Genomic DNA, 71,829 nt, shown 5'->3' with positions numbered 1-71,829 from the left:
CGTTCAGATTTTGCTCTGTTTTGGGTTAGTGCTGCTGCTATTGTTCTGGCCGCCGGAAGACCTCGATGTCGCCACCTCTGCTGCCAGAAATAGCCGCTGAGTCTTCTGTGATGGTAAGCTCTAACCTTGCTTCAGCTTCTTTACCCGTTAATTTCTCCATGGGCCATGAGAGTTGTTGCTAAGGCTGGTTGTGTCAGGAGTTTACCGCGAGTTGCCGTCGTTCTGGTCACCGGTGGTGACGTTGGTGTTGTCGGAATCCACCACTGGTGCAGCCACTACCTGGTTCCCTCGAGTTCGGTAAGCGTTTTGTTTGGAAGAGTCCTTTAATCGCTGCCTTTTTTTATCATACACTGACGTTTTGCGGCGTTAATTTCTATACGATTGAGTTTCGGTTGTTATATGTTGCGATTAGAGTTGTTGAGACTGTTGCGAAAGTGGCTTGGAACCGAGGTTTTGGTTGCCGGGATTTCTATTGTTGACTTCGGGTTGAGGCAGAAAGGACTCTGTAACGCGTTTGGGCTATGGTTTTGCGTTGAGGTAGGGGCGCTTTCCAAAAATTATGTTTTATGTATTGGAATTATTACATATGGATACTGATGTGAGATATTGTGTATTTAGTGATTGTATCTGCCTTATGTATTATTTGATTGACTCGAATGATTATGGATGTTGGTTTGGCTGAATTTGTTGTGCGGCTTGTGAAATGTAATGTTTGAAGTTGATTCCTTAAAGATTTGAATCTGAGTTTAATCCGTTGAGGATTGATTTGATTTGAGCCAATTATTTTAATGATGTGAAAAGTCGAATGCACTTTTGAATTCAGCACGGTTTATTTTAATTGATTTGGTTTTGGACAAATGATTTGTTATTGAGCCGTTTCTTTAAAGCTTTGGAAATGAGCTATATCGATTGATATTGAGTTGATTTTGAAATGATTTCCTTGAGATACGCCACTGAGGCGATTGTTGGATTTAGCTTGCTTTAAATTGATTTCTGGTTTTGAGCTGTTGAAAAAGAATGAGAAATGGTTTAGTTGGGACCCGAACCGGGTGGCAAAAGTCCAAGTTTTAGGGGAGGTGCTGCCGAAATTTCTACAAAATCCTAGTCTTGTTTGAAAAGTTATTTAAAAAGGGTTAGATTTGAGAAATTGTATTATTTGATTTATTAAGAGGATATTTATGTTTTCAAGCTTAATTTATTTAATGAACCTTATACGTTGAGTTCGGCTTATTTAGAATTGAACTATTTTTACCGTTTGAATCACTAAAGGAAAGAATGATGCTCCAATATTGATTTTAATATAAAAAGGAGTTTTTAGTGATTTTAAAGGAATGTAGACTTTTGATTGATTAATCAAGGTTGAGGCATTTTGGAAGAGTTAGAAAAATGGGTTCTAAAAAGAAACTTGAAAGTGGTTTGATTCAAATGAACCGGTTCCGTTTCAAATGAGTTGATTTTTGGACCGGGTTGGAACTTGTGATTTAGTATGGCCGGTTTTATAGTAAATTCAGTTTTATTTACTTGAACCGAGAAATCTATGATTTTAAGAGTTTCAATGAATTTTAAGGAATTGATATAGTTTGACCTTCCCTAAAGACTTGGGACTCTGCCGAGAAACTTTTGTTATAAAATCCCATTGTTGGATGGGTGATTTTGAATGCTTTGAAATAAATCCTTAACTTGCCATGGTTTTGGAAGTTTTGGAAAGAGAATGCCGAGAGTGGCTCTGTTTTAAAAAGGGAACTCACTTTGAGTAAATTTTGGCTTATGAGCCTGAGATGATTTAAGAAACGAGATTTCTAAAGCCAAGGCTGAAAAGAGTTGAAACTTGATTTCAAAGTGAAATGAATAGAGAAAATGATTTATGGCTTAAATGCCAATTTCATGAATTTGATGATTTTGAATGTGGAAGTGCTGTTTTGTTGAGAGCCGGATTGGCTGTGTATGTTTATACATATTGATTGGTTCTGGATTGAACCATGAGCCGGAATGGCTGTGTATGATATGAATATTGGCTGGTTCTGGATTGAACCGTGAGCCGGATGGCTGAGATGGATGTTGATCCATGATTGAGAATGAAAGCATTTATGCTGAGATATTGATAAGTTGTGATGTTTGCACTTCCACTATCGGAGATGAGGGTTTCCCTGGGTAGTAGCAGTGGCTAGCCACCACGTGCTCCAGGTTGAGACTTGATACTCTGTTGATCCTATGTCATAAGTGTGGCCGGGCACTGTGAAAGTCCCGGATGAGCTCGCCCCCGAAATATTCACCAGTGAGGGTGATGGATATGGATCATGTTTATGATCAAGTTTATGATGAGTATAACTCGAGTTGGGGATGCGCGACAGAGGGACAGTCCAATGGTTAGCTACCAGGACTTGTCGGGTTGGCTCTATAACCGACAGATGATATCATCAGCCACTAGGGACAGGCATGCATCATATGCATCTATGTGACATTGTTTGGGTATGCATATTGTACTTGGTTTGCCTATGTGATTAACTGCTAATTGTTCTACTTGCAATAACTGTTTGTTTGTGTTTGCATCTTCCTACTTGTGTTTGCATCTGGAACTCTATTGGATTGTGGTGGATGGGTTGTGGTTGGATTGCTTGGGCCTAGGGCCGTGGTTGAATGAGATGGACCGATGGTTGATTTCGGTTTTGTGGTTCTGGTCTGGAATAAGATATGAAAGGTTATTTTGGTTCAGTATAGATAAACCTTTTTGAAATGCTTTGATGTTTTGAGAATTGAACGGTTCCTCTTTCAGAAAAAATTTCTGACTTTACTTTTATTGTAAACTGTTGTTTTTGAAAAGAGGCATAAGATGGTTATTAATCACTAGTACGGCTTATCTTCATGTATCCTATTACAGTAATTCCCAAAAACCTTCTACTGAGAACCCTTTCGAGGATGATGTTCTCACCCCCCCTATATTTTTCCCCTTTCAGGATTTGGGCGCAGAAGTTATGAAGAGTTTAATTATTTGTTATTGAGATGCTCTGTATTGCTTTAGATTATTATTTTTGTACCCTCGCCTTTATCCTGATATATTCTATAAGAGGGATAGGAATTGTATTGGATAATGCTTGTAATATTACTCATATATATGTATGTATATATATGGATGTACTCTTTATGAGTTTTTGTAAGTTGTATGATATCTATGGATGTACGTTATCGAATGAAGTATCTTGGGAACGATATTATGGTAAAAAGTTTTAAACAGGCTCATATTTTAGTATTAAACAGTATAAGTGTCGTCGTAATGTCCAAGCTATCAGAGTCGCGCAGCCGGAAGCGTGAGCTTTGGTAGTTAGGGTGTTACATTGGAGATTAAAGAAGCTCTGGATAATATGAGCTCGTTCAAAGCTCCTGGGTCGGATGGTTTTCAAGTTTTTTTCTTTAAGGAATATTGGGATGTGGTGGATCGTGAGGTGTGGCATACTGTTCAGAAAGCATTCTTATGAGAGACGTTAAGCCATTCTTTGTTGAAAACTTTGATTGTTCTTATCCCTAAGTGCGATCCTCCAACTAGATTGAAGTATTTTCGGCCAATAAACCTTTGTAATGTAATTTATAAGCTAGTGACTAAAGTGCTGGTTAATAGATTACAACCATTTTTAGATGAGATTGTTAGCCCAACTCAGGGAGGGTTTATTCATGATAGAAGAGTGCCTGATAATATTATTGTCACCCAAGAAGTTCTTCACTTTCTTAAGCGGACAAAGTCTAGAAAAGGAGTTATGGCTTTTAAGATTGATTTAGAAAAGGCTTATGATAGAGTTGATTGGAATTTTCTTGAGCACACTATTAAATCTTTTGGCTTTCCTTCTCTAATTATTCGCCTTGTAATGAATTGTGTTAGGCCTCAAATCTTTCCATTCTTTGGAATTGGAATAGATTGGACAGCTTCCAAACTCGCAGAGGGCTCAGGCAAGGAGATCCAATTTCTCCTTATTTATTTGTTTTGTGCATGGGGAGATTGGCATGCTTCATTTCCAAACAAGTTGACGAGGGTATTTGAGATGGTATGGCTATTTCTAGAGGGGGACGTAGAGTTTCTCACTTGATGTTTGCAGATGACCTCCTCCTTTTTTGTAAAGCAAAGAAAAATCAAGTTCGGAATGTTGTGCACACCTTGGAGTTGTTCTGCAAAACTTCAGGTATGAAGGTTAACATTGAAAAATCTAAAGCTATTTGTTCTAGAAATATCACTAATAGAAGAAAGGAAATGTTATCTGGTGTTTCTCATATTTCTTTTACTAGTGACCTAGACAAATACTTGGGGGTGAACCTTAATCATCCTCGAGCTGCTATGTCTATTTTTTCGGACTCTTTAGAGATGATCAAGAATAGACTGGCTAGTTGGAAAGGTTGGCTCCTTAACAAAGCAGAAAGGCTTTGCTTAATTAAATCTGTTGCATCTTCTCTTCCTATTTATCAGATGCAAGTGACTTTTTTTCTTACTTCGGTTTGTCAAAAGATTAATTTTGTGCTTTGACAATTCTTATGGAAGGAAAAGGTGGAGGAGCGTTGCTTAAATTTGGTCAAGTGGAGCAAAGTTGTCACTCCCAGAAAATGTGAAGGCTTGGGAATTAGAGATACCCAATATGTAAATTTTGCTTTATTAGAAAAGCTTGTTTGGCAATTACTACATAATAAAGATAAGCTTTGGTAAGAATTATGTTGACAAAATATTTACCTGAGAGTTCTTGCTTTTCACCCAATTTTTCTAATAATGTTTCAAGCACTTGACGAGTGATTTATAAGACAATAGAAAAGCTTCGTGATGATTTTGATTGGTATACAGGCAGGATGTCTCAATTCTTTTGGTATCATGCTTGGCGACCATGTGGAATGCTAGCTCCTTTGGTTCCTTTTGTGCACATTTCTGATTCTCACTTGAAGCTAGAAGATGTCTGGCACCATTGACATTGGCGGTGGGATATTCTTTGCACAATGATTTCAGAAGAAGTTAAACTTGATTTGATGCTCTTATCCTATCAAGCAGGCAGGAGATAAAACAGGTTGGTTTTGGACAAACTCAAATACTCTCACCTACTCGACTAAAAGTTGGTATGAATGGCTATTGAAGAAGAAATTTGGCTGGAATGATAATGAAAATTGGCTTTGACTTTGGTGCTTGAGAATGCCGGAGAAGATAAAGTGCCTGCTCTGACTTTGTCTCAACAACGAAGTTCCCACATCTAGTTACTAGTTTCAAAGAGGTCTTGCTACTTCTGATTTTTGTCAGAGATATTATCTTGCTCTAGAGGATATTAACCATTGCTTTAGGACTTGCCAAAAAGCTCGTCAGATTTGGATTAGCTTAAACTTGGGAATGACCGCTGAGGACTCTAGTTTAGATTTTGTGTCTTGGATTCGTTCTAACCTCATCAAAAATGAGTTTCTCTTTGCAGCGGCCTTTTGGTGGATTTGGAGGGATAGGAACAATGACATCTTCCATCAAGATGATCCATGGAGTAAAGAGAAAATTGTTCACTTAGTTAAACATACTGCTCGAAATTTCTCTAATGTTGTTACCACCCAAAAACATATTATTCATTTCTCTTTGCAATATAATTGGGAACCACCTCTAATGAATGTCTGTAAAGTAAACTGCAATGCAAGCGTTTTTGAAAATGAGCAATTAACTGGCTTTGGATGTATTATTAGAGACAGCATGGGAATTTGGATAAAAGGTTGTTTTGCCACTATACCTCTTTCTAGTGTTCTCTGTTGTGAGTTTCATGCTATTTGAAGAGGGCTTTTTATGCCTTGGGATTGCAAGTGCAAAAAGGTCATATGTGAAACTGATAATCTTGATGCGTTTCTTTTTGTTTCGCGAGGCACAACCAGCATGATTAGGAATGACTCTGATCTGCTTGACAAAATCAAAGAGATGCTCCAACGCAATTAGACAGCTACTTTAGTGTTCATCCAACGCACAGCAAACAGAGCAGCTGATTTAATGGCTAAGACTGCTACTTTAAACAAGCAAGTGTATTTAGAGTAGTTACTGCCCCTAATAATTTGGATATTATTATTAAAGAGGAGTGCTATTCTTTTTCTTAGGTCTTTTTTGTGTGTGTTATATTCGGTTAAAAAAAAATAGCTGCAATGAGAGATTGATTTGTTATATGTAGTGACTGATTTAACAATTAATTTTTTTTTCAAAAAACAGTCCAACCGATCACAAAATTAGCTGCTGTGAGGGATCGATTTAGTTACTCGCTAAATTGGTTCGCTATTTCAAACTGTGTTTTTTTACACGTAGATATACATGCTTGGAAAACATATATCCCATTTCCAAAAATTAAAAGATGCTGAATAATACGTGCAAATAAATATAGTATCATACTTTTAATTTGTTCATCTCATGTCATTATAGTACATACTTTCATTTTGGCCGCTTTTATACTGGGGACAGTCACATGGACTAGGTCTCTATTGTCTCTGAGGGAAAAATCTTTCAATCTATTGTTGAGCCAAGTCGGCAAGTCCCTTGTGATGATTCCCTAAATCACATGGGATTAAACAAGTAACCATGCACGCATGCTTGCTTTCAAGTTTGCCCCCTCCATCCATAGTTTTCAGAGCGAGTTAGAGACCCGAATAACTTTTTTGTATGTAAAAGAATTGTGGCCAAAAAGCAATTCCAAAAGTTGATGTGTGCCTTGCCTCCCCAACTTGAATGCAAATTTCTCCAAATGGATATATTGGGAATTAAATTTCTCATCAAAGACTTGTTTTTGTGTCACCTTATCATCATATGCCCTATGTCATGGTGACCATATATATATATATATAAAAGCTAAGGTTGCGTTTTAGTTATGAGAATATGATAAGATAAAATATTAAAAATAAAATATATGGAGACATAAAAATTAGTATTTTTGTATTTTGTTTAATGATAAATTAAAATAAATTATAAAAATTTAATGTACTTCTACTTTATTTTTATTAAAAAGTTTAGAAAAATATATATATAATGATAAAAAAATATATTTATGAAAATTTGATAAAAATAATAAAAAATAAAAAATAAATATATTTTTTAATGTTTTTATATTTTTCATGTTAAAAATGATATAAAATATACTAATTTAATATCTTTGCATATAATATATATCCCTATTCATGTCTTATCTATAAAATATAATTTTGTATATCTATGTGTTCCTGTTATCACGTAACAAACGCTGCCTAAGTTGCTAAGTAGTGCTAACAGTTAAGTTATAATTTTCTTTAAATATGTGTAGTATTCCTTGAGTATAGACCATAATAATCTGAAGTTCTTACAAATGCATCATTATTGAACTACACACAGTTAATAAACTGTAATTAAAAAATGAAGTACTAAAGTTTGTGGTAAAATTTATCATAAAACCATTTGTTCTACAAATTTAATGGTATTAGATTTTTGTAATTTAAGAGTTTAGAATTTAATTTTTATTAATTCTACAAAAAAATTAACATAATGCAAACACAAGGAGAAAATAAGCCTATTCAAAGTTTACATATACAAATTCAATAAACAATTTATTAAAAAAGATGTGTTAAAGATATAATTATTGGTGGTGGATCTAATAAGAATAGAAATTGAGAGTGAGAGGTGGTCCTTGTCCTTATGGAAAAGATGGAGAAGGGCATGAAAAGGAAATAAGGAATTTTGGTGTGTAAATGTCTGCATCATAAGACTGAGTAGCACGAGAGGATATAGCATTGGTGTTGGTTTATAAAGCATGTGTGCCCTAAAGGGTCTAAAAACCTTTATTTAATTTAATTTGGTTTGGTTTGGTTGGATATGGGTAGAATTAATTGGAACTTTGAATCTATATATTGCTTTGTACTACTTTTATTCCCTTACAAGTTGTGTTATATATGTGCACTATGCATTATTTATTACCAAAATTTTATAGAAAAATCTTCTCTATTGGAGCCAAGCATCTCCCAACCAATCTCAATATACGTACATAATTAATGCATGATTGAAATAATTCACATATTAGTAGTGCTAGAGGCCACATATTTTATGATTTTTCGTGATCAATTAATTATTATTGCCTTATTGGTACTTTTTGTACATTAATTAAAAAAAATCTAATATATCTAACAGTATGTGATCAGTGACAGAGCTTAACTAGGGCACTGGTCATGGTCCCCCTAATTTTTTTTATAAAAAAAATTAATAGTAGCTTTTCAAAAAGTAAAGAGTAGTTTAGTTGGCTTAAATGCTTTACTATAATTTAGAGTATTTAGGTTCAATTTCTATTTCATGCTTTTATTGCATAATAATTTTTAGAGTGGGTCAATATCATGTTTACTGCTGTGTATTTCATTATAAAAACATATTTTGCTTTTCATTCTAAAATTAGGTATTTTTTATTTATTTAATTTAATATTATTTTATATATTCCTATTTATTTTATTTAATTTTTCATATGATAAAAAATATTAAAATATTCAATAAGTATTGACATTATTGTATTTGTATAAATTGATAAAAAAAATTAATAAATATTATAAATTTTAATATTTATCCTTCTAATTTTTTTACATGTTTTACAGGATATATATTCAAATTTTTATACAAAATAATGATGAAAAATCAAAGAATTAATGCATTTTTTAAGAGGAAGACTAATATTAAAAAAGGAGAACATATAACTTTTACAATATTAACACCTATAAATAATTTTTCTACTTTAATAAATCATGAAGAAAGTAAGATACAACCTTAAAAAATTTAAAGAGTTGAATGAATTTGACATTAAATTTTTATATTAAATTTTTTGCCACTCCAAAATTTTGTTTCAAATTCTACCACTATATATGATTACAATTACATTTTTTTATTAATTAAATATTGACTAAATTTTAATTAAATCACATAAAATTTGTATTGTTTAACTTATTTTAGTGTAATTCTTCCCAAAGTAACTATATCTTTTTTGTGAGTAGACAACACAAAACACAAGTTTTGATATGCCTTCCTTCTCCTGATTAGAATATAAGCACATAATCAATATGCATGGTTGAGTTGAGTTTTATGCATGGAAAATTAGATAGATATTTAGTTTACAAACATCCTTTGCACGAGTGAAAAGTTTTGGTGTAAATACAAGTTTCACACATTATTTTTTATCACAATTTATATAAACATAGCGGTTGAATTTTAAAGAAAACTAATATGACTAAACTCTATCGTAAATATATCTAAACATAATGCTTAAAATTGTAATTGTTGCCATTCATGAAAGAACCTCTTAATAATTTAAGATAGAGATATGTATCACTTAAATATGAGCTATCTATACCTAACCTATAGATATAGCCGGAAAGAAAGTTGCAGAAGGATATTGTTACAAGATTGTTCTAATTTTTTCTATATACCTTTTTTATGGTACAAAAAAAAATTGTATTCTTTCTTACTTTTTATTATTTACCTTTAATATAAAAAAGTTAAAATATATGTAAAATTATAAAGGTGATGCATATAATATTTTTCCATTAAAAAAGTATAGGTAGACAACGAAAATATTAAACAATATAAATAATTGATATATCGAATATTAAATTCATTAGGTGTGCAGATGATAAATTTGGAGTGTAGTATATTTTTATTTTATTGGACCAATTTTAAAATTCATTATTCACATTATTCACAAAAATTATTGTCTACCTATCAAAATCTTTTTTCATTATTAATGTTCATACATAGTCAATATTTGGAAAACATAGGAACTTGGTTTGAAGGTGACAAAAAGTAGTGAATTCTTATTCTGTTACCCTCCAATGGTTCCCAACACAAATTATATAGTAATATAAATTGAAAGGTGGGCATTGAATTGTCAAAACTAGTTAGGCAAAGAAATAACCTTTTTTACCGAAAGTATAAATTAGTATGCATAGTTAGGCAACAAAAACTAATAAGAAATGCTTGAAAAGTCACCCCTCCATTCCGTGTACGTGTGCCTTAATGCAAATAATCAACAATGCTATTTCCATACTCAACAACCAAAATTAATTAATTGAAAGCAATTCCTCTCATTTTGGGTCCCTATCCCCATTGCTACACTATGCACCTTCCCCTCACAATTCACATGAGCATCTTTCTTCATAAACTAAATTGGTGAGTTATATGGTATCTTTGTTATGATGTCTAAATTACTTAATTTTTTTAAAATAAAAAATAAAATATTTAAAATAAAAAATAAATTATATAAAATTTATTAAATATTATTTATTTATCTTTTTTAATAACTTAAATAAAAAGTAATAGACACCATAGCATTCACCAATTAAAATACGCGCACCGACTTCTCTCTTCATACTTTATAATATATACTATAATTCGATCATTTTTTATTTCAATTTTACACAATTCTTCTTTAATGTTATATTTATAAAAAAATAGTATTATATATCACAAAATATCGAAAAAAATAAGAAAGTATATATAATATTATTTAGGGTTAAGTATAATTTTGATTCCTAAAGTATGTGTTAAAAAATTTTTTTGTTTCTAATATTTTTTTTTTACAAAATCGTTCCTAAGGTTTAATTTATTTTTAAAACCGTCATTCGTACCAAAAAGCCCTTCTCTTTTTTCACCAAAATACTCAATTTTTATTTTATTTTTATTCTTCTCCATCAATAGCAACAGCAAGTCAAAACTACTCGATCATTCAACAAGGACAGCAGGAATCTACGCGTTGATCCAACCTGCGCTACCAGCTGTCTTCTTCTTCCATTTCTATTCAGCTTGAAAAGAAGCCTCAAGCCCAAGAGTTGAGGAAAGGTAGGTTTCTTACTTAGTGCTTGCATTAAGGGCAATAAAATCACCAGCAACAACAGTAATAAAATCAGCAACAATGACTAAAAAAAACAATAAAGCACAAAAACAATGAATCAAAAGCAAAAATAATGAAACCATTTCTTTTTTTTTCTTTAGCAACAACAATGAAGTAAAAGCATAAGCAAAATTGAAAATAAAAGTCGAAACAAAATTAGAAATAGAAATAGAAGCGGAAATAAAAGTAACAAAAGCATTAAAATTAAAAGAATAAAGTATCAGATGCAAAATTAGAAACAGAAACAAAATAAAAAAAATCAAAATTAGAAACATACAGATATAGTAGCAGAATCAAATGTCAAAGTAATAGAAGTAGAAGAACAAAGAATCAAAATTAGAAACAATGTGATTAACAAAATCAGAATCAGAAATATGTGATTAATAATCTGATTAATAAAACCAAAAACAGAAGCAAAATTGCCCCAAGCAAAATTGGAAATCGCCGGAGGTGATGATGAAGAAGACCTGGCAGAGGACGCTGTCATTGCAGTGACAGCAACAAGAAGGGCGAGAGTGCGGTCAAGGGTGACTTCAGCGACGATGCGACGCTTGTTGAGGGACTGAACAGTGGCGACGCAGATGACGTTTGTTGAAGTTGACGCGGACTGGACAGACGATGCGACTCTTGCGAGAAAGAGGAGCGGCGAGATCAGGTGGCGAAAACCGAACGACAAGGAGTAGTGGCGGCGACGAAGAGTAGCGACAGCAGATTTTCTTCCCCTTCTCTTCCGCACCTTCTCTTCCCCCTCTCCTTTCCTAACCCCCCCGCGTGATTTCCTTTCCCTTACCTTGTTTTTCTTTTTTCTTTTTATTTTATATTTATTTAGTTAAGGATAATTTAGTAATAAAAATTAAAATTTTAGTAAAAAAGATGATTTTAAAATTAAGTTAAATTTTAGGTACGATTTGGACAAAAAAAATTTAGAAATAAAAAATATTTTCAATCCCTAATTTAGAGACCAAAATCATACTTAACTCCATCATTTAATATGATAATAAATTAGTAATATATTTGCCATTGGAGATTTTTGGTATATGAATAAATTTATTAGGTGCATCTAAAATAAACCCAACAATTTTATGCGCATTAAAAATGGCATTTTTTATGAACTATTAGTTTTTATTAGATTTTTTATGAACTAATAGACTTTATAAATATAAACATATTAATACATACATATATAAATATATTTTAATATATGATATTTTTAAATAACAAGTGTAATATTTTGTTTGAAAATTAATAAATATAAAATATATAAATACATACAAAAATATTTTTTATTTATTCAGATTAATTACTATGTAATATTATTTTTAATTATAAAATATAAAGTAATTAAATTATTTTATATTACTTAAAAATAATTAGATTATACATTAAAAACTAAAAAATATTGTAATAGTTAATTTTTAAAAATATATTATTTTATAATATAATTTTTTTATCCAAATATTTATACCCATATATTTTATTTAAAATATTATATATAATAGATAAAATATTAATTTTTTTATCTTTTACACTTTTAAACAAATATTTTTAAATTTTTTTATTTATACTCTTAAAAAATAGAAATAGAAAATAAACAGCATTACTTTTTCACTTTTTCAATATAAATAAAAATTTATTTTTACAAAAAATAAAAACTATGAAATGACATGAAAAAATATAATTATAATTAATATTTTCATATAATTATATATTTTTTATTTTTCATATTTTTTTTACTTTACATAAAATTGATGTTTCAACTATTACTACAAAGTAAAATTTAAAAAAGTAAAACTAAGAGAAAATTTTACTTTTTTTAGAGATGTTAAAATGATATTCTCTTTTTTTTTATTTATAAAATGTATATTATTCTCCTCCCTTATAACTTTTAAAAAACCTCCTCTTTAATTCATTTTAAATTTTGTGTTAACTAATATTGACTTTATCTATTTTTCAAAAAAAATAAATTATTTTTTACAAAAGTTTTATTTTTTTATCATTAAATTTTGCTTATCAAAATACCCTTTAATAAATTATTTTTTATTAATTAAATTGTGTTTTTACCAAAATATTTTTTTAAAAATTTAAAAATTTTATTTTTTCTAAAATACCCTTTAATAATTTTTTAATTATTAAATTATGATTTTACCAAAATTTTTGTTAACAATTATTTTTATATTATACTATTAATTTTTTGATATCAATATGTATTATTTTAACATTAAATAAAAAATCTTGGTAAGATTATTTTTCGATATCAATATATATTAATTATTATGCATATTAACAGTGGTAAGATTTTTTTTATTTAATGTTAAAATAATATATATTGATATCAAAAAATTAATAGTAAAATATAAAAATAATTATTAGCAAAAATTTTGGTAAAACTATAATTTAATAATTAAAAAATTATTGAAGGATATTTTAAAAAAATAATTAAATTATTAATTTTCTTAAAAAAATATTTGAAAAATACAATTTAATCAATAAAAAATAATTTATTAAAGGGTATTTTGATAAAAAAATTTAATGACAAAAAATAAAATTTTTACTAAAGGATATTTTTATAAAAAAAATTATTTTTTCTTTTAAAAAATAAATAAAGTTAACATTACTTAACACCAAAAATTTAAAATAGATTTAAGAGGAGTTTTTTTAAAAATTATAAGAGGAGGAAATGTACATTTTACAAATAAAAAAAATGAGAGTATTATTTTAACATTTCTCAAAAAAAGAGAGTGAAATTTTTTCTGAAACTAATTATCTAACTATAATTTAATAAACAATTGACAACTTTAGTAAAAAAATAAAATATATTCACCTAATTCTTTTTTTCTTTTATTTATTGTAAATACTACTCATCGTGACTGATGTGAGAGATTCCAGAAAGAAAGAGCATTGATACATTTACATAGACTCATGAAAGTCACAAACTAATGTGTATACATATGTATAAGGGTGTTTATGGATTGGATTATATCCGTAAATTTGTAGTAAATATCCGTATTTAATTTAAAAATTGTGGATTTGATCTGATCTGTAGTCTGATCGGATTGGATAGGATCCGATTCGCACTCTTTATGGATCGGATCGCGGATATCTGCTCAACATCCGCGTATCCGATTCGCGGATCCACAGATCCGCACAATAATAATTAAAAAATATATATATATATATATATATTTGATATTATATTTACTTGTTTGTATGTTTTAGTTAGTAGTTATTATTCATATATTATTTTATTTTAATTTTGTTATTTAGAAAAAAATTGATTAAAAATATTTTAGAAATAAATAAGTTTAAAAGTGTGAAAGAAATATTTTTATTGAATTTCTTTTATATTGAAATATGATTAAAAAGAAAATGTTCAATTATGTGAATATACCCGATATTCGATCCGATCCGATCCAATTTACAAATGTGCGGATCGGATCTAACACTAGAAATTCGGATATCATATCCGATCCGATCTAATAAAAATTGTGCAGATCAGATCAAATTTTCGGCCATATCTGATCCGATTTGCGCACACTCTTACATATGTAAAGATTTTGAATCGTGACTATATTTATATATGGTATCCTTAAAAGTGAATTTTATCTATATTTAAAAAATTCAAAATAATGTGAATTATTTATTTTTATTTTTTAAAAATATAAATAAAGAAATTAAAAAATATTTGTTTAACAGTATAAAAATAAAAAAATCAATATTTTTATGTATTATATATAATAATATTTTAAGACATATATTAATATGAAGGGATAACTTTATGTACATTAAAAAATATATGATTATATAATAGTTAATTTTATTAAATAATATTATATATAATATTTTTAATAAATTTCATGTTTACAAATATTCAGATAAAAATATTTCTATAATAATATATTTTTAACAAAATTAACGATTACAAAGTTTTTATCTTTTTAAATGAATAATCTAATTATTTTCATGTAATATAAAATAATTTAATTATTTTATATTTTTAATTAAAAATAATACTACATAATAATTAATCTTAATATGTAAAAATATATTTGTATTTATTTATATATTTTATTAATTATTATTTTAAAGCAAAAGAGTATATTTATCAATTTTAAAATATTATATATTAAATTATATTTATATACATATGCACTTATATTATATACTTATAAAATTTATTAATATTTTTTTTATAATATTTTTATTTTTATTTAATAAAATTTAATAGTTCATGAAAAATGACACATTTAATAAACACAAAATTGTTAGACTTATTTTAGAGGCACTCAAATTTATTTCACATTAACTTGATTTGCTAAACAAATTAGAGTACAGTTAACTAATAGCACGGTATAAACTGTAAACCTTTGTCACATATGGGTAGGTATATAAATAATTATATTTTTAATATATTTTTAAGTAATTTTTTTGTATTTAATTAAATATTTTATATAATTTTTTATTTATTTTACGTTATTTTTTTAGAGATTAACAAAAATTAAACTTCAAACTTTTCACTGATAAAAATTTTGATATTATATTATAATAAACTAATAAAAAAGATACGTAAATAATTTTATTTTTAATAATTCTAAGCAAAGAAATGATATCTAAATATATAAAGTAACTTGGTGAGAAGTTAAAAGATATATACAAAATATATAGTCCATGTGAATTAATTTAATGTCTGTGAGAACGAAAGAAGATACGGTGACTCTCCATACTAGTGTTTTCCTCACGTAAAATACAATGTGCATGTCAATTTTGTTACATGCCTGTATATATGCTTATTCATCTAATTAACTAAGTTGAATATTAATGATATATATGCTTTCAATTAAAATTGTCGCAGAATAAAGCTATTCTCAGCCAAACAAAACAAAGATTCCGGCAGTGTGGGGTTGCGATGATAATAATATTTGGGACTATATTCGCAACTGGCCATATGGGCAAAAGAGAATCAACATTCTCCTCCCAATCCTATTATTAAGATGGGGTGAAGATAAAAAAAAAACACTTTGATCCAATTTAAGTCGATAAAAAAATATATAAATAATTATATTAAAAATATTATATGTATAATTAATTATAAATTAAAATCATTATATATTTATATATAATTATATATAATTTAATTTATTTATAGTGTGTATTTTATATTTTAATATATATTTTATATAAGTTGTTGATTTAATAGTTAAATTTTTTTATATATTAAATTTATATAAAATTTACATAGAATTTTTTTTATTACTTTAAACTAATTTTAAATATTATCTAAAGAAGAACGTTAAAATACTAATAGAATATTTTTAGCTAGCAATTAATTAATAATATTTAAAAATATAAATTAAAAATATATTATTTAATTATTAGACTAAAAAAATTATATTAATAACTAAAAGTACTAACAAAAAACAATAAATAAATTCTGCTAGTTAGTGCTTAAATTTTTCTATTATCTAAAACCACCTCTAAAAAAAATTTAAATAAATTGACAAAACTTTAAATACAGTCAATTTTATGTGAAGTTAATAATTAAGAATTGTTATATAAAAATTTAATTAAATTATTTAATAATTTTTAATTGTTAACTTCACGTAAAATTAATAAGAGCTAAATTTTTACTCATAGATAATGAGGAGGAAAGAAATGGTAAAAATTCAGGTGCATTCAACTTTACATAAAGTTAATAATTGAAAATGGTTAGATGATTTGACTGATTTGATTAAATTTTTATCTAATGATTCTTAACTATCAACTTCACGTGAAGTCGAATGAAGTCGAATGTAGCCGAAAAGAATAGTAAAAAAATTGGAATAGGACCCCTCGCCTCTATCTGTGTGTCTCCACCACATTGAATTAGCTGTATTCCCATCCAAACATCATCACGCAGAAAAGTACACTGCAAATATATATACCTTCAATTCAATTCCTCCCCTCCAAAATTTATATTCAGCGTTCATATCATGGAGATTCCATATAATATAATAATAATCAAAATAAGTGAATAGAAAAGAATAAGTCCCCTAACGAATAGTCTATAAATAGACGCACACACTGTGATGAGAAATTAAAGTTGGGTGGCATTGTAGAAAGAAAAGAAGAAGAAGAAGATGTCGGGGGTATGGGTATTCAAGAACGGGGTGGTGAGGTTGGTGGAGAACCCAGGCGGGGATTCAGTGCAAGGTGGAGGAGGGAATGGGAGGAACAAGAAGGTGCTGGTTCACAGCACAAGCAATGAGGTGATTACTTCCTATTCTGTGTTGGAGAGGAAGCTCAACAGTCTCGGCTGGGAGCGCTACTACGATGATCCAGACCTTCTTCAGTTCCACAAGCGCTCCACCGTGCACCTCATCTCCCTCCCCAAAGACTTCAACAAGTTCAAGTCCATGCACATGTACGACATCGTCGTCAAGAACAAGAACTCATTCGAAGTTAGAGACATGTAATTTCATTTGTCTATCTTTCCATTCATCACGTGTTCGTGTTTCTTGTCTTAGATTAGGGGGCCGGGGGTTCAGAATTAATGAATGTTTAATTTGTTTATGTATGTAGGTCTTAATGATGATGATGTTAATTATTTGTGTGTGAATGTGTATGCATGTAAATTTCTTTGTATGCAATTAACTACTCAGCTTCCTTCTCCATATACTTGTTCGCTAAGTCATCTCATCCATTTCTTCTCTTTTATATGATCACTAACATATATATTCACCAATCTGTTGTTGTAAATGAATAAGTTGGTTTCTGCAACTAGCGACATTATTCGAGAGTTCTTCTAAAACGACATCCGCTTCCGAATAGAGTTAAGGAGAAATATATTTATTAGATGAAATGTTTTTTTTTTCATTTTTTATATATTAAAATTAATTAACTTTAATATTAAAAGTAAAAGATATACAAATTAAAATAGATATACACAAAAATAATCCATATAATAATTTCTCAAAAATAAATACATATTAAAACAAAAAATTACTCGTCCTCTAAATTGGTCTTTAAATATTTTTTAATTAAATTTATTTTTAAAATTTTTTTAAGTTAGTCACGTTAGTTATTATGTCACTTCTGTTGTTAACAGCATCAAAATTTAATGATGTAGTATGTTTAACGACATCACACTGACCACAACACATATTTAGTAGCCTTAATTAATTGTTAATATGATAAGTTTATACAATTAGATTAAATTAACTCCAAATTGATTAGGACCTCAAGACATTGAAATCTTTGGAGAACAGGTGATCTTTCAAAGATAAATCACTAAAAGAAAAACATTGAGAATTGTCAGATTTACCATTGGATTTAGTGGTGACAATTACAGTCGGATTTAGCGACGGATTTTATGAGGAATTTGTCATATCAAATGGATGCCGGCGAATAGTCGCTTCCAACGGTAAATCTGTCGGTAACGTTTAGTGGAAAACCACAATAAATTGGCACCAAACTATAGCATCAAAGTTACCGTCAGATATCCGACGATAGAGACGTTCAATGGAACGCTGCGTTTTGGAGATTCGCATCATGTTACTGTCGAAAATATCCGCCGGTAAATTCGACAGTAAGCGTGTCCTAAATTAAAACCGCGAACTCCTTTCTTTTCATTTCAAATTCACTCTCTCTGTCTAACTTCTCACCTTTGTCTCTCTCTCCTCTCACCCTCGCACTCTCTCTTTAACCTTGTTATCTCTCCACTCCATCAACCTGCTCCGCCGCTGTCACTGCCTGCTCCACCACCGTCGCTGCTGGACGTCTCTGCTGCTGCTGCTGTAATGTCCCTGCTGCTTCTGCTTTTGCCGTCACTACACCTCCACCCCTCTTCAAGGTTTTTTGTTTGAACTATGATTATTTCAAATTTAAGTTAATCAATTAGTTAGTAGAGATTAGTTTGTTTAATTTTATGTTTTGGTGGATTTAGATGGTTAGAATAGGTTAGAATAGACTCTAAGATTGTTGAAAAATGTTAGATTATTGAGCTGTTTGTTGATTATTGCTACTAAAATTGTTAGAAAATTTTTTTATTGTATTAATAATGATTGAGCTGTTTGTATGTTATCATAATAATGATTGAAAAAATTAACCAATTAGAAAAGATTGATGGATATTTGATTTGGATGAAACCCTTAAAAGGTGGAGAAATCCGAATGTTAGGAGAGACTCTATCAAAGTTTTTATAAGATTTTCTATGAAATCAAAAAAATTAAAATTATGTTTTCAAAATTGTTATAATTAATTGTTGTGTTGCTGTATTTTTGTGCAATTGTTAATTTGAATAATTATTTTTATCTTAGTTTATGTTTTTTTATTATTTGTTCTAATTTAATTATTTTGAAACTAAAACATATGTAATTTTTTTCTTTAATTTACTAAACTAAAACACTTTTAGAATTATTTGTTATTTCTTAAATTTCTTCTTATGTTATTTGTTGGTATTTGTCATGTTATTAATATTTTATTAATATATTTGTTGTCCTGACATGACGACAGGTAATAGAGGTAGGTCGAGTGGGTCACGTGGTCGTGGTAGAGGGCGGGCTTTCACCGAATCTCCCAAGGCTGCCCAGTCATCGCTCTCTACTCCGGCTACCTCGTCGACCCCTGTGACGTCACAAGCGGACCCATCGAACAAGCAATTCATCATGGTCCCAAACCCGAACTGGGTGTCTTCTTCTGATACGCCTTCCCTGCAGATACAGTGACGACGTCGACAGAGCCCACGGTAGGTGATTCTTCCATGCCCTCGAGCAAGATGTCCTTCCACCATTGTCCGTCATCTGGCCGAGGATTTCGCCCAATGGCATGCAGTCGTGAGTTTAATTTTTTAATATTAAGTTTGTTTATTTTAAGTTTGTTTATATTAAGTTTGTTTATCCTAAGTTTGTTTATCTTATGTGTTTATTAATGTGAGGTTTTTTTCTCTAACATGTTTGCACCAAATCCTAATGCTTGCACACAGGAGATATCCGAGGTCATTAAGTCCATGTACGACCACTCGTGGCTGACCTACACGCAGATCCTAGTTGATGTAAGAGAGAGTTAGTTTCAAAAGAGAACGGTAAGAACCTAATTTCGTTTGAAATACTTAACTGTATAGGAACTGTATTTTATTCCGACTAACTAATCTTGGTGAATCACTTTGTACAGGTGAAATTCATATGGGATGCAAAACACAATGTCATGATCAGAAAGATCTATGACCACAGAACAACCAAACGTTTTCAGCAGATGATGGGAGACATTCGTCAGGGAAAAGACTACCTGACATCATGGATCTGTCCAAATGTCAAGCATGAATTTGGGGCTATTTCAGAGATAACGAGGGGTTAAAGCGTCGCCGTCTGACGAACATCGCTAACAGGGCTTCACCCAGATCGTCGAGCAATATAGGAAGGTTAGCAACTTTTATGAAGACGAAAACCTGACTGGTAAAAATTTTGGTATTGTTTAATGTTTTTGAAGTTACATGAATTAGTTTTTTACTTTCTTTTTTTATTATTAAGTTAATTAATTACCTAGTAGAGTAAATGTGAGTTTAATTTTTTGTTTTAGTGGATTTAGGTGGTTAGGATAGATTAGATTTTTCTCTGAGATTTTTGGAAAATTTTGGATGGAACTCTTCAAGAGTGGCTAAATCCGAATTTTATGGGATACTTTGTCAAAATTTTCATAAGATTTTTAGTGAAACTGAAAAAATTAAAATTACATTTTCGAAATTATAATTAAGATTTCTTGTATTTTGGTTCATACTTATATTTGTCTATCTTTGTTTAATTTGTTCCTTTATTTTATTACTTGATTGATATATTAATTTGTAGTCTAAATCGCTAGATCATGAGGCAATACTGGCGAAGACCTTCAAGTATACACATACTTTGAAGGCAAACAAGAAAAGATTTGTTGACGAGCAGTCTGTGGCCCATTATATGGGTTTAAATTAATCCTAAGTTTCAACTTTATTTGGTAGTCAATTATTTAACTATTATCCTAATCACAACTAACGTATGTGATGCAGGAGGAGTACGCGCAGAGGTTGGAGGCCGCGACCCAGCAATCTCAGCCGCTTAGTGGGGCCGATGAAACCGGCTTCTAGACATCAGTGGTGGATTCCGATAGGATTTGGCGTGAGACCACCTTTTAACTCCACAAGAATTGCCTTTTCGGCTTGGGGTCGTTCTTCACCAGTGGCCTCCGCTCCTCCGCATTGGCGGCTTCCTCTACCTCTACCTCTGCCACCAGCCCTACTGATCCCCAAGAAGTTGTCAACCTGAGGGAAGAGGTGCTGAAGCTAACACAGGAACTTCACCAACAGGCAGAGTAGTTTGAGCAGAGGTATCGAGAGATTCTTACACGCATTGCCATAAGCTTGGACCTGACAGAGAAGTTGTAGCAGCTCGATCAGTTGCTACAGCAGATGGAGGAGTATAGCCAACAGATGTGCATTGAAAGCAGCGGCGCTGCTGGAGGGGCACGACGGCAGCACCTCCTCCATCGTCTCAGCAAGGGGTCCACGAGGCCAACAACAACAATGAAGATTACCGGGATCTTTAGGGTTTAGGGTTTTACACATTTTTGTTTGTCTATTTCATTGTATTCTACATTTGTGACATTTTATTTCATTCAAACTATTTATTTTTTAATAAAATAATTTCTTGATATCTGGCAACATTAAATTTCTGCTAACAATTTGTTAACAAGAGTCTACTAATGGTGGCTTAACTGTGCTAAAAAACTTTAAAAATAAAACTAAAATTGCTGTAGAATTTACCGTCGGACTTAAACTTGTGAAACGGTGCCAATAATTAGCGTCAAATAAAATAAATCTGTCGATAATTAATTTTCAGTGACGTTTATTCCATCAACCCAAAGATGACGGTAAATTCAACGAAACTCCGTATTTTTTCTGCAGTAAATTTGACTATTTACTCAAATATTGTGCTTGCATATATACAATGATAGGTTAGATATGTAATAATTCATGCATTTACCTCCTTCTATTAGCTTAATTTTTTAAAATAATTTTAGGATACAGTATTAGAACTTTTATGACCTAAAAGTCTAGAATTTCTTTTTTATTGGCTCTAAAAAAATTAATTTTAGTATAAGACAAATAAAAATATCTAAGTCTAAATTCACGCAAAAACAAAAAAAATAGTTTCATGACATATAAAAATCGTTATTATAAAGTAATTAGTTAAAAAATAATATATTAACTTAAGAATAATTAAGTTTTTACTTTTTCATTTAATTAATTTTTTTATCTTTAAAGAACTTGATCCATTTAATAAATTGATGTTCAGTTTATATGCCTATTAATTAAATCTAAGAATAGAGAGGATAGAAGTAAAAGTGCGTAAATTAAAGAACACATTTAAATAATAATAATAATAATAATAATAATAATAATAATAAGGAATAAGTATTGTTTTGGTCCCTCACGTTGAGGGTCGGAATCGAATCCGTCCCCGATCTAATTTTCGATTTAGAATCGTCCTTAACGTTTTTTTTTTCGTATTAAAATCGTCATTTTTAATTTTTATTCCTAAACTACCCTTCCTTTTTAATAAAATTAAAAAAATTAAAAAAAAAAATAAAACACCCCACCACCACCCCACCCCTCCGGCCCACCCCCCCCCCCCCCCGGTCTCCCCCTCCCCGTCTCCCCGTCTCCCCTTCCCCCCTCCCCCACCCTCCGGTCTCCCCTTCCCCCTTCCCCCACCCTGCGGTCTCCCCTTCCCCCCTCCCCCACCCCCACCTCACCCCCGGTCTCCCCCTCCCCGTCTCCCCTTCCCGCCACCCCCACCCTCCGGTCTCCCCTTCCCCCCTCCCCCACCCTCCGGTCTCCCCTTCCCGCCACCCCCACCCCCGGTCTCCCCTTCCCCCCTCCCCCACCCTGCGGTCTCCCCTTCCCCCCTCCCCCACCCCCACCTCACCCCCGGTCTCCCCCTCCCCGTCACCCCTTCCCGCCACCCCCCCTCCGGTCTCCCCTTCCCCCCTCCCCCACCCTGCGGTCTTCCCTTCCCCCTCCCCAACCCCCACCTCACCCCCGGTCTCCCCCTCCCCGTCTCCCCTTCTCGCCACCCCTACCCCCACCCCCCGATCTCCCCACCCCACCCCCGGTCTTCCCCTTCCCGCCTCCCCCTCCCCTCCCCCCACCCCAACGTGTTTTATTTTTTTTTATTTTTTAAATTTTATTAAAAAGGAAGGGTAGTTTAGGAATAAAAATTAAAAAGGACGATTTTAATACGAAAAAAAAAACGTTAAGGACGATTCTAAATCGAAAATTAGATCGGGGACGGGTTCGATTCCGACCCTCAACGTGAGGGACCAAAACAATACTTATCCCTAATAATAATAATAATAATAATAATAATAATAATAAGGATAAAGTATATTTTTTGTCCTTAAAGTTTGGTAAAAATTTTAAAAATATTCTTAAATTTTATTTTGTTTCAATTTTGTCCTAAAAGTTTTCGATTTGCATCAAATATACTCTCGACGGCTAAATTTTTTAAAAATTTAAGACCAATCTAACAATAGTACATGAAAATTATGCTTGATTTGCTTGTGTTGAGGGTTGTTCTTATAAAATTGTTGTTGAATTGGTCTTAAATTTTTTGAAAAATTAGCCGTTATGGGTATATTTGATGTAAATCGAAAATTTTTAGAAAAAAATTAAAATAAAATAAAACTTAGAGATATTTTTAAAACTTTTGTCAAATTTTAGGGATAAAAAATATACTTTACTTTAATAATAATAATAATAATAATAATAATAATAATAATAATAATAATAATAATAATACTGAAAAATATTAAGTAATTAATATTTTTATATTTATCTTATATTTTAATATTAATTAATTTTGTATTTTTTATTAAAAATATTAACTACTTAGTATTCTTCACTAGCAAATTGAATGTACAAAAATAAAATATTTGTTAATGCGTTAAAATGCTGTCGTCCCTAATTAAGAAGTGGTATTATTGCTTTCTGTACAATGGTGGTCACGAGTTGAAGGAGGAATTTCTGCATGAACATATGAGTTAAAAAGGAAAAAAAAAAAAAAAAAAAAAAGAAGGGTGCATGGATGAGAATATGGGAAATGAAGTGATCACGTGCGAGCAGGTGAGGAGATTCGTTGGTTGACATTTTGACTTTTCTTACCAACTTTTTGCTGAATTGGACATTAGTTGTCGCCATAGAGGGAGTGTGTTAATAAAGTTTTCTTTCTTTTTCATTTTCATTTTCAGGAGCACGTATATGTTTTTTGTTATAGTAATCCTTTTGATTTCAGATGCCATTTTGGGCCACATATATGTAAATTATTGGAAAGATAACTATACCTAAACTCGTTTTACATTTTTTTTATTTCACCCCAATAATCCGAATTTCATTATATTAATTATTCTCAACTATCAACTACGTGAGTTTTTGCTTAAGAAAGTATATATCTATAGTGATACCGTTTTGATTGTAAACGCAAAGTAAAGTAGATGAAAAAGCTTCTAGTAAAGGAGAAAGAAAGGTCTTTTGAGCATTTGAGAAAGCTAACTTAAATTTAAGTTTATAAAGTTATGGTTAATTAAATAGCATTGATATGTCGTCAAAATTTGGGAAGAATTTGTTATCACGATATAGAAAGGGTATTCATTCGACTGTAATGATTTGAAATGACAGAAGGACTGTATGAATGAATTGAATGAGTGGAAGAATCTTAGCTTGGAGCGTTTATACTTAGGAAAATCTTGCATACCCCAAAATATTCTCTCCAAGATATTACACAGTAAAGTTGAAGCCCTATCCTATCTAACTAGAACCATATGAATGAATGATTCTAACTCTCCATCACTGCAGGATATACAACGTTAATAAGCGTCTATGAAAACAAAGAAATTACATTGCTCGACGTTTTCTTGTTTTGAGCATGAGTTGAACACACTTGAGATTTTTTTTTTCTAATCCTAACCACTCTTTTAATTTGAGTAAACATTCAATCACGCTCCTGTCCATTTTACCGAATAACATCACAACTCTTGGCAAAAATGTAGGAACAAATCGATCCCTAATTCTTGTTGTGGCGAAACAACGTGGTTTTTCTGTGATGTTTGTCAACGACTAACAGAAATCGGTGATGTAACATGTTAACTTGTTGAGTTGGTTATTTAGTACCACGCTAGCAATGTTGGATTGAACAGAAAAGAAATCATCCCTATTCGTTCCATGTTAGACAGAGTTAGTTCAAAAATAAATAGTCAAGAACATTCAGTTTCTTATCCAAGAATAATGACATTAGACACACTTTATTCTTTGTCTCACTTGGTCCATTTGTTCGGCCATAATTTCCTAAGCCCATCCGATCCTTTTTTTTTATTTTAAAAGAAAATATCAAGTCCTCTTTTCTTGAAGAGAGAGGAATAAAGTCAGTTGTGTTTAGAAGGAAGAATGGAGAAACCAAGTTCGATAATATTTTTTCTTTCATGTATTAAAGATTAAAAAAAAAAAGAAAAGAAAACAAAATGAGATAAAAAATTACAATTTGTTTGACAAGGGCATAAAGTCCAGTACAGATACAAGACAACCCTTCCCCACTCTTGGATTTCCAACTATATATCATATATCATTATCGACCAACAAAGAAGGTAGGAAACTTTTTCCATTCACTAACCTTTCCTTTTTCTAAGCAGATTCTTGCTAAATTGCTTTTACAACATCAATTCAAAAACTATCCGCAAACTTGCTCATTCTTTGCTAGTTTGAGCAGCTGAATCCATGGCAGACTGAAAGCCAGATAACCAGGACCAAAAACAACAATATCCCAAGAACAACCAATTTAATTTTCATATTCTGATACCACATCTTTCTACGGATTTGTGTTCCTTTCTTTCTGAAGTCTTGGGCCTGAAAATTAGGACATAGTTGAGCACCATAAACTAGAAAAGCATAAGATTCCAAATGATGGTTGTCAAATGTTGGTCAAATTACCTGTGAGTGCAATGTCTCTGTCTTATCCGCAAGAACAGTTAGATTTTCTCCTCTATCCATAGCCTGGGAGCATCAATAGCAAAAACAAACATTCCAAAGTATCACACTGTCTAGTCTATATAAGTGAAATCAATCAAGAATTCCAGCTAAGGCAACTCAGCTAGAGTGATAGTAACACATGCAAACAGGATAATGGAGAAAGTGGTAATTGTACTACAGAACACAGAACTGAACAGGTTGCAATTTAGTCACTTATTTAACAGTAATTGTATTTGAAGTATTGTGAACTGAAACTGTGTTGTGTTCAACATTTTCAATTCCAATAAATTTATAGATAGAAGCAAAAGAGGGCAGACACAACAATAGCCATTTCCCCCCTAATTTCTGCCACACATTGCAAGTTGCAATAAAGCAGTCCACTGTTAACATAGCAATCCCCTCCCAATGCCATATTCCCCCTTCCCTCCATCTTTATTTCAAGAAACATGGTATATAAATGACAATGAATTACAGGTTAGACTTGGATGCACATTGCACAGAGACAATTGCAAAACAAAATTGCCGATTATCATTAAAAAAAATCCTTGTCTTACTCCAAAACCGTAACATATATACCTTGTCAATATTCTCTAACATAATACTTTTAACTTCTGAAACTTGAGCCTTCACTTTAATTAGCTTTTCAATCTCCTCTGCATGGTCAATGATGTACTTCATGTGCTCCTTCATAACTGGTCTGCAAAGTGCACACATATTATATCAAAGCAAGCATCTAATTATCAATAAATAAACACATCATCAAGGGTTTGGACAGAAATAGGCATACCCAAATTCCTTGTTGAGGCTTTTGGCAACAGCTGTATCCGCTCTTCCTCCACCATATCTTTTCTTAAAATCCGCCTTGACACGTTCTAGGAAAGCAATAGATATCTGCTTACTAACAGATTCCTTGGCAACAACACAGTATGCTGCAGATCACATAGAAGCCCATCCTGATTAGTCATATAGCAACTGATGGTTTTAAACATGCAGACACTAATGTTGCCAATGCAGTTGGCATTGCAAAAACAATATTGCAGCCGCACTTAAGAACCCTGACAACCCAATGTTTCAGTAAAACTTAGAAGTAGGTAGTTTGGTTCTAGAAACTAATGGAAGTCAAAGAGATATCTCAAGAGGTTTGACTTATTTGACGTATTAGCTAAATTAACAGAAAGTTAGAGACCGACATTTAGAAGTGGTAGCTTTGGTATAACCTGGCAAGGGCACATGGCCATGCAAAGACCCCATTGACCATGTGTTACCATGGCACCCTAACCCTAACAACTCAAGAAGCACTCACAAGATCACAGCCACAAGATAAGCTCATGTATGAAGACTGTTTATTGCATGATTAATCTAATATCACTAAATGCTGGACAAAATAATTGGGTGTCCCACTAAGATCCCTGATTACTCATGGTGGAGGGAACATGCATACAATGAAAAGGGATGTGGTAAAAGGAAAAACAAAAATTGAATACCACCACTCACCAAAAGCAAATAATTCTCCAAATGACACCTTGGAATGGTACAGAATCTACAGACATGCACCACAAATCCAGAATAAAAGGTTTCTTTCTTTTTTTTTTTGTTATTTCATCAATGAACCTTAATTGGACATGGAGAACAGCATTACCCAAACCCAAATCCAAATCCCGTTTCTCCTCATTCACTTTGTCTATTGCAGCAATTATTGAAAGAAAAAACTGACAAAATTAGCGAAATGAATGACTCATAAAAGGTAAAGTAAGCACACAAGGAAAATCAATTAAAAAAGAAAAAAAATTAAAGAGAAAGAAAATGAATCTATAAGGCAATCCATGTCACATCGATTTCAAAGAATAGATCCAGCACTTAGAAACAGTCAATTCAAGTTCCGTGTGGTGGAAAAGCTTCTAAAGAGTGCACAAGCACAAGAGACAAAAGAGTTAGAGATCGGAGTAAAGCGAGGTTACCGTAACCATCTTCGACGAGAAAATTGAAGGTGTGGTGGTCACAGCTGTAGGTGAACTTGTTGTTGGAGGACGGAAGTTTCTGAAGACACTGAGCTGCAATCGCCGGGAAGTTTCCCGTGAACTCGGTGTACTCAGCTAACACCATCGTGCCGCGAGCAACAAAGCTGTATATGAACGATTCCTGACCCATCTCAACTGAGTCTCGAACTCGGAAACTCAGAGGCAGAGAGGAACAAGTCTCAATCGTTCTTCTTTAGTTCTGTTTGTTGTTCCAGTGTTACAATTAAGTTAGTAATTTTTAGGCCCCGTTTTCTTTTTTCGCTTTTTCTTTGTTCTGAAGAAAGAAATAATTTCCCCTTTTCTCCGTCATTTATTCATTGGAGAGCACCCACGGCGTTTTTCCTTTCGCATCACAAAATTAATATAATACTAGTATTTATATTTATTTATGGATAAATAAATTGGTTTTTGTCTATTTTTTGAGCTGTAATCATTGACCGGGGTTTGACCTGTGTGAAGTGTGATCTATTCATCACTCATCAGTGGCACTAGCTACTACTACGCGGATTTTGGTTTTTTCTTTCGGCGCTGTTTAATTATTATTGTGGGTTATATTACACGACAATATCTTGTAGTATTTGATAACTAAAACGAATCTAAATTCTAATCCAATTACAATGGTGCTGCCTCGCTGAGTACACCTATTTTATCATTAATAAAACTGTATGGTTAAAGCTAAAGTAGGCGCTACTTCTAGGAAGCTTTGGGGACTTTGCTTTTGCGATGCTTTGCCTCTTCTCGGCTTTCGTTTTATTGATTTCTTTGTTCCTTTCTTCAACACACGAACTTATATTTATTACTTTACTTAAATGCATGCTTCAAGTATCTTTATTTCTGTTATGCTAATTATTTTTTCTATTTCCTTCATTAGTTTTGTCGAGATTTATTTTCTTAATAAATTTCTGCCACAAAATAATATTAGCAACTAAGTTTAACTAAATAATTTAGAGTCACGCACATTTATACACTTACGTATAAATGTTCCTAATAAATATTTAATGTAAACAATTTTCTATTATGTAAACATTTTTTTTGGCATTTTTTTTCTACAATTTTTTTTTGTTTTTTTTTCATATTTTTCTAATTTCTTTGTAGATTTTTCCTTATTTTCTCTACGGATTTTGATCTTGTTGATCGAAAAAATATATTCAATAAAAGTAAGCTGATTCGGAGTAGGTCATGCACGAGTCTCGAGAAGATGTACGCGTAAGCGTTAAGTTGGAAATAATTGATGTAGATTAGATTTCGATTGACTTATTAATTGGATAAGTTTGATCGAATAAGAGATTCGAAATAAGTGATCGAGTGAGGCATTCGATAGACAAGCCGAATCGTGATGGTAGTGGAACGGTTAGAGGTTTCTATCACTGATAAACCCCATTTGTAGGGTTTATTTTGTGCTTGATTTAGGGGATTTTATAATCTTTTACCCACATTTATCCATTGAAATAGCATGGTTTTGTATATTCTCCTTTAATTGTGCTTAAGAGTGAAAACATGCTTTTTAGGTCTTAAAATAAATAAATTTAATCCACCTTGACTCCATTAGATGCCTTGATATGTTTGTTAAGTGATTTAAGGCTTAGGAGGCAAAGATTGGATCAAGGGAATGAAGAAAGAAAGCATGAAAAGTTGGAGAACTCATGAAGAAATGAAAGAACCGGAAAGCTGTCAAGCCAACCTCTTCGCACTTAAACGACCATAACTTGAGCTACAGAGGTCCAAATTATGCGGTTCCAGTTGGGTTAGAAAGCTAATATCCGGGGCTTCAAAACGATATAAGATTTGCCATAGTTGCATCGCGCATAGGGGTGCGCACGCGCACGGTACGCGGACGCGCCGATGGTGGCACATGACCCACTTAATGCAACACGTGGCCAGCGAATTCTAAAGCCTTGTGGGCCCAATCCAACTCATTTCTGATGCTATTTAAGCCAAGGATTGAAGGGGAATCAACATACTTGATATACTTTTAGATACTTTTCATACTTTTTGATCATGAGTCATAGTTTAGTAGTTAGAGTTAGTTTCTAGAGAGAGAAGCTCTCACTTCTCTCTAGGATTAGGATTAGGTTTAGTTCTTAGATCTAGATTTTAATTCATCTTCTTCTACTTCTATCTTCTCAATTCCTTGTAGTTACATTCATTCTTCTTCCATTTCTTTGTTGTAATTTCCTTTATGTTGTTCTTATGCTTTGTTGTAGATCTACTATTGTTCCTTCCATTTTCTTTCAATTCAATAAGAGGTAATTCATAATAATTGTTCTTCTTTGCTTTCCTATTGTTGATCTCTTGCCTTTGTAGTTAGATCTCTCTTTAATTCTTGCAATTTATGTTGTTTACTTTTATTGCCTTTTATGTGTTTGTTGAAATGCCTCTTCTAGATATAGTATAGATTTTGTTCCTCTTGGCCTAGGTAGAGTAATTAGTGACACTTGAGTTATCTAATTCCTTTGTTAATTGGTAATTAGAGAGATTGCTAATTGGTTTGGAGTGCACTAAAGCTAGTCTTTCCTTGGGAGTTGGCTAGGACTTGTGGCTCAAGTCAATTCATCCACTTGACTTTCCTTTATTTAGTAAGGGTTAACTAAGTGGTAGCAATGAAAAATTCTCATCACAATTGAGAAGGATAACTAGGATAGGACTTCTAATTTTCATACCTTGCCAAGAGCCTTTTATAGTTGTTAGTTATTTTCATTGCCATTTACTTTTCATGCTTCTTATCCAAAACCCCAAAACACATTTCTAACCAATAACAAGACACTTTATTGTAAATCCTAGGGAGAACGACCCGAGGTTTAAATACTTCAGTTTATAGATTTTAGGGGTTTGTACTTGTGACAAACAAATTTTTGCATGAAAGGATTATTGTTGGTTTAGAAACTATACTTTACAACGAGATTTCATTAGTGAAATTCTAAACCGTCAAAAATCAAATCATCAATCACACGAAAAAATTATGGGAAACGCCTACAATCAAACGGCGGGAACGATTATCAAGAGGGATTGCATTTAAAATTCTGATCTTGTAATTAATCGTCAGTTATGTAAAATAGATTATAAATACTAGGAACTGTTAAGGAATAAGGGTTGGAACTTTTATTCAGAAAAACACTCAAGTACACTCACATCCCAGCAAATTCCTGAGTCTGCAATCGAGTAACTTTTCTGTAGGGTTCCTTCCATCCTTTCATCTTTTCAATTTACTTTTCTATAAATTTGACATTTCAAGTAATTTTATTTTCTAAGTTCTCTCTATTTCAATTGTTCAATTTATCTTCTTGCATTTTAATCTTTCATGCTGAAGTCCTTTGATCCAATCGAAGGCAGTTTATTTGTTTCCTTTTAATTTCAATGCGAATAGTTTTTAATTTATAAACAATTACCTTTTCAAATATTTTATTTCTTCTTTATTTTTCAATTCACAGAGTTTAATTTATTTTTATTCCCGAAACTTATCTAATGGAAGACACTTTGATGCACTTTTAGAAAAACTGGTATCTGCAAAGAGGAGTAGGTTTCGCTCCCAGACCATTAGAATCGAACCACCATCGATTTGCAAAAAATCGACAAAATAAATTGGCATGCCCAGTGGGACAGTTTTTTAAATCGAAGTGCGTCAAATAATTTTTTCCAATATTACTTAGTGTATGCGATTACGGAGTGGGAAGATCATTCACATGGCTGATGAAATATCGATTGTGAATGGTGGTTCATCCGCTAATGATAGCATACCAGTATTTGTGCAACAGGCCGACGTGTCTTCACGTTCGGAGGTTGCAATTAGAGCTGAAAGTATAGTAGTTACGACTGTTCAGACTGGAAATGTTGGACGTAATACTCATCCACGTGGCTTTGTGCCACCATATCAACCTCCATTAACCGCTGGTTGGCCTCCTTGTGGTCTTCCTCTTGGTTATACCCCACCGGTGGGTGGTTTTATTCTGCCTATCCGCTTTGGGAATGCAAATGGAGTAAATAATACTCAAAACCCACAACAACATTCCGAGTATTCTCGAGAGTATAATGTGGGCTCCACTTCGAATGCTGCTAATTCAATGGCAGCATATCGACAACAAGTGGAGGAAAGTTACCATGACTTTGTTAATTTATTGACCCAACAAATGACTACGATTCTGAATCCCATGATGGCTGATCATGAATCAAAATTCGAGCGTCTTGCTAGACAAGTCAAAAGGATTGCTCGAATTGTTGATTATGATAAAGGTGAAGAGCATAATGCCAAGGAAATAACGAAGGAGCGGCAAATGTTTTTAAAATGAAAACAATATTTTAAATCAAGAAAATCCTTATGTGGTTCCCCAAGGTCAAAATGCTGATGACGTTTTAGCTAGATTACGTGCTAATCATGGCGGTGAGCATTATCAAGTCACTAGAATTGTGGAAGAAGTATTAAATCGAGTTGGGCTGAATGTTGATTTTATGAATCGACCACATTTTGTGTCTGCTTTTTTCCAAGTTGTTCAAATGGCTGAAGTGCCAAGAGGGGTGAAGAATCCAAAGATAGTCACAAAATTCGCTGGTGAAGTTGGAGAATCAACTACTGAACATGTTGCTCGTTATTTGGTCGAGATTAGGAACTTGGCTAATGATGAAAATTTGAAAATGAAGTTTTTTTTCTTCTTCACTGACGAAGAATGCATTTACTTGGTTTTCAAATCTCAGACCAAATTCGATCACAACATGGAATCAGTTAGAAATCGCATTTCACGCTTAGTTTTATCGAGGGGAGATGAATGTAGCAGTTACTGATCTAGTGGCTTTGAAACGTGAAGATGGTGAAACCATCGATGATTACTTAATATGATTCAAAAATGCTAGAAGTAGATGCTATGTGACATTACCCGAAAGTGAGATAGTGAAAATAGCAACCATGGGGTTAGGATTCTATATGCGTAGAAAACTGCTTAATGTGCATATTCCTGATTTAGCCCATTTGGCTGAAAAGGTTCGATAGACTGAACTCATGAAAAAAGAGTAAACCTTTTACTCGAAAAGAAAAGGTTGCCTATGTAAACATGGAGTCCTCAGAGGAGGAGCTCTATTTCAAAACTGAAGTCGATTTGGCCGAACTTAAGAAAGGTCCTCCATATGTTTGTTCTTTACTGAAAAAACTTCCTAGTGGTGAAAAGTCGAATGATTCAAAACTAAAAAGTGGAAAGAAATATAGTTTTGATATTTTGAAATCTGATCAGATTTTTGATATGTTGCTTAAAGATAAACAATTAGTTTTGCCTGAGGGTAAAACTTTACTTTCCGTGAAAGATTTAAAAGGAAAGCCTTACTATAAATTTCATCAAGCAATAAGTCATTCGTCTAACAGTTGTGTCCGTTTCAGGGACTTGATTCAAGAAGCAATAATGGAAGGACGACTGAAATTTGACGATGGCAAGAAAGAGATGAAGGTTGATGTAGATCCCTTCGAGGTTGATGCTAGTTATGTCGAACCTTGCCTAGGGGTGAATATGGTTGGCATGTCCTATGACTTTGATGTGGCTCTTGATGATTTTGAGTCACAGGTGAGATCTGTATACCCCAGAATAGGGGATGACTTGCTTGATTTCTTGGTTCAGCAAAAGATTAAAGACCGGGACGTATCTCTATGTCCAAGGTGCAATGCTGTTTTTGATGCTGAAGCGGCAGCAATCTTTGAAAAGGAAATGATAAAGAAAGAATTGGCTCATAGGAAAGAGCAAGCACGCCAGAGGCAACCAATTCGACGCATGGAGAGTTCTAGTTCAAAGATCCCTCAGCATGATGTGACTGCACCATTAAGTCGATTCCAGGCTATAGGTGTTCAATGGATTAGGAATTGTCAGGAATTCTAGAGGCGTGATCATTTGTATCAACATAATATTCATACTATTGAGGCCGGGCCAGGGGTTATCCAAGAGAAAGAGGTGGAAGGAGAAGTTTCAATCAGAGTAAGAAACTTCAGCTAGAGGCAGGCAAGGAGATAAGGACGGGGGCAACGCCTTTTGTGCATTCTCGAATTGTCTTTTCTTCTGATAGAGAGACTTATCCCAAGGAGATTCCATCGCCTGCAAAGATGGAAAAAGGCAAAGCAGTGACCCAGACCTCAGGAGTCAACAAAAATAAAGATGTCGATGTCGATGAAGAGTATTTTGATGAAGGAGATGACGACATGATAGGGACGATTTCGATCATCCGAACTGAATACCTTGGGGAATGTGAGAGCAATTCAGATGAAGATTATGATCAAGAAGATGAGGAGGCTTTCTCCTTTATTCGAATTGAAGATGAACCGGTGTATTTCCCTAGGCCTACTGAAAGGCAAATGTCCCATTTGCGCCCACTTCTTATTATCGCCATTTTGAATGGATTCAAGATAAAGAAAGTATTGATTGATGGTGGGGCAGCAATTAGTCTTCTGCCCAAGAGGATGTTAAGAAAAGTGGGAAAGCATCCTGATGATTTGGTCCCTACGAATATTGCTGTAACTAATTTCAGTGAAAGTTGGGTCATCGGAAAGACATTTTGTGTTTGTGGTAGTTCCATCAAAGGCCAGTTATAATGCTTTGTTGGGCCAAGATTGGATTCATGGCGTGGGGGCTGTACTTTCTATTCTGCATCAAAGCGTGCTTCTGTGGACTAAGGAGGGTAAACTTGAAATCATCAAGGTAGCTTCGAACTTGTATGTCGAACAGCTGCATGTCGATTTCAGGATGTATAGTCATAAGTCAAAGCCCCTAAATGTTGATCGATCACTGAACCCTTATAATTGTGAAGGGTGTTATTTGTCTTCGGAAGGCCTACCGGTGAAGTTACGTTACCCAGACTTGGGCTTCGAGCTGACTGGTTGGGACTGTCTTTCTTGAAGATCTTGAAGAAATTGCTCTATGGACCAGGTTGAGGAAATTTTCAACTACCTGGTAACATTGCATAATTATTTAAATAATTTTCAATTTTTAGAAAATAAAGTTGATTCTTCTGATGAAGTTGAATCAAATAGGGTTAGTAATCTTATTAGCTGTAATGTGTTCGATTCGACATCTTCAATCGAATTTAGTTGTGATTTCCCTATTTCTTGTAATGAAAATAATGATGCAAAATGGACTGCCGATTTAATAGCAGAGGCTCATTGTGTAGAAAAAAATATGTAATAAAGATTTAATCAATGGTCAAGTTTCTTCTGTTTCTGATGATTCTATTGATTTCACTTTTGATTGCATCTATGATTTAGAACCATTGGGTTTTGAAAAATACTCAATAATAGATGATGATTATTATAAAGGGTTTGAATCTCAAGATCCCTTAGAGAAAATTAATCTGGGGACTCCTGATGATGTTCGAATTACATACATTTGTAAAGATCTTGTTGATCCTTTTCGAACTGAACTCTTCAATCTTTTACATAAGTTTAAAGATTGTTTTGCTTGTGATTATCATGATATGCCTGGTCTCGATTATTCACTAGTGGAATATCGATTAGCATTGAAACCCAATGCTCGACCTGTGAAACAGACTCCAAGACATTTTGCTCCTGAAATTAATATAAGAATTAAAGAAGAGATAGAATGCTTGATCAAAGTAACGTTTATTTGAACTGTACGTTATGTTGAGTAGGTATCAAACATTGTCCCTATTATGAAGAAGAATGGAAAGTTAAGAGTATGTATCGATTTTTGAGATTTGAATAATGCTACTCCAAAAGATGAATATTTTATGCCTATCGCAGATATGTTAATCGATTCTGCAGCGGGAAATAAAATCCTTAGTTTCATGGATGGTTATTCTGGATATAACCAAATTTTCATTGCAGAAGATGATGTGGCTAAAACTGCCTTTTGTTGTTCTGGAGTATTAGGTACGTATGAATGGATAGTTATGCCTTTTGGTTTGAAGAATGCTGGAGCAACATATCAGCAGGCAATGAATGCTATTTTTCATGAATTTATTGAAAAATTTATGGAAGTATATATCGATGATGTTATGGTCAAATCGATTTCGGCAAGTCAGCACATTGATCATTTAAGGAGAGCATTCCTCACTATGAGGAAGAAAGGGTTAAAAATGAATCCTTTGAAATGCGCTTTTGGTGTATCGGCTGGAAAATTTTTGGATTTTTTGTTTATAAAAAAGGGATTGCTATCGATAAAAATAAAGCAGATGCAATATTGGCATTGTCTGCACCTAAATCGAAGAAAGAAGTACAATCTTTTTTGGGTAAGGTAAATTATCTTCGAAGATTCGTTTCGAATCTTTTGGATCGAACTAGAGTGTTTGCACCTTTAGTGAAATTAAAAATGGTTCACAATTCGAATGGACAACGGAACATCAGTTGGCGTTCGATTCGATTAAGACTTATTTGTCTAAAGCTCCAGTTATGGCGAATGTTCGTCTATCTGAACCCTTAAAATTATATATTGGAGCATCTGAAAATACTATAGGGTGTATGTTAGCCCAAGATGATGAAAACAGGTATGAACGGGCAGTTTATTACCTTAGTCGAGTTTTAACTGATATTGAAACGAGGTATTCCCCAATCGAGAAATTGTGTTTATCTTTGTATCATGCTTGTATGAAATTAAAGTGTTATATGGTTGCTAAATCGGTGAAAGTTAAAGCACAGACTGATCTTATTAAATATATGTTGAGTCTCCCTATGTCAAGGGGACGTTTAGAGAAATGGATGCTAGCGTTGACAGAATTCGATTTATAGTATGTTCCAGCGAAGGCTGTAAAAGGACAGGTCATTGCAGATTTTCTTGTGGATAATTCGAAAGGCCTGCATGACCAGGGGGCAAATATAATCGATGTGGAAGTTAACTATTAGAAATTATATTTTGATGGATCGAAGCATAAAGATGGTGCAGGGGTTGGAATCCTTGTTATTTCGCCAGAAGGTATTCCATCAGAATTTTTGTTTGAATTAAAGTATCCTTGTTCCAATAATGTAGCCAAATATGAGGCTCTGGTTTTGGGTCATGAAATTTTAGTCGGAAAAGGAGCTTTAGAGATTCAAATTTTAGGGAATTCACAGTTGCTTTTAAAGCAGTTATCGAAGGAGTTTAAGTGTAATAATGAGACGTTACAAAAATATTTAGTAACTGCTTGGAAATTGTTAACGTCTTTTTGAAAAGTTTCTCTGGTACATATCCCTAGAATTCATAATAAAATTGCTAATGAGTTAGCCCAAATCGCTTTAAGGTATCGGATCGGTTCGGAGACTATTAAGAAATTATCTAGTATCCATCAAATTTTAGTACCAGCAAATGAAAGAGAAGTTTTGTGTATAGATGAATGGGAGGATTTTGATCGGAGAAAACCTATTGCTCATTATTTAAAAGATCCTAATATTGTAGTCGATAGAAAGATAAAATTACGAGCAATAATTTTTGTCTTAATGGCTGATGAATTGTATCAGAAAGGGATCGATGGGAGTTTGTTAAGATGTCTAGGCTAAGATGATCAGAACATTGCATTAGGTGAGGTCCATAATGGAATATGTGGTGCCCACCAGGCAGGAAAAAAGATAAAATAGGTGTTATATCGCAATCATGTGTATTGGCCATCTATGATAAAAGATTGTATTGATTATGCGAAGGCATGTCAAGAATGTTAGAAACATGGTTCGATACAATAGATCCCAGCGGCAAAATTGCATTCGATAATAAAGCCGTGGTCGTTTAAAGGTTGGACTTTGGATCTGATTGGGTTGATTCACCCCTTCATCAAAACAACACAAGTTTATCTTAGTAGCAATTGATTATTTCACAAAATAGGTTGAAGCTGTTCCCCTAATAGAAGCTGGTTAAAGTGAAATAATAGACTTTGTCGAGGAACATATTATCCATCGATTTGGAATTCCTCAGACATTAAGTACTGATCAAGGAACTATGTTTACTGGTCAGCGAATTAAAAATTTTGCGGCCTCGAGGAGTATTAATATGGTTACTTCAACTCCTTATTATGTGCAGGCTAATTGGCAAGTGGAGGCAGCGAATAAGATCCTGATAAGTTTGATTAAAAAGCATATCGGAAATAAGCCTCGAACATGGCATGAAACTTTAAGCCAAGTATTATGGGCTTATCGAAATTTGCCAAGAGGTTCGACGGGAACTTCACCTTATAAATTGGTGTATGGCCATGATGCAGTATTACCGTTAGAAATTAATTTGAATACTTTAAGAGTATCGAGACAAAATAATTTGCCAATTGATGATTATTGGAATGCGATGTTTGATGAGTTAAATGAATTAGACTCAGAGCAAATCTTGGCACTCGATAATGTGATTCGACAAAAAGAAAGTATTGCTCGAAGTTATAATCGTCGAATCAAAGGAAAATCTTTTAGGATAGGTGAGTTAGTTTTAAAAGTCATTTTACCAATGGAAAAGAAATTGAGATTTCTAGGTAAATGGTCCCATGCTTGGGAAGGTCCTTTTCAAGTTATAGGGACGTATTCTAGAAATGCCTATCAGATTAAAAATATCGAGTCAGGAAAGGTGATTAACTCGATTAACGGAAAATACTTGAAACATTTCTATTGTTGGCAAAAGTAGAAATTCAACATACATAAGTCCAGAAAAGATGGAAATCATTACAAAAAGTAAAACTTGAAATGAAAAGAAATTCAAGGTGATACTAGTTTTGCTAAATCAGAGCGTAGCTTTGTCCTTTTGTTTTCCAGAATTGAAAGTGCCTCGATTTGTTTGAATTTGTATAATTGGACATTCTCAAGTTGTTTTTCATATTCTTTTTGCTTGGTCTCAATGGAAACAAGTTCTTGAATGAGGTGTTGTTGTTTTTGTTGGGTGTCTGCCAGAGGTTTGGCTACAGTAGCTCGATTCTGTCGTACTTTAACAAGTTTTTCATTGATTTGAGCTAATTTTGCTTCAAGTTTTGCTTCTTCTTGGTCATGAAAAGCTTGAACAGAAATAGCATGGAAGATTCTCAGATCAAATTCTTCATGGGAAGCTTGGACTGGTTGAGCGGCTGCCAAACAACTTTCTATATTAGTTTTGATATTGATTTCTTTAGTCTCAGTTTCTTGGAGTTGAAATTGAGATGTTATGCTCTCATTGAGAAGTTGTTTGAATCCTTGAATTGAGGCAGAATTTGGTGTGTTAGCCGGAAGTTCGAAGGAAGAATTTAAAAGATCAGCCAGGAGTTGGTTAAGAATTATGTCATTAACCCATGTGGTAGGTGGATGGTCCAAGAGTTTTATGAATGATCGAAGTTGCTCTCAAGTGTTGGCATTTAACTCGAATAAAGGCCTTGATGTAGCAGGTCTTGAGAGTGTGGGTACTAGCACAGGTACTTTATTTTCTTAGATAACTTGGTTTAAAACAGAGATGAAGTTGGCCAAAGTAGCACTTGTAGGAGTGGTGGAAGCACTCAATGTTTCAGGTCTCAGTCCAGGAGGAGTCTGAAAATCAACTCGATGAGGAGGACTAGGCAGTTTTGGAGGGGTTTCCAAGACTTTGGACCGAGACGAATCTGAATTTGTTGTCTCAACATTTCGGGAGGGAGAGTTAAAATTTGGAGCCACTTGGTTTTCCGCAAAAGGTGCAGCCTGGTTGTTGGGTGAAGTTGATTCAAGTATGAGAGTTTGAGTTGGAGAATGCTGTGGAGGGTCTTTTGTCAAATCGACCACTGATGTTACATGAGAAGGTGAAAAAATAGCGTTAGGTGGTTGAATAGATCCTGTAGCTTGAATGGAATCATGGGATGAAGAATGCCATTGATCATGATGTTGTTGCAGAATTGGTTGGTCATGTATCACAGGGGATGTAATTGAATGAGCAGCAGTGAAAGGCTGGTATAAAAGGTACATAGTTATGAGTTAAAATTCATTTCAATTCGAATAAGACACATATAGAAATGTTAAGTGTTACCAGAGCAGGTTCTGGTTGCCGGATTAGTTGAGAATCTGGATCTGAATCGGCTGTATCTTTCGATTGGGAAGAGGCAGTGTGAACATTTTTATTGGTTGGTTCACTTTCATCAGAACCCTCACTTGATGATGGCAACACTAACTGGTAAGAAGTTCAAAATTGAGTATGGTTAAGAAAATACAATTTGTAAAACATTCCAAGTTAAAAGGAAAAAGTTGTGAGTAAAAGTAGTTACCTTTCGAGAGGTTTTGGTAGGAGTCCTTCTACTTTTATGAGGTGGTGGTCGAGAAGTGTCAGCTTTTCTTTTGTGAGTTCTTTTTGGGGAACTCTCAACAGCAAGGATTGTTCGAATAACATTTTGTTGAATTTCTTCTAAGATACGAGTGTACCTTGAATAATAAGCAGTTCACCATTTGAAACAGGATTTGGTGATGTATGAGCTGCGATTGTAGATCAAGAAATTGAAATGATCCCTGCATTGTTGATTTTTTGAAAGGCATGTATTGAAATCTTCTTGAGTTGTTAAAACAATGTGGCAGAATGGATCACCGTGCCGAGGTTGTGGCATTGGAATGGCTTAAGAAAACCCTAGTTGTCTGGCTGTTAAGTGAGGAGCATATAGGGTTATTTTGAACTTTTCTTTTTTGTGTAAAGGCAGCCCTATCGGAATTACTTGAACAGCCAGTAGGTTCGCCCAACTTCAATTTTCAAGTTCACTCTCTTCATTAGTGTCATGAAAGAGTAAACAATCAAGCCAGGCAGGACCGCAATTGTGATGTAGAAAAGGAGTGAAATTGAGTTGATCATTGTCAAAATCTTTGCAGGAATGAAAAAGAGAGAAAACAGCCCAGAATCTATCTTCGTCCGATTGGGCGTTTGGAAAACTGGGTTTGTAATTAGACAATCGAAAACCTTCAATGTGTTGCTTGTCAGTACTGCTACCTCTAGGTTTTGTCATAAAATTTCCAAAAAGGGCATTGAGCCATAATTGAAGAAGCCACAGAGGGCCTCCTGTACTGATTATTTTATTGTCTCGAAGGTCACAAACAAATTGACCAAGTTCTTCAAAAATATGCCTTAGAAGGAGTTTGGCCAAGTTGAGAACTTTTCCTTCGTGAAGAATAGTAGCTAAGGGAAGGAAAAGCTTCGACATTTGTACGCTTCGAGAACAGAACAGAATTGTATTTAACCAATAAAATAAGAAGGCTACATGTTCATTATCTGTGATTTTTGTACCTTATGCACCCATGTTATGGGCAATGAAGTCATTGTAGGAGTTGGTTCAGACAACATTATAGTGGCGCTTAGGCTGCATGTCCGGGGTACAATCCGGAGGATTTATTAGGAGTCCTGTAATAGCAGCTACGTCAAGGAGAGACATTCTGATCATTCCGTAAGGAAGATGGAAATTGTTGGTTGTCCTGTTTCAGAAACAAGTCACAACCCTAATCATCCAAGGGTATGTTGTAAGTGAAAAATAAGAAAGCCTTAGTAATTCTTGTATTCTTAAAGCTCCCCAGGCAGCACTTTTTGTGGGCTCAAGGCATTGGTACCAAGCTGTGAAATCGAATCCTCGAGGATTGATTTTTAGATTATTCCTAAAGTATTTTTGGTTGATGAAATGAGAAATGTTAAAAGCTTGGTTTATTAGCATATCTTCCCCTTCAGCACTTGGGAAGAAAGAAAGTTTTTTATTTGCTCTCTCAAGTGTTTCAATTGGTCCGAGAAAACAGTACGTATCTGCACCGATTGTGAAGGGGATTAAGATTCTGGTATCATTAATTTACAAATGGGGATCGTCAATGACTTCATCATTGACTGGATTAAGAATGCGAAGGGCTGGCGGAGATGGCGGTGCTACTGCAGGACTTTTACCTTTGTCTTGGGTGGTAGCTTGACAAGAGAAACCAGCCATTATTGAATAGAGAAAAGGAGACTAAAGGTTGGGATTTTTGTGAGGAAGTCCTTGGTGTAAGGGAAATTCAGAAAATGGTAAGTTTTGAAAGATTTGAACAAAGGTGAGAATGATGGATTTAAAGTGTTACTATAGCTGTTACTGTGAGAGAGATGTGGATATAGGTAACTTCGTAAGGAAGATGAAGTGGTAGAAAGAGATAGCGCAAGTCTCGAGAAACGTGTCAAGTGGGTCAGTATTAATGGGGAGTTTAAATGACAATTATTACTGATTTGAAAACTGGCGTTTTCAATTTTGGATTAAGTATTTTATCTTCTGATAATGTTATCGAAAGCAAATACATTAATCCAAGGGGTAATTTGTTGATCAAAAAAATATATTCGATAAAAGTAAGCTGATTCGGAGTAGGTCAAGTGCGAGTTCTCGAGAAGATGTACGCGTAAGCGTGAAGTTGGAAATGATTGGCTCAGATTAGATTTCGATTGACTTATTAATTGGATAAGTTTGATCAAATAAGAGATTCAAAATAAGTGATCGAGTGAGGCATTTGATAGGCAAGCCGAATCGTCATGGTAGTGGAATAGTTAGAGGTTTCTATCACACGAGAAAATTATGGGAAACGCTTACAATCAAACGGCAGGAATGGTTATCAAGAGGGATTGCATTCAAAATTGTGATCATGTAATTAATTGTAATTAATCGTCAGTTATGTAAAATAGATTATAAATACTAGGAAGCGTTAGAGAATAAGGGTTGGAACTTTTACTCAGAAAAACACTCAAGCACACTCACATCCCAGCGAATTCCTGAATCTGCAATCGAGTAACTTTTCTATAGGGTTCCTTCCATCTTTTCATCTTTTCAATTCACTTTTCTGTAAAATTGACATTTTAAGTAATTTTATTTTCTAAGTTCTCTCTATTTCAATTGTTCAATTTATCTTCTTGAATTTTAATCTTTCATGCTGAAGTCCTTTGATCCAATTGAAGGTAGTTTATTTGTTTCCTTTTAATTTCAATGCGAATAGCTTTTAATTTATAAACAATTTTCTTTTCAAATATTTTATTTCTTCTTTATTTTTCAATTCACAGAGTTTAATTTATTTTTATTCCCAAAACTTATCTAATGGAAGATACTTTGATGCACTTTTAGAAAAACTGGTACCTGCAAAGAGGAGTATGTTTCGCTCCCAGACTATTAGAATCGAACCACTATCGATTTGCAAAAAATCGACAAAACACATCTGAATTGTTTTTCAACCAAACTTTGCATTTCTTTTGAAATCCAGCACTGCAATCAAATTCCTATAGTTTCGCATGTTTGAGAACAATGAATTATTCAAGTTTAGATCAGTTGAACTATGGTAAATTAGATTGTTCTTCTGAATCAAATTAAGTGGACGAGATTTGGTTCATTCCTAATTTATGTGGTTTCATTCTTCAACAATTTGAATTGAATGGAATGGAATCAAATGCAATTAAATGATAATGAATCATTTCATTCTTTTTTGTGAAAATCAGTGTTATTTCTGAATTTGAATTTGGATGGAATGTAATAGTTTCTGAATTTTTAGATGAATCTATTTAGTGTTATATGGGACATTTTTCAGTTCATTTTTGTTTATGTTTGATGTTGTTGTTTCTTATGCTTTAATTCAATTTTAAATGGGATTAATTATTTTTTTTAAACTTTTATGTGATTTCAACCAACAATGAGCTTATGAAATCATTTTATTATAAATATGAAATTCTCTGCTATACATTCAATTCATTTGTTTTTATATAATTGTGTTGTGCTTATAATATTTCGGTTCGTTTTTAGTATTTATGTGTTATCGATGAGCAGTTTGTCCCGAAGGTTGGTATGACTTTCAAGACACTTGATGAAGCTGAAAAATTTTACAAAAATTATTCCAAACTTGCTGATTTTTCTACAAAAATAAGAAACACTATTCGAAATGGAAATGAAATTAAGAATCAATTAATTACATGTAGTAGAGAGAAGAAATTAAAATCAAAGATATCTCCAACTCTTAATACAAACCCCTCAGCTGGAATCAATTTTCCAACAAAGATTTATATACATAAAATGAAGGACGTTAGTTTTTGAATCATTTCTAAAGTTATTCTGAATCATTCACATACATGCTGTCCAAATAGAACAGAGTTGCTTAAACAGCACATGGAGCTAATCATGTTTGTGCGTCGTACGATCGAGAATAATGATGAAACAGGAATTAGACCAAGCAAAATATACCAATTATTTGTGGCAGCAATAGGTTATCACCGTGAACTAAGTTTTGTAAAAAAAGATGTGAGAAATTATATTACAAGGGAAGTCTGCAACGTGTCTGAACAAGATGATGCAAAAAAATTGGAAAATACTTATTAAGAATGAAAGAGAATCATCAAAATTTCTTTTATGAGGTTGATGTTGAGGTTGATCACTCTATCAAAAATGCTTTTTGGGCTGATGCAAGAAGTAGGGTGATACGTGCTTCAAATGTTTGTGATATGAATAGATAAAAAATTATTTAAAATTATTAGTTTATTTTGATGTATTTTGATTTTTGTTTATTTAGTTACTAGATTGGGCTTTATGTTTGTGGGTTTTAGGGTTTTCTTTGTTTTAACCTAATAAGAGGTTTAAATACCTTCTTAGCTATTGTAGTCGTAGTATTGAGTGATTAGAGGTGACAAAACACATTTTGGTTTTGTGATAAAATTATGGTGTGGACAAGTGAGGTTGAGTGAGTTCTTCTCTTGTTGCATGGGAAATTGAGTAGAAGGTTGATGAGTTCCTTCGATGCAATTCCCAAATTATGATGTAGATAAGTTAGTTGAGGAGTCATTTTCTTGTTGTTTCAAGAAATTGGATAGAAAATATAGTGATTCTCTCTGTATTCAATTTCAACTGATCTTTTTTGTTTCTATTTCAATTTTAATGTATCTTTCTTATTCAATTTTAATTTGTGTCATTTTGTTTTTCCTTTTTGTGTATCATTTGGTATAAAGCTTGGGTATTAGATTAATTATTATTAATCTATATTTATTCTTCTTTTATCGTTAAAAAAAAGTCTAGTGTCTATCGTGTCTTTCTTTATGTTTTTGTCATTTGTGTCTTCTGTTTGAGTTTCATTATTGTTTTGTAGTTATTGTTGATTTTATTGTTTTAAAAAATAAAATAAAAAACATACAGCGAAAAAAAAGAGAAAAAAAAAAGAGAAAAATACACAAAAAGGAAAAGAAAAAAATTATCTTTTTCGTAATTGTCCTTTTCTTATACTAGTTTTTTTTACCAAAGATGAATCTTTTTTGGAGAGGAGGAGAATGATACGTGTTTCAAATGTTCGTGATATGAAGAGTTCAAGTGTTACTAGAAGATATTAGTTTATATTTTTAGAATGTTTTAATTTTTTTTGGTTTACCCAAACGGTATCCCCCAACCCGATAGGTTAAGAACTAATTCGTCGCGGATCTGAGCTCCATTTAAGGGTCTGCCGCTGGCCAATGAGTTGCTGCATGTACAATGATTTTGTTTATTTAATTACTAGATTGAGCCTTATGTTTGTTGGCTTAAAGTTTCCTATATTTTAACCTAATAAAAGGTTATAAATACCTCATAAACTAGTATAGTTGTAATTTAGAATTATTTAGAGGTTTGAAAATTTTTTTTAGATTTTGTGATGAAACCATGATGTGGACAATTGAGGTTGAGTACGCCCCTCTCGACAATTTCCTTTTGCTCGTCACTCAGTTTCTTGTAGACAACTTTTTTAGGAAAAAGATTCCCTACAATAGCACCAGCATTGAAATAGGTTAATATAAACAAAGTAACACAAAAATAACAGCACAACTTTATTAATAGAATATAGCAGAAAAACCTTTTTTTTTAACCAATTGAATTTAGACCCGGTGCATCTCTTATCTTGATTGGGGTTATGTCGATCTTTCCAAAGCGCGTGTCTAAGAATCCTTTATAGAGATCGAAAGAATGTGCCAATTCTCTCAAGAGGTTGTGTGGGACATTTAATGACGAGATATGTCTCAGTGCGCCAAATCCCATTTTCTCGATGATTGCTTTCTTTTGATCACGCATTTTGGCAAATATCTCAGCTATCATTTTTGTAGAGCATCTCAAATTGTGAGTTTTCTACAATAATTTGAAATTATGTTATACGATATATTTATAATACAAAAGTAGAGTTGATTTAATATGTATATGTTTACATCATAAACTGGCTTTTTTCTTTTTAAGACAGTCTTCTTGGCAACTTTCTTCTTTCTCATTTTGACGGTAAGGAATTAAAAATTTGGTCAATATTTAACAACAATATCAACTGAACATCGGTTAATTCATAAATGAACCAAAATTAATTCAGTATTTAAACAAGCAAACACATAGACTCAATCATCAACAAAAATATTCCATGACCTAAGCACAGTAAATCCAAGTGAACGAGACCAAATGAACCTCAATTAAACTAAGTAATGAACTAAAATTACTTAATGATCCCACCATAAAAAATTATTTCAGAACAAATAAACAAAAAACTCAATAATTAACAAAAACACATCCAAACATTTTTGGATAAGAAAAAATAGTCTAAATTACACCAGAAGCAGTACGAAGTCTATTATATGCTCTAACTATACGAAATCCAGGAGAACGAGATTCAATCATTAACCAAAACATATGCAACTCAATTTTATATCAAGAAAAGCATCAATGTGAGTTAGATAACACCGAATGAGTATTGTTATCACAAAATGTACACTATAAAAAGAACTATTGTTTCTAATTTTTTTTGTTTTTAACTATATCAACTATCTCGTAAGAGAGAGAAGACAAAGTACCTTCAATGATTTCTCTTTTTCTTTTCGTTTGAGTTTTTGCTGAGTTTTGATTGTTTGTTGTGAGATTTTAAGAGAGATTTTAAATTTGAGAGAAAGAGTAAAAATTTATATTGCATAGCTCTTAGAAATAAAAGTAATTTTTTTTAGATTTATGCTAATTTAAATATAAGTAATTATTTATAGTATTATTTAAATAGTTATGATATATATTTAAAATAGGTTATACACAGTACCGTATAAATTTTAATGTTGATATGTTATAAATAATTATTTATAGTATTTACAAACTTTCCGTGTACATTTAACATATTGATGCTTAACATGCTTTAAGATGTCTTTGTTGCAACACGGTTTTTGTTTTGTTTAATCTTTAATGTAATTAAAAAAAAAGTAATCCACATGAAGGCTAATGCACTACCCTTGTTAACACAGTACCATCGTTTTATATGCTAGTGTTAAAATGGGTTGAAAATATATAAAATACCTATTTTTGAATAATCAATCAATTGTATTAATAAAAGATAAAAATGCTATTTTTAAATTAGTAACAGTATTAACTAAATTTGTAAGTTATAAGTTTAAAATTAAGCAGAACAAAATTGAATATTACTTTTATACTATAACTAATCAACAATAATAAAGACTTATATAGTACAATAAAATACTAAATTAATTAATACAAAATTGTAACAAATTCACACTAACAAATACACCAGTTGAGATTTATTGCTTAAATGGGTGACCTTAATACATCACTATTTTCAAATACTAACTACTAACTATTAATTCTAGTGGTAGAAGTGTGAAGCTCCCCTCGTATATTAGATGTGTTTTAAAGTATTTAATTTTTTGTTGTGGATTTATTTTTACATTAACATTGCTCCTGCAAAAAATTATTTTGATTAAGCTATTTATTATTTTTAGATATTGTATAACAATTAAAATAAATTCTATATAGCAATTAAATAATTTAGGAAGAAAAAACAATTAACTACGTAAAGATCCAATTTATAATGAACTATGTATTCTATATGTACTCTTCTACAATAATTTAATTAAAAATTTTGGATCACAAACCAATAAAATAATCCAAACTTTTGTGATGGTCATTACTCTAATCAAAATAAAGAAATATTTTTTAATAAAAATTTAAAAAAACTCATTTAATATTTAGATAAGAATACACATAAAAAATAAAAGGTAAAAATAGAAAAAAATAAAAAAAATAAAAGAACATATCTAAGTCATTAAATAGGATAAAAATTCTGCATTCAATTATAATAGCGATAAATTATTTGATCCACATTATTTATATATACTTTAGAAAAATATAAATCAACCTAATATAGTAATATTATAAAAACATCAGCCAAGTTAAAACTAATATAAATAAGCTAATGAGTTATAGTTTAAATAGCATAATTTTTCTATACTTATTCAAGAGATTACGGGTTCCATTCTCTCTATTTTTGGTAAAAAAAACTATAAATATAAAATATATCAAATCAAATAACCAATTTAAATAACACAAACTGAAAAAAATATATAATTTAATTAACCTAAATTATGACAAATAAACAGTGATAATTTGATTAACCTAAAATATAGAACAAATAAAATAATTTTAATCAAGGTTAACAGAAATAATTAAAAATAAAATAAAAAATTATTTTAATTAAATATTTAAATAAATTAAATTACCATTAAAATAAAAATTAATAGTAACATTTTAATTTAATATAGATTAAAATAATATAATTATAGAATAATAAAAATAAATAAAATTAAAATAAATTCATTATTTCATAATTAATATCGTTATAGTAATCAGTGGAAGAGCAATTATTTAGGAATGTATTTAGTTTTTCCATTTAGCAAATAGTATGCTATTATTGCTATATACCCGTAATTGAATTGGATTCATCAATGTAATAGTTATCCTTGCAAATAGATATTATTTTTCAGTGAACTTGATTTGCTCTTAGGAGAGAAATAAAGGAGAAGAACCTTTCTCTAACTCGTATTTTACTGAGGACAGACTTGACCTCACATATTTTTTTATTTTTGTTATTTATATAAGAGGCCGTGAAGGCAGTGATCCCACACTATGCTCTAAATGTGAGCCGCATATACTGATCCATGAATGGGAGTTAAAGTTATAAAGGATGGATGGTTCTGGTTCCATATATACGACGTCGTATCTATTTCAGCATGCACCGACAATTTTGGGTCAAATAACTCTCTTCCATACCAAAATCATCGCTGCCAAACCCCCACTATCTTCCATTATTTATTTATTTATTTATTATTTATTTTGTTTTTACAGTTTCTCTTCCACTTCCACCCCTTTCTCTCTAAACCCCAAAAACAATGGCATCCTCCACATACATGATTCAAACTATGTTGGTGTGCTTGGTCATCTGCTTGAATGATGCAGTTGCAGATGTAGAACCCAACTCTGAAGGAGAAAAAAGGTGCGACAAGAGATGGATACACATAAGGAAGATACCACCAAGATTCAACTTAGATCTACTGTCAAAATGCTCCGAATACCCACTGTTTGACGACTTCTGCCCGTACCTTGCGAACCATGGCCTGGGTCAGAAGACGCACAACCACTCAAACAGTTGGTACCGCACCGACCCGTCCACTTTGGAACTCATATTCCACCGCCGCATGCTGGAATACCCATGCCTCACCCATGACCCCTCTCTTGCCGACGCCATCTTCCTCCCGTACTACGCCTCCCTAGACGCTCTCCGCTACCTTTACGGTCCAGACTACAACTCAAGCTCTGATCACGGCCTCGAACTCTTCGAATTCCTCCAGGATGACTCCCCTGAGATCTGGGCCCGCAGAATGGGCCACGATCACTTCCTTGTTATGGCTCGCCCCGCTTGGGACTTCACGCAGCCCTTACATAATGACCCGCCTCTCTGGGGAACCTCCTTTCTTGAGCTTCCCGAGTTCTACAACGTCACCGCTCTCACGCTCGAATCTCGCGCGTGGCCCTGGCAGGAGCACGCTGTTCCTTACCCAACATCATTTCATCCTCCGAATCTGGGTTTGTTAGAGTCCTGGGTGCAGCGCGTGCGCCGCTCCAAGCGTTCCAACCTGGCCATGTTTGCGGGCGGTGGTGGATCCTCCACGGGTGGGCCTAATGTCCGTCGGAGTATCAGGATGGAGTGCGAGTACGCGACGGCGAATACCACCGGTGTTGACGGGTACGAGAGTCTGTGCGAATTCGTGGATTGCTCGAACGGTGTTTGTGAGCATGACCCTTTGAGGTTCATGAGGCCAATGTTGAAGTCGAGCTTCTGCTTGCAGCCACCAGGGGACACACCGACACGGAGGTCAACGTTCGATGGGATCGTGGCGGGTTGCATACCAGTGTTCTTTGAAGATCTATCGGCAAAGGCGCAATACGGGTGGCACTTATCAGAGAACGAATTTGAGAGTTTCTCAGTATTTATTCCAAAAGAAGATGTAGTGTTTAAGGGTTTGAAGATCTTGGATGTTTTGAAGCGGATACCCAGGGCTAGGGTTCGGCGAATGAGGGAGAAGGTTCTTGAATTGATTCCCAGAATTGTTTATCGCAAACATAACAGTTCTCCAGGTTTAAGGATGAAGAAGGATGCTTTTGATATTACTGTTGATGGTACTTTGGAGAAGATTCAATCCCGTCTTCAGGAACTTAGCTTGATTCATTCACAACCTCTCATTCTGTAATAATGATTTTGTCTTTTTCTAGTTAGTTAAGTAATTGGTTATAATTTACTTATTAATAGATTTTGTTGAGTATTGATTAGAGAGTAAATGCTTTTTGGAGCCAACATTTCTGCAAAATAGTGAGACTTGTAATTCATTTCGTTTATTTCAATTTTTTTTAGCATGTTTGGATTAAAGTTTGTAAAGAGAAATTTGTATTAAATTGATTAGAGTTGGTGTTAATATGATTTATATTTAACAATTTTTTTATTAAAATAAATTATAATAACATATATGTTGTTTAGATGATATTATTTAAAATTATATTTACGTACAAAAATATTTAAAAACATGTAATTATATCATTAGAAATTATATTTTTTTTAACAGTTTCTTATTATATTTTCTCTAGCACTTCTTCACTATATATTTTTTTTTAAAGAATTTAAATTTTTATATTGAAATTTAGTACTTTTTATCATAATTTTTAGTATTATTCTTGAGTACTCTAAATAAAGTACATACTAATTCAATAACACATAATAAAAATGATACAAAGTTAAACTAAAAATAATAAAATTTAAAAAAAAAATATGTATTAATAAAATTTATTAAAATAATTATAAACAACTAGTACTAAAAAATATATATTAGAAAAATACAACAATATTAGAGAATATCAAACAAAAAGCTTTTAATGAAACATCCATATCATAAACAAGACAAATAAATAAAAAATTGATAAACAATTATAATTTAAAAAAAAAACTAAAAATGATAGTATAAAAACATATTTATTTATGAAGCAAGATCATACAAAAATACAATAACTCTTATGTTTTCTGGTATTGAAATTAAACAATAAAATTAACAGAAAAAAAATAATTTTTTTCAATTATTTCTTAATCTAACAATTAAAGGCAAACTTAAAAATTATGACCTGATAAAAAAGAGTTAAAACACGTCATCTTATTTGCATTTAAAAGAAAAAAATTATGGCTAATGAGCTTTCTGATGCCGATCATCATTCTCGTCAACATTGTGTAAACATTATAATGCCTATTCTGATGCTAATTTTCTTTAGATATGACAATCCATCCTTATAATTGGTAGTATTAGGAGAGTGCACGCTAAAAGACAAACACTCCACATTCACATGACTTTTGGCTCAACTAAATTTAAAGTTTTTATCTAATTCACATATATGAATTATTGCAAGCGAACTATTTAAAAAAAATTAAAATTAGGCATTCAAATAACTATTCATCTTTATGAAGGATGATGATGGGTTTAGGTTATTGATAATAATTTTCTATGAAATATAGATTCGACTACTTTTTTTTGTTGGTATTATATTAGGCTACTTATGTAGACAGAAAGCCACCTAGGTAAGAATTGGCTAGTTTCGGCCCAATAACAGGCTTGTGCTCTGAGGAAAGACTAAGCCCATGGCCCAAATTTATTATCTATTATTATTGGTCAAGTTAGTATTGAACTTGGTCTACATATATGACATATTATTATTATTATTATTATTGTTATTATTAAGTTTTTTTCTATTAAAAGATAATGTTATATTTTAAGATTTAATTTTAATGTAGATATAATGTCATTTTAAAAAATATTTACATTAAACAACTAATTATATATTCTTAGAGACTTGCTACACATATAATTCTTTTTGGCATACAAGTCTATACAAGTAAGTTTAAACTCAACAAAAACAACTCTCAATTTAAAAATGGTGTAAACACGCGCTTCCTCAACTTTGAATAGTGCGAAATGAGAATCTGTTCTTCTTCAACGTTTGTATTTTACGTTCTTTCTTCTACTCCTTCTCCTTTTTCTTATTCTCCTTCTTCCTTGCATTCCTCCTCACTTTTTTTTTGCATTTCTCCTTCTTCTTCTTCTTCGCATTTTTATCCTCATCATAGTTCTTTTTATTGTTGTTATTGTTGCTGCATTTTATTTCTCCTCCTCTTTCTATTGATTTTGCAACATTATATATATTTTTTTCTTCTTTCTTTGATTTTTTCTCCCAAGAAGAATTATAAGAAAATGAAATAAGAATATGAGAAAGAAGAAGCAGTAGAAGATGAGAAGGAGGAAGAGGAAGAGTTTTGAATTATGCAGAATTTATCAGAATAAAAATACACTCAAATATCTTCGTGTTACACCCAAATTTGCTGCAAACAGAAAAGATATTTCTTCTAATACTGCATTTTTTTTCTTATTTTTCCTTATTTCTTTCTTTCTTTTAGTTAAATGAAAATGTAAGTTCATAATCTTTCGAGTAATTTTGCAGCATTATGTGTTTCTTCTTTTTTTTATTTGATTTTTTTGTTTTTACTCTTGTTAAGAGAGTAAAATAAGAAAAATCTTGAGAAGGTAAAACAAAAAGGAAAAGGTGAATAAGAAAAAAAAAGAAGATGGTGATGATGATAAAAAAAGAAGAAGCAGTAGAAGATGAGGAGGAAGAGGAAGATTTTTGAATTATGCAGAACTTATCAGAATAAAAATACACCTAAAAATTTTTAAAACGCACCAAAATATCTTCGTATTACACTCAAATTTGCTGCAAATATAGAAAAATATTTCCTCTAATATTATTTTTTTTCTTATTTCTTTCTTAGTTAAATGAATGTAAGTTCATCTTTTTTCAAGAAAATTTGCAGTATTACGTATTTTTTTCTTTTTCTTTGTTTGATTTTTTTATTTTTATTTTTGTTAAGAGATTAAAATAAGAAGAAATTTGAGAAGATAAAAGAAAATGAAAAAGATGAATAAGAAAAAAAGTAGCAAAAGATGAGAAGGAGGAAGATGAAGAGTTTTGAATTATGCAGAACTTATCAGAATAAAAATGCACCTAAATATTTTCGTATTACACCAAAATTTACAGCAAATATAGAAAAATATTTTCTCTAATGCTACTTTTTTTTCTTTTGAATTGAACCACACCTCAGCCACATGATTGGATTTAAAATAATAATCAATTTCATTCTGGTTTAATTGACAATTTGAACCTGAATTATTTATTATCTTCAACAACAAGATAATTGATGATGGAGAAGAAAGAAAAAAAGAAAGGAGGAGAAGAAATTCCAATGAAAAAAGAAAGAGGACGAGGAGGAGGAGGAGGAAAAAGTGGTGTTGATGATGACGATAACGAAGAACATAAATATAAATAACTTATAAAGACTTATATGAAAAAACGCTTGTATGTAGAGAATAATTCATATTTTTATATCACTATTTAAAAGTAGCTAATTTTCATGCACATTATCTTTTAAAAAAAATTAGCTGATTGTGTAAATTTTTTATAGAGTTAATATACTAAATTTAATTTTTTACTTTTATATGTATACTTTTTATATATTTTTATTTTTTATATTAAAAATAGTTGATAAAAAAATTATCTTTTAAAAAATGAAAAAACATAAAAAAAATATGTGTATAAAGAATTGGCACAAATATAATGTCAAAAGATAAAATATGCCTATATGCATTGCAGGTACAATTATTTTTTATATGATCCAATATATAGTGTGATTTTCATATATTGGCGAAAAAATTTCAAGTGTACTAAAAAATACCGATGTTTCAGTTGTTTTAACTGTTGATTTTAATTAATATATATTATATATATTTTTTATAATTAAGATCAATACTTAAAATAAGTGAAACACCAGTGTTCTCGATACACTTAAAACTCTTCTTATATTGGCTAATAGGTGTATAATACATATATATATTGGGTGAAAATTTGGTCAGTTTATAAACCACAATTAAACAAAAATATTGTGTAGAGTTTTTTTTCCTACCGTATCTCCTAATCCAGTAGGTCAAGAACTAATCCGTCGTGGTATTGAATTTCATTTAAAAGTTTGCCGCTAGCCAATGTATTACTGCATGCATAAGGCGGGATTCGAACCTATATTGTGTAAAGTTTTACTTTGGAGAACTTTATCCTATTTAAATTCGTGGGTCGCAATTTTTTTTATTTTTGTCTTATACAAAATCGCGAGTCACTTTTTTTTAGCAGCCTAACTACCTCCAATACTAACATATTTAATAAAAAAATCTAAAAATAACTTAATATTAAGTTAAAATAAGTCTCAATATTATAAGATTTAAAATTTAGAGTTTAACCAAAATTTTTACTCTATATCCAATATTTAAAAAAAAAAATTAGCCCATTGCAGGATCATATAAATTTGGTGAGAATGAAGACACCAAAAAAAAAAATTCTATAAATTTCTTTTAGCAGAAAATTAAGAATTTCAAATGCCAAAATATTTCATATCAAAGTTTAACGTGACTTGTAAGTGACGTTTATGCAGGTGTCATTAATATACATACACCGATACACCATAGCTCGCAGATGCTCACATTAATTAATACTACATTATGCGATCATGACCGGTGACGTGAATCTCTTCATCATTTAATGTTTACATAATTATCAACTTTGCCATAACCTTCATTTTTCAATTCCAACACTTTTCTGGGGGCACGTTTGGTTTCTCACTTGCTCACTTTATTCACTTTACCTACCAACGTACCATATCATAAGACCAAAAATTTCTGCTTTTTAAAAGGAGGTTAGAAGTGAATAAGACTTGTGCATAAATTTGAACGTAAAACATTCAATATTTAATGGTAATAGCATTTGGCTTTCACTCTATTTGAAAACATGTAAGAATGCTGCTTTTGTATATGGTGCAGTCTCAAATTTTTTCTTCGTGGCAAGTAAAATCTCTGACCTGTACTTGAACTACTTTGGAATAATGTTTTGATTGGCATGTGAGATTTTGTGGACCCATAAAATCCAGCAATCACAAGTCACAACCTCAATAATAGAATTCTTTCAAGAGAAAATAAGTATTGAATTGTCACTCAAATAAAACCAGTTTAACAAAGTATAGATAGTATTGACTATTGACTCTTACCCAAAATGTCGTTAAAGTGTTTCTTAAGAAATTCAAGCCATTAATTAAGAAATAGCCTAAGCCTAGAGACTAGAGAGTAGAGACTAAAGAGGCTGGCTATGCTTTTGATGAATGGAATTCGTTGGTGAAAAAGTACATGACAAGGCGATGATGATGATGATGATGATAGAAGGAAGAGAAAGCATTTGCTGAAGTTGGTCATGTTTTGATCAAGTTGAGAATGGATGTTTTGAGGTCTTAGATTTTGGTGCAGCCACCTGCGTCTAAAGTGGGAAATTGCTCTATAGAGCATATCAAGATGAGGGTAGTCCTTTGTTTCTCTAATGGGGACTAAATTGACCGAGGTTTGATGAAAAATTCAAGTGTTTTTTGGTCCAAATTGGAAGCATTTAAGGCACCCTTTTTGTTCTGCTCAATGGTGATGTAGCGTAGGCCTCATTAATCTGCACCTTACGCTTTCCCCATAACATAACACAGCTAGCTTTGGCGCTTTTTACCTTGTCCTATATTATTTTCTTGCTTCTCTTTAGCCTTTTGCCACCTCCTAGACAAAAGAAAAACGCTTCTTTTCTTCATTTGTTATATCACATCTTCACATATAAAACAACCCCATAATCATGCTAATAATATAGAAAAGGTTTTAAGCACTTTTTAATTTAGATGTGGGGGAGGGAATGGTATAGAACGTAGATATGGAGTGTACAGATACTTTACGTAATTGTGATGTCAGGAGTAAAAATTGGACCGTCCGATTTTTAAGTACATAAATCGGACTCTCCGATTACTTTTATCAAAATTTAAATTTCCTCTTTCACATTAATCTGACTGTCCGATTAGTAAGCTTAATTTTTTTTTTACACAGAAATCGAATGGTTCGATTCGATTTCTTTAACCCTGTTTTAGAAAAAGCTGTTCCCATATATATGTCCAGCACCCATATTTTTTACAATAATGCACAACACACACATACTTCTCATATCCAAAAAAATGAGCCGATTTTAAGTATATCCGTACATTGATATTTCAGTAAATTTTAATCGTTCACCTTAATTATATACATTAATATATATAGGTGTAGTCTATGATGGCCACAAGTTTTGGTGCCTATGGTGGTTATGAACTTCACAAAATAATATTTTCAACCAAATAAAATGAAAAATTGAAGCACGTTTTGGTTTTATTAATAAATAATGACATGTTTATGAGTGTAAATATAAAAGAAAAAAATTAGACCATTTATCATATTTTTTAACAAAAAAATGATCTATCGTTTTTTTCGTCGTCGGAAATAAAATCGCTACCAATACCCAAAATTTAAAAAATGATAGTATCTAAAAATACTTACATTGCATTAATTTTTTTTCTCACGTTAATAAATAATTATTATATCTTTTATTTTTAATTAAAATAATCATTTTATTCTGCAATAAAAATTTTGAACTCTAAAGTTACTGTTATTAATTAAATTTTAATATTAGTAAAGTGAAATTTAAAATTATTAATTACAAAAAAGAAAAGTATAAGTAGATAATGAAAATATTAATGCAATGTAAGTATTTTTAGATACTATCATTTTTTAAATTTTGGGCATTGGTAGGGACTTCATTTCCGACGACGAGAGAAAATGATAGATTATTTTTTTTGTCAAGAAATATGATAAATAGTCTAATTTTTTCCTTTTATTTACACTTATAAACATGTCATTATTTATTAATAGAACTGAAATAGGCTTTAATTTTTTATTTTATTTGGTTAAAAATATCATTTTATAGAGTTCATAGCCACCATAAACACAAAAACTTGTGGCCACCATAGACTATACCATATATATATATATATATATATATATATATATATATATATATAATGTACCGATACACTTAAAAGTTTTTCAATAATATAAAAATGGGTTAAAGATTATTAGCCAGTATTTCCATGCAAGGACTTTACTTTGGTACGTGTTTTCTCAAGGCAAATTGGAAAAATACTAGAATGTTCATCCAACTTATTAAACAAAAGGACCCAAGTTACTCAAATTTTTCACTGAAGAATCTTTTACTTAGATGAACAATAAAAAAGAATTCTTTTGTAGAAATCATTCACATGAAACAAAAGCTTAATACATGTACAAGGGACAAAAAGATAAGATAGGATAAATAAAGAGATATACTGCATGTTCATAAAATAAGGCAAGGGAAGGGGGCCTCCTATTTCATTTTGGTTTTCCTAGAAACCCAACATCAAATATTAAGCAGATAAAAATAAAAATTAGGAATTACCTCATTTAAACAAATGTTACGAAAATAAATAAATAAATAAGCAAATAAAAATAGAGAAAAAGAATGATGTAAAGGGGTGGGAGAAGGAGAAGCAGAAGAAGCAGTGGTGGTGTTCTTGTGTCAGTGTCACATTATGCTTTGATAGCCATTTTTCTTTGCCTTCCCTTCCTTTTTTTTGTTCGCTAACCTGCTACATTTTTGGCATTTTCCCAACCCTTTCTTTCTTTTGTTTTTTTTCTATCGTCTCTCTGCTTTCACCTCTCCTCTGTTTTTTCAAGTTTCTAATCCCTTCTTCAACCTTCTCACTCTTTCCTCATAATGGAAGCAAAGACTCCTCGTGCTGCCTCAGAACCATTGAAGTATCAGGTAACTAACTTAGTTACACTATCATGATAACTTTCAGCTTTTTGCTATTTGCTTTCTTAAGCACTTAAGCTCGTCTCCTCTCTGTTTCTCAGACATGGTTCTTGAAGGTTTCCATACACTGTGAAGGTTGCAGAAGGAAAGTAAAGAAAGTTCTACGCAACATTGATGGTACTATTCAGTATTTACCAAGCTTAAACATAAATTAAAAAACATTTTTTTTTTGGTTGCTCTGCATATATGAACAGTATTTTGACTTGAAATTTCAACACTTTCTACTGTTCCCTGTTTTTCTATAGGGTCTAGTTCTTGTTTTCCACACATGCATGAACTGTATAACAATAACATTGCTAAGATTTCACATTTTCACTAAGTCAACTCAAAGTTAGTTCTTTCATTTTTAGAAAAAAAAATCTTTTTTTTTACAGAACTTGTGCACGTTTTTGGTTTCTTGTTAATGACACAGAATTTTGGGTATTTCCCAACGTTTTTATTTTTGTTTTCTTTTGCAGGTGTTTTCACTACAACAATTGATCCCCAACAGCAGAAGGTTACAGTGACGGGAAGTGTTGGTGTTGAGACTCTCATAAGGAAACTGATCAAAGCTGGGAAGCACGCTGAGATTTGGCCGGAAAATGGCGCCGGAAAGGACGGGAAACCGAAGAAGAGGAACGAACAACAAAGAGATGCAGAAAGCGTGGAGAACCACCATCGTTCCCCTGCAAATGCTGAATCAAACTCTGTCTCTGCCAAAAACAGGGGAATTGAAAATGCAGACAACTCAAGCAACACCAAGAAGAAAACCAGCGAGTCCAAAACCGGCGGCAAAAAGTCGGCGGAGAAGTCTCCGGGAGGTGGTGCCTCACCACCGGAGCAAGAGCAGAAGGGTAAGGGTGGTGGTGGTGAAGGTGAAGGTGAAGGTGAAGGTGAAGGTGGAGGTGGAGGGGATTCGGTGAAGAAGAATAAGAAGAAGAAAAAGAAGGTTCAGAGTAGTGGAATTGAAAAGAATGGGTCGAGTTCAGCATCATCAAGCGGTGCAGGTGCACACAGTGGATCAGGAGAGGGAGTGGGGCAGATGAATCTGAGCCCTACACGTCAGCAAGAATGGGCATATGCATATCCAGAATCAGAATCTTACTACTACCCAGGAGCAGGACCTTTGGTGTACCTAGCAACATATAACAGATTTTGTCCCATGGCCATGCATGGCAAAATGGGTGGTGGTCCTTCTTACTATGTTTCACCATTGCCCTACATCTCTGCAGGTCTTGACCATGACCCTTACCACTTTCAATCTCCACCGTTGGTTCCCTTTGAGATCTTCAGTGATGACAATGCTAATGCCTGTTCTCTTATGTGAACTTGATTGCACCTTCTGTTTTGTTATAGTCAGTCTTACATAGTTTAGTCTAGTTTAGTTTTGGTATGGTGATATCATATATGGTTTATTTTGTATTAGAGCTCATAGCTTTTTAGCTTCCTTTGATTTGATTTTGGACCAACGTGTATAAATGATGTTCTAATATGGAACCTTTAATGTTTTGTTTTGGATGGAAAATGGAGGGCATGTGTATATATATAATCATCCTATTTTGGCCTTATCCATCTCAAACTTTGACTGCATTAGGGTTGGGCTGAGACAAAGATTGAAGTCTTTGTCATTTGCAAAAGGGTAAAGCAAAGCAAAGAAATATTCTTAAGAGAGATACCATCCTCCATGTTGTAAAGGAAAATACAGTTTCAGCAATGAAATGAATCAAGTTACATGAAGCTTGACCTGTGTTTAGACTGCATTTGCTCCTCAGGCAAATGTTTCCTTTTTCCAATAGTAGTTATTCTTAATATTTCAAAATATTAAGACTATTTTTTTTTTATTTTAGAAATGTAAACATAGCATAACCATCCTTCTATTTGCAACTGATGAATTATCTACTTACTTGACAACTAAATTTGGTATTGGTATTGGCATCTCATACCAAATTAAAAAGACTTATGCTTGGTTGACATTCTGCAATTTGTGTATTTGGGTCAAAAACATATCTTTGAAAGCATATATTATTATTGTTTCTCATCTTATCAACTTTCTGCTTGAATAAATATAAAAGAAAATGCAGCCAAGTGAATCAGTGTTTCTAGTTGCAACTTGAGTGAAGCTATTAAAGTAATGATTATAACATCCATCCATCACTACAAATAATAGAGAAGAGAAGAAGATCAGTTTCTAGTAGCCAAGTCTCATTTTAAGGCCATCCATTTCGGCATCGCATGCATATTCTCAAAGCCATCAGCATCACAAGTCTGTACTGTGTGGATGCTTAATAGTTATAGTTTAAAACATATTAATTTAATTAAATTATATAAGTATATGCTGTGAGCATACCATACATGAAGTTCTATATATGTTTTTCTACTTTTAAGTTTCAGCTTTCAAGTTTCAACTCATATGCAAAGTTTGTAATGTATTGTTAGTAAATTAACTTTTTCAGCGATTCAAATAGAGAAGAAAGAAATAATGGTTCCATGATGAGGGATTGAGGAGTGAGGATGCAATTAATGCCCCCTGCAATGGTTGTGCACGTTGAAGAGAGCCATGTGAGTGATTGAGGTTGTGGACCTAAGAATAATTGTGAGCATCAATGAAATAAAGTGCAAAAAGTGTTAAAGGGAGAGTTGCATGTGACAAGTGTAGTCCATTATCACAAGCTTGAAGCCCGAGAAGATAAAAAGTGGTGATGCTATTATGTGAATATAGCAGTCATGCATTCAAGTGAAGTGAGTGAATTGAAACACAGATAATACAGCTTGATAGGACACTGATACTACAGTATTCAATTTCAATTTATGGCTCACTGGAGTAACCTTCTATTAAAAGTTGTATTCTATATTTCTATTTATCAACATTTATTCCCAATGGCCTTTTTGTTAGTATCATGATATTAATGTTAACATGATCTTACAAATAATAATATATAATGATGCTATTTTTCCTGAAAATTGTGTGCTACTGGAAGATAAGACATGCTATAATCTGAAATATAACTTAGTATTTTATATGAATTTATAGGAAGGGAAATTGAGAACACATGCATGTAAATGAATACTGAAGTCCAAGGCAAAAACAAACGCATTCAAACAAAGCGGTAAGACTATCAAATTTTTCACATTTCAAAGGGTCAACTAATAATTGATTCTACTATTCTAAAATGACATATATACACTTTCAATTTCAAATCACAACTTCAACCTATATAATGCTGTAATGGACCAAGAATGTCCATGAAAAAAAGCTACTCAGAAGCCAAGTTTTGATTTGGGCAGTCTTAGATGCAAGTTGATGCCTTGGAAGTCCTCTGATTCATCCCAAGCATGATCACCATTACAGTCACATCATCATGGTACTTCCTTCTTCTTCCAGCAGGAATATTCATCAACTCTTCCATGGTCAAACCTGCATCAATATTGATCAGCTAAACAGATATACAAAAAGTCTGTAAGTGTTAATTTAGTAAAAGACGGAGAAAAATTGACCTGCAGAATGAGCTGCTCTAGCTACAAGCTCTTCTATGAGAAACTTTGCCGGATCGCCCAAAGGGTTGCTCAAGATATAAGACTCAACAAGCTTTACTGCCTCAACGTTGCTGAAGAAGTCGAATAAACCATCACTCCCTACCACAACAAATTGATCAGAATTCGAGATTTTATGGACATTCAGTGATGGTTGAGTGGAAATATACGGAGGGCTTGTTAGATCACGCACTCGAAGGATTCCCATCAAAGCATCATTGAGATTTCTCTGCAATCAAAATGAAATAATTAGAAAATCAAATCCACCCTTGCATCCATTCAAACACAATGCAAAAGCCAGGAATACCAACTTTTTTCAAGTAGCCGACTCCAAAGGCGCGAGTAACCTTGAGCTTTCCTTTCACCTTTCCTGCTACAACAACCTTGGGATCATCAAGATGATTGGCTACAAGTGTAGCTCTTTCGGCTTCATTGTCGACGGTATGGCTATCAGTAAGCTGGATAGCCTTGAGTCTTCCATCGCCACGACTGCATGTTGCCAATACTGCTCTGCTGTCACCTAGATTAAGTGTATACAAATCATTACCATGAAGAAGCACAACTAAAACACAAGATCCAATTGAAACTAAATCTGGACGATCCTCCATTTCCTGCTCAACCATGTACAAGAAATCATTCTCAGCTTGAGTAAGAGCACATTGGAGGCTATCAAGTACCCCGTGTGAAAGGGATCGGTCTGCTTCACAAATAAGGCTGTGGTTCTGCTCTAAGTTATATTGAGGGGATCCACCCAAACTGATCAAATTTTCAGATTCTACCATGGAAACTGGCTCAAATTCCCAAAATAACTTGTTCAAGTGAGATATGATGGTATCATAGAGTGTACCAGCCAGAAAGTCAGCTGCATCTCTACCATTAAAGCCATCATAAATTGCACAAAAGAGCCATCCATTCTCTTCAGAACATACCGCTTGAACTCTATCTTCACCAGCAGCTCCTCCTGCCACTTGTAGTTCGGTAGCATTAAGAAAACCTTCAGTTCTGGTAGGATCGCTCATGGACTTGAATGTGCAGGAGTCATATTCTAGTATATCACTTGAGGTGGAAGGACTACAACTTAGGTAAGATAAACTACTTGGCAGAGAAGATGATAGCCTTTCCAGCTTTGAAAGACTTGGTGAAGAGGGCACCTTGCGAAATGAATTAGGAGAGTCCCAACTTGGAAGAATTTCACCTCCTATCTTACCATTGCAGAGGTTTGTGTTGGCGAGTGTAGCGTTTGCGCTTAAGGCCGCTCCTGACAAGCACGAGAAACTGCTTGTCCTACGGACTTCAGGAAGGATATTGTGGCGATTGGCCACCTCACAAGGGATGCCACCTCTTTCAATATTGTTGCACTGATAGCCAAAACTTATTTTTATTTCTCCTTCAGGACTAAGCATGTTTCTTGTCTGTTTTAACAGAGATAAATTATCAGCACTATCAGTATAATTGGTCAACACATAGCTAGAAATACATTGAAACCATATCAAAACAATTTTCAGTGTACATAACAAGGTTTATAAAGAAACTATAGAATATAAAATATACATGGAACAAGATGTCCTTGGTGTCATGAATTTCACCCTATTTTGAAATCACTAGGTATCTTATAAGTTGGGTCTATTTTTACAATTCATGAGACTAATCCAAGAGATACATTCTCTGCACAAGCTAACAGTTACTTGATTGCTTCTATAAGTTTCGAATTTGCATCCTCAGATCATGTCCACCCCAATTAAGCCCTTGCCGGTATCCGTGGTTGGACCCTGTTCCTAGGTCTGCATGGTGTCCCTACTGTCCCATGTAACCAAACATAAATAAATAAAAATTCCAGTTGTAAGGGTAGGGATCAGCACTCCAATGCGTGAGATTGGACATTAAAGGCACTCCCTTTGTAAACCTATCAGCAAAACAACCAAATAAAACAGTAGCTGAAAGCTAAACAATCTCTATTTGAGAATTCTAGCATTTCTAAACAATCTCTGGGAATTTATTTAGCTAAAAAAGTGCCCTTTGCTTGCTACCAATCTCAGAAAACTAAAACCTAAGAAACGCAGTCAATCCTAGTAATACTCAAAACAATCATACCGAAATGGAGGCAAGACAACAAAATGCCATGAGAGAATAGAAGACAAGATTAAAAGGAGAGGAAAAAGGGGACTTACTATGGATGGTGATTCCCGAAGAGTGAAGAAGAGAAGAATAAGAAAGGATAGGAAATATAGGAGTGTATATATAGAGAGAGATGAGAGAGTGGGAGTGTGAGTTAACAAATCACAAAGAAGAAGAAGAAGAAGAGGAAATAAAATTGGTAGCGTGGGGGTGTGTGTGAGTGAGTGAGTTAGTGGAGAATCTGAGTGATATTGAGAATGGATGGTACACAACACATCTACTATAGTTTCCAACTTTCCATAAACATTCATTCATTTCATCTTGTCCTCTCTTTGTTACTATTTTACCGCTAACGCTAATAACCACTTTCACTCTCACCTTCACTTTCACACGCACACGCCTCATCACTCATGACGGCTCTTTCCAAATTAATTACCTCTAATAAAAAAAAAAAGAAATTCTCCACATATAAACCATACAAGTTATTTATTTATTTTTTTTTTTCATGTCTCCTATTTTTCTTCTCACTCTTTTTCTTTGTCCATGTTTCTTTTTCTTCTTCGATTTTGAAGTATTTCATCTTCATCATCGTATTTTTTTTCGTTTTTCTTTTGATTTTGCAACATTATGTATTTTTTTTTCTTTATTTAATTTTTTTCTTCCAAAAAGAATTATGAGAATATGAAATAAGAAAATGAAGAAGAAAAAGCAGCAAAAGATGATGAGGAGAAAGAGAAAGAGTTCTGAATTATACATAAGGTGTACTTCAACGAATTTTGGGTGTATTTTTTAAATCCTTTCGATGTACTTTTGTAATATTTTGGGTGTATTTCTGTAATCAGTTTGGTGTATTTCTGTAATTGTTTGGGTGTATTTCTGAAGTTCTTCCATTATCTTCAAAACGATTTCAAAGCTTTGATTTCAAAAACCATGAAAATCTAAAAAAAACGAAGCAAGAATACCAGTGACAAACGCAGGTAAAACAATGAATGAAAAGGCAAAGAGAGAACGCACGAAGGAGATCAAACAAATTTGATAAAAAAAACTCGTTTTCATGGAGGAAGAAGAAGAAGAGTAGGAGGAGAAGAAGAAGGAGAAGAAGAAGGAAGAGGAGGAGGAAAATAAGGAACGCGAAGCACGCCATGGAAATCGTATATGGGTCAGCGTGCTTTTTGTTAAGTTTTTCCCAACTTGTATGATTTGTAAACCAAATGACTTGTATGTGTATCACTCCTCTAAAAGAAATTGGATCATTTAAACTTCAAATTTTAAATTTTTATTTAAGGTATAATTTTTTATTTTTGAATTTTTTTATATTTTTTAATTTCACCAATAAAATAAATGATAAAAAATTATATTTTACTTCTGTTTTGAGAATTACTTGAAGTCCAAGTTCTTCGTGAGAAGGTGGTGGTACTTGCAAAAGACTTCGATGTTTAAATTAATATGGACCTTAGACAGATTTTTAGTAAATTAAAACGTAAATATACCTCAAGGGTGTTATTTATAGTAAAGTAGGCAATTACCTTTGTTAGAGTAATTCTATCTTTATTGATGAATAACCATTTTTTTTATCTTGGGAGTTTGTTAGGATATATCTTTCACGAAAAATAGAGATAATTGAAGAAATTTGAGGAGACAATTACTTACTTAAATAAGCATAAACTACCCATTTCATCCTTATTAGGCTTGACTTTTGTGTTTTGGACTTAGGGGGTGTCCGCGGATTGGATCAAATCGGATATGGCCGAAAATTCGATCCGATCTGCACAATTTTCATCGGATCGGATATCGGATATATCCGCATAATTGAACATTCTCTTTTTAATCATATTTTTATGTAAAAAATTTCAATAAAATATTTCTTTCACACTTTTAAATTTATTTATTTCTAAAATATTTTTAATCAAATTTTTTCTAAATAACAAAAATAATTACTAACTAAAACATACAAACAAGTAAATATAATACCAAACATATATATATATATATATTTTTATTATTATTTTGCGGATCTGCGGATCCGCGGATCAGATAGGCGGATGTAGAGCAGATATCCGCAATCCATCCGTAAAGAGTGCGGATCAAGTTCTATCCGATCCGATCAATATGCGGATCGGATCGCATATGCAATTTTTCGGATATTTACCACGAATTTGCGGATACGATCCGATCCATGAACACTCATATTTGGACTAAAGTATAAACATTTTTAAAATAAAATTTAAAATTTAAAAGATTTAAATTCTTAATAAAATATAAATTTATTTATTTTATATTCTAAAAATATATGATAAAATTATAAATTAATTTTTCTTTATAAAAAATATATATGATTTAATTTTTTAATACATTTATTTTGTATGTATTAAATAAAAAAATTTAGAGTAAAAGACATATCGGTCCCTGACCTTTTTAAAGTTGAACATTTTCGTCCGTTAAGATTTGAAAATACTTTTAACCCCCTCACCTTGTAAAATCTGGGACAATTGAACCCCTCCGTTGATTTAGGTTGGAAAACGGCACCGGAGAAGGCTGATGTGGCTAGGGGGAGTGTGAGTTGTCCGTTTAGGTTGCTGAGCTGGATGGAAAACTAAAATTTGAAGGACAGATCAATCCCTCACACTCCAAACGATGTCGTCCCCTTCCCTGAGCCCATTTCGCATAATGTTATTCCTATAACACCCAGAAGCCACGCCTGTAATTACTGAAAACCTTACCAGAAGACAAACAGTTTCTTTCTCCCTCTAAAAAAAAGAACGTCTTCAACTCGTTGAGAAGGTGTTGTGTGCTCAGTGGACGTTGCGGGTGGCGAAGGATTTGACAGGCTTCGTCTGGCAAGAAGCTGCCGTTTGCTACAGAGGTAAGAGTATTAGTGGAATATACTATTCGTTCTTGTCTAACTATTTGGTAGAATATAATGCATTGGGTTGGGGTTAGTCATGATCGCATGCTCTGTTTTGGGAAAAAGACTGAAAAAAATTCTATAGGAATTTAACTGATTTCAAAATCTCACGCACTTAATCTAGGGTTTAATGTGTGATTGCTATATTTGTGCATAATGCAGATGGTTGATATATATGCGGTACCTGTTTTTCACCATAGAGGTCATTTTGGTAGAGGACCAAGTGGCACTCTTGAGTATATTGGTGGAAAGGTTGAAAAATTTCCAGAGATGGATCTGTACCTCATGAATTTTGGGGATTTAGTTACACTATTCAAGGGTCTGGGCTATGCAACATACAGGGAAGTGTATTGGTATGACCCAACGAGCAATGATCTTGAGTCTGGATTGCACATTCTGAGAGGGGATGCAGGAATCAATGAAATGCGAGAGAACAAGCTGAGAAATTCAACTAGCAACGAGTTCTACATTTACTTTGATCACCCTGTTGATGAGCCACAGATTGTGGAAGAAGATGCTGCTGCAAAACAGGGGCCGAAAGAATTTGATGATTTAGTTGATGTTGACAGTATCATCCGGGAGCTTCAGTCATCACCATCGACAGCAGGAGATGAGAATGGTAGTGGGGAGGACGAGTTGTATAAACCTCCTCCGAATGGCAGTGGAACTAGTTCTGATGATGACTCTTCTAGCTATGATGAGGAAAATGATGTTATGAAGAAAAGAAGAACTCTGAAAGAAAAGGAGAAAGTGCTTCCAAAAAGAAGGGTCACTGTCAAGGGAAGGCCAGGGGCCGAGTCAAGTGGGAACAAGAGAGGTGCTGGGAGAAAAACTGCAGGTGGGCCTGATGGCAAAGGTGCCAGGCCAGCTGCCAAGTCCAAAGAAATTGGGCCTAGTGCGAAGCCCAAAAGAACTAGCCCTACTGCCAAGTCCAAAGGAAGTGTGCCTAATATCAAGCCCCAAAGAACTGGTGCTTCTGTGCATGCTGAACAAGATGTCCCATATGTGTAGCCCAATGACAGGCCTCCAATAGGACTCTATGTGAATGAGGAGGATTCAGATGATGATGACCCCGTTTATGAGTATGCATCTGAGGACCTTCACACACCAGTATCTTCAGAGGATGAGGGAGACAAGCATGAATTTTCAGTGTTTAATGAAGAGTATGGGTTTGAAGAGGGGAGATTTGAGGTGGGTACCAAGTTTGCAACCATAGATGACTTCAAAGAGGTTGTCAAAGATATGTTCATATCTGAGGGGAGAGAACTGTTGTGGATAAAAAATGATAAGAAAAGGGTGAGAGTTGCCTGCAGGGGTGAAAGCTGTCCATGGCTGGCACATCTATCTTACAACAAGACACTGTTATGCTTCCAGGTTAAGACTTACAAGTCCGAGCACACATGCGCAAGAGATCTGGGTAGCAATGCTGTTGATCAACATTGGATCAGTAAGAAAGTGGAAAAGAGAATGGCAAGTCAACCTCATATGACAACTAATGAGGCAATTGATTTCCTCAGAGAAGAGTTTAACTTAGTTGTGCATCCGAAGATGGTATATAGGGCAGTAAAGGAAGCCAAAGAAATGCTAGTGGGAAACGAAAAAGAACAGTATGGAAAGCTCAGGGACTATGAGATGGAGATTCTCAAGAGTAATCCTGGGTCGACCTCAAGAATTGATGTGAAGCCTATCCCTCAGTCCTTCCCTGTCTTTGACAAGATATATATCTGCTTCGAGGGCTATAAGCAAGGCTTCAAGAGTGGATGTAGGCCTTTCATCCATCTAGACGGAGCCTTTCTTAAGACATACCATGGAGGCCAGTTACTGTCAACAGTGGTCCAGGATGCCAACAATCAATTCTATGTTGTGGCATTTGCTGTTGCAAGATCTGAGACCAAGGAATCATGGAGATGGTTCCTGACACTACTTCAGGAAGATCTGGGTGATGCCTCCCAATTCGGTTGGAACTTTATGTCCGACCAGCAAAAGGTAAGACTCTTACTTTCCTTTATGTGTTTAGTTGTTGCTGTTTATTGAATTAGCCTATAATCTGTTTAGTTGTTGGTGTTTATTGAATTAGCCTATAATCTGTTTAGTTATTGGTGTTTATTGAGTTACCATGTAATTTGTTCATTTGTTGCTGTTTATTGAGTTAGCCTATAATGTGTTTAGTTGTAGGGTTTGTTAGGGTAGCCTATAATGCTGTTTATAGATTGGTGTTTATTTGTTTCCAAAAATATATTTGACTAGGGCCTGCTACCAGCATTAAAAGAGGTCATGCCAAGGGCACATCATAGAAACTGTGTCATGCATATATGGAAGAACTTTATTAATCGGTTCAAAGACATGCACATTAGAGACATTGTGTGGGAGTGTGCTAGGTGTACAACTAAACCATAATTCAAGGAAAAAATGGATAGGCTGAAGGGGGTTAACAATGCGGCATGGGAATATTTGATGAAATTTGAACCTACCACTTGGGTTAAAGCCTATTTTAGTCATGGATCCAAGGTGGATAACCTGACTAACAATATGTGCGAAGTGTTCAATGCGAAGGTAGTAAAATACAGAGTTAAACCTGTGTTGACAATGTGTGAGGAGATTAGGTGCTACTTAATGAGGAGGATGACCAAGCACATTAGATTGTTAGGACACCATAGTGGTAAGCTAGCACCAGTTCAGGAGAAAAGGTTGCAGATGAAGATAAAACCAAGCAGTAGGTGGATAGCTGAGTGGGTGGGAGATAATGAAAGAAAAAGGTTTGAGGTAACCAGAAAGAAGACGAAAGTGGATGTGGATCTAATCAAACACACCTGTTCATGCAACACATGGCAATTGACTGGTAAAGGGTTTAACCCCAAAGCTTATGTTTTTGTCTTATCTAAAATCATGCTGGTTTATATGTAAGTTTTACTGATTATGCAGGCATGCTGTGCATACATGCTATTGCTGCTATCAGAAAGAGGCATGACCAGGTTGAGGATTATGTGCATCCATGGTTGTGTATGGAGTCCATTCACAAGACATATGCACATTTCATCAAGCCCGTTCCTAGTGAAGAATTCTGGACTGCAACTGAGCAGCTGAGGCCTGCCCCACCACCTATCAAACGGCCTATTGGGAGGCCAAAGGTGCACAACCGCAACAAGGACCCTGCTGAGGCTCATATTCAGGGAGACAAGCTGAAAAGAAGCTTTCAGGTTACATGTAGCAAGTGCAACGAGAAAGGACATAACTATAAAACTTGTAAAGGAGCTCCAAGCAACCCCAACCGAAAATCAAAGAAGAAAAAATCCAAGAAGACAGTTGACAACTCACAATCTCTGATGCTGCTTCCCCTTTCACAATCAACCCCTCAACCAGAGGTAAGCCAGCACCAAAAATGCTTTAGAACCATTTTATACTTTTTATTATTAGTCACTAATAAAAAATTGGTTAGGTTAAGCACTAATTACCCCATTTGGTTACATTGTTGTCTCTTTGTTACATAGGATCAAAATCAATCACAGAGTGAAAAATTGACTGAACCTAGTGCTGGGGAGGCATCTGGGTCTGCAACAGTTGCTACACCATTTATGGCCCAACTTTCTGCTCCAGCACAGACTCCATTCAGACCTCCATCCCAGCTACCAATAGTGGACCAATCAGACTCCAATGCTGCTGCACCTACTTTCAGACCCAAGCACCCAATTGTTCGACCCCCCAACAAGTGCAAATCCACCACCAAATCCAACACCACATACACAACAAACTCAAAGCATATACACCAGCAGGGCACCCTCAAAGGAGACCATGAAAGCAGCTACCAGTGCCACAAAGAGAATTCTCAAGCCTCAAAAGAAGTGAACAAAGCTACATGATTTCTGTGTTTTTTTTGCTAGTTATTATCATGACTTAGACAATGCTTTTTAGCAGAGTAATCTTGGCAAACTTGTTTACATGCCAATCAGATATTTTCATATTTTGGGGTTAACTCATGCTATTTAGCTATGTTTTGGATTAAATCAGATACATTGTCATTGTAACGTTTTGGTTAAAATCTATCCAGAATTACTATCTTGTATAATGTTTGGAATAATGTTTAGATGTTCTAAATACAAAATAAAAATGGATTTAATCCACTAACACACTTTTCATTCAAAAGCCAGCAATGGCAAGTTCCATTACAACCAACTCCATGTACATCAATCATCTTTACTCCTTCAACATACATACAGCAACAACAATAACTACTACACCAATCACAGTTATACGCCACAAACTCAAGGTTTTTTTGCTTTCAATAGACAACAGCTTCCTCTCCAACTCTTCTAATTTTTTCTCAATATCCTGATTTCGAAGCAGCTGTTCTTCAACGGCTACTCCCTCAGCTTCATTCACCGCACCCAAGGCTTCAGGCTCCACGGCCCTAATTTTTTTCAAATGTTCATCCAGCCAGACAAAGTACCGGCAGTACGGTTCTTTAGCCTAAAAAAAATATCAGTGAATCACCCATTAACACCCAGCACACTATAACCCAACTATTGTAAAAATCGCTCACTTACCTTGAATAATGGACACCCAAGAAACACTCTATTAGGATTACTAGTCGTTCTTGACTTGTACATAATGGCATAGACGCCGCAGTAGCACTTGGGCGCAACCGGATCTCGCTCAAATCCTCCTGGCACAGCGCATGAAGATCCCCCTCCAGGTCTTGTGCATGAAGAGCTCCCTTCATCATCATGGATGATCGCAGCATCAACACCCATGTGTTCATCCAAGGTTTTCGATCAAATAGGGCTCAGGGAAGGGACGACGTCGTTTGGAGTGTGAGGGATCGATCTGTCCTTCAAATTTTAGTTTCCCATCCAGCTCAGCAACCTAAACGGACAGCTCACATTCCCCCCAGCCACATCAGCTTTTTCCGGTGCCGTTTTCTAACCTAAATCAACGAAGGGGTTCAATTGTACCAGATTTTACAAGGTGAGGGGGTTAAAAGTATTTTCAAATCTTAAGGAATGAAAATGTCTAATTTTAAAAAGGTCAAGGACCGATATGTCTTTTACTCAAAAATTTAAAACCTTTTATTAATAATAAATTTATCTAGATACATATTAACTGAACGACTAAATCCATAAAATATTAATTACACCTGTCACCTTCCGTCTGCGCCTATTCAAATTCCACTTTCCTTTATCAAATTAACGCTCAAAACTACGGTTGTTTAAATTTAAACCGATTTAAATTAAACCGTTCAGTCAATTTAATTTAAATTGAAAATCGATTAAAACTGCACTAATTTGAATTTGATTGGATTCAATTTTTTGCAAACCGCTGGATTAGATCGGATTTCGGATCTACTTTTCATAATCGATCCAATCCAATCCAAACCGCATAATGTGTTATAATATT

General features: G+C 33.2%; 6 protein-coding genes and 1 long non-coding RNA gene across 14 annotated transcripts in view; 4 read left to right on the top strand and 3 right to left on the bottom strand.

Moving 5' to 3' along the window:
• The window catches only part of LOC130937363 (uncharacterized), a 6,841-nt gene extending 649 nt beyond the window's left edge, over positions 1–6,192 (top strand). Inside the window, exons 1-6 of one of the 3 annotated variants that reach the window (XR_009068601.1) lie at positions 1–113; positions 198–297; positions 413–537; positions 3,872–4,169; positions 4,523–4,680; positions 4,817–6,190. The exon at positions 1–113 is cut by the window's left edge and continues 649 nt beyond it. This is a non-coding gene — a long non-coding RNA (uncharacterized LOC130937363). The other 2 variants (XR_009068595.1, XR_009068589.1) reach the window with 2 other exon arrangements.
• A 10,757-nt stretch (positions 6,193–16,949) lies between these two features.
• LOC130943133 (flowering-promoting factor 1-like protein 3) lies at positions 16,950–17,454 on the top strand. Its single transcript, XM_057871056.1, has one exon. It carries the CDS (start codon positions 16,976–16,978, stop codon positions 17,309–17,311), a length of 336 nt encoding a protein of 111 aa, XP_057727039.1. The 5' UTR covers positions 16,950–16,975; the 3' UTR covers positions 17,312–17,454.
• A 7,865-nt stretch (positions 17,455–25,319) lies between these two features.
• Positions 25,320–28,216, bottom strand: LOC130961779 (vesicle-associated membrane protein 724). The gene is made up of 5 exons (XM_057887821.1): positions 27,843–28,216; positions 26,672–26,813; positions 26,461–26,581; positions 25,846–25,908; positions 25,320–25,761 (listed from the first exon to the last, which is right to left on the bottom strand). Exons 1-5 carry the CDS (start codon positions 28,030–28,032, stop codon positions 25,612–25,614), a joined length of 666 nt encoding a protein of 221 aa, XP_057743804.1. The 5' UTR covers positions 28,033–28,216; the 3' UTR covers positions 25,320–25,611.
• A 20,448-nt stretch (positions 28,217–48,664) lies between these two features.
• On the top strand, positions 48,665–50,490 carry LOC130935976 (probable xyloglucan galactosyltransferase GT19). Its single transcript, XM_057865964.1, has one exon. The coding sequence runs from the start codon at positions 48,926–48,928 to the stop codon at positions 50,282–50,284; it is 1,359 nt and encodes a 452-aa protein (XP_057721947.1). The 5' UTR covers positions 48,665–48,925; the 3' UTR covers positions 50,285–50,490.
• A 7,319-nt stretch (positions 50,491–57,809) lies between these two features.
• On the top strand, positions 57,810–59,234 carry LOC130933578 (heavy metal-associated isoprenylated plant protein 36-like). Its single transcript, XM_057863210.1, has 3 exons — positions 57,810–57,857; positions 57,950–58,025; positions 58,367–59,234. The coding sequence occupies exons 1-3, from the start codon at positions 57,810–57,812 to the stop codon at positions 59,212–59,214; spliced, it is 972 nt and encodes a 323-aa protein (XP_057719193.1). The 3' UTR covers positions 59,215–59,234.
• Positions 59,235–60,927: 1,693 nt separating this feature from the next.
• LOC130968526 (probable protein phosphatase 2C 40) lies at positions 60,928–63,816 on the bottom strand. 6 transcript variants are annotated; one of them, XM_057894118.1, is made up of 5 exons: positions 63,587–63,796; positions 62,970–63,212; positions 61,730–62,830; positions 61,383–61,647; positions 60,928–61,302 (listed from the first exon to the last, which is right to left on the bottom strand). In XM_057894118.1, exons 3-5 carry the CDS (start codon positions 62,819–62,821, stop codon positions 61,175–61,177), a joined length of 1,485 nt encoding a protein of 494 aa, XP_057750101.1. In that variant the 5' UTR covers positions 62,822–62,830; positions 62,970–63,212; positions 63,587–63,796; the 3' UTR covers positions 60,928–61,174. The 6 variants fall into 6 exon arrangements, with proteins under 6 accessions (XP_057750101.1, XP_057750185.1, XP_057749940.1 ...); XM_057894202.1 differs by having other exon boundaries at positions 63,104–63,212; XM_057893957.1 differs by having other exon boundaries at positions 62,970–63,215; positions 63,587–63,769.
• Positions 63,817–70,629: 6,813 nt separating this feature from the next.
• On the bottom strand, positions 70,630–71,186 carry LOC130933568 (uncharacterized protein At4g04775-like). The gene is made up of 2 exons (XM_057863200.1): positions 70,980–71,186; positions 70,630–70,902 (listed from the first exon to the last, which is right to left on the bottom strand). The coding sequence occupies exons 1-2, from the start codon at positions 71,184–71,186 to the stop codon at positions 70,630–70,632; spliced, it is 480 nt and encodes a 159-aa protein (XP_057719183.1).
• Positions 71,187–71,829: the final 643 nt, after the last annotated feature.

Source organism: Arachis stenosperma, chromosome 1 (genome assembly GCF_014773155.1).
Source record: "Arachis stenosperma cultivar V10309 chromosome 1, arast.V10309.gnm1.PFL2, whole genome shotgun sequence".
NCBI lineage: Eukaryota > Viridiplantae > Streptophyta > Magnoliopsida > Fabales > Fabaceae > Arachis > Arachis stenosperma.
This window is presented reverse-complemented; position numbering and strand designations above follow the sequence as displayed.

Bases quoted from the DNA above. Each gene is read 5' to 3' on its own strand.
- LOC130933568 (XM_057863200.1), bottom strand. From the start codon at position 71,186: ATGGGTGTTGATGCTGCGATCATCCATGATGATGAAGGGAGCTCTTCA. The intron at 70,903-70,979 runs GTAAGTGAGCGA...TATTTTTTTTAG, and splicing joins TTGGGTGTCCATTATTCAAG to GCTAAAGAACCGTACTGCCG.
- LOC130943133 (XM_057871056.1), top strand. From the start codon at position 16,976: ATGTCGGGGGTATGGGTATTCAAGAACGGGGTGGTGAGGTTGGTGGAG.
- LOC130935976 (XM_057865964.1), top strand. From the start codon at position 48,926: ATGGCATCCTCCACATACATGATTCAAACTATGTTGGTGTGCTTGGTC.
- LOC130961779 (XM_057887821.1), bottom strand. From the start codon at position 28,032: ATGGGTCAGGAATCGTTCATATACAGCTTTGTTGCTCGCGGCACGATG. The intron at 26,814-27,842 runs GTAACCTCGCTT...TGTGATCTGCAG, and splicing joins TCTCGTCGAAGATGGTTACG to CATACTGTGTTGTTGCCAAG. The intron at 25,909-26,460 runs GTATATATGTTA...TGATGCTCCCAG, and splicing joins TGTTAGAGAATATTGACAAG to GCTATGGATAGAGGAGAAAA.
- LOC130968526 (XM_057894278.1), bottom strand. From the start codon at position 62,821: ATGCTTAGTCCTGAAGGAGAAATAAAAATAAGTTTTGGCTATCAGTGC. The intron at 61,648-61,729 runs GTTGGTATTCCT...TTTTGATTGCAG, and splicing joins GAGTCGGCTACTTGAAAAAA to AGAAATCTCAATGATGCTTT. The intron at 61,303-61,382 runs GTCAATTTTTCT...ATATTGATGCAG, and splicing joins TAGAGCAGCTCATTCTGCAG to GTTTGACCATGGAAGAGTTG.
- LOC130933578 (XM_057863210.1), top strand. From the start codon at position 57,810: ATGGAAGCAAAGACTCCTCGTGCTGCCTCAGAACCATTGAAGTATCAG. The intron at 57,858-57,949 runs GTAACTAACTTA...TCTGTTTCTCAG, and splicing joins CAGAACCATTGAAGTATCAG to ACATGGTTCTTGAAGGTTTC. The intron at 58,026-58,366 runs GTACTATTCAGT...TTTCTTTTGCAG, and splicing joins AGTTCTACGCAACATTGATG to GTGTTTTCACTACAACAATT.